This window comes from Acanthopagrus latus, chromosome 4 (assembly GCF_904848185.1).
Source record: "Acanthopagrus latus isolate v.2019 chromosome 4, fAcaLat1.1, whole genome shotgun sequence".
Classification (NCBI taxonomy): Eukaryota; Metazoa; Chordata; class Actinopteri; order Spariformes; family Sparidae; genus Acanthopagrus; species Acanthopagrus latus.
Window position 1 is genome coordinate 7651480 of NC_051042.1, and position 71686 is coordinate 7723165.

Below are 71686 nucleotides of genomic sequence, written 5' to 3' on the forward strand. Positions count from 1 at the left end.
TACGGCTTGTGCAAGAGGTTCAATGAAGAGGTTAAAGAGCAGTGGGCTGGCTGGGCAGCCCTGACGACAACCGCGTTGCAGGTGGATAGTTTCTGACAGGCCTCCATTTACTTTGATTCTGGCTACGGGGGATGTATATAGTGTTTTGATGCCTTTAATGAACTTCTCATGGAAGCCTAATTTTGCCATGACTGCATAAAGAAATTCCCACCACACGGAATCAAATGCCTTTTCCGCATCCATACTAAGCAGAATAGCACCAATTTTTTCCCTTTCTATCTGTTCAATGGTGTGGAGGGTTCTCCTTATGTTGTCCTGTGTTTGTCTACATTTAATAAATCCAGTTTGATCTTCGTCTATCAAAAAAGGGATCACCTCCTCCATTGATTTAAAACACTGATAGGTCTATGAGAGCCACATTCTTTCGGGTCCTTGCCCTCTTTTGGAATCACAGAGATGGTAGCTTCCCTCCAGGATGGGGGGGGGGTCAAAAAAGGTTTTGAATGTTAAGTATAAAGAGTGTTGTGCTTTCACCTGCAATGTCATAAATTGCACTTCCCATTGTGTGGCAAAAATGAACTATAGAGACTCGGTGTCAGTCTAGCCCATAACCCACACCTACAGAGCCACCCATATGCCATCTGTGCAGGGCAAAGGTACTGTAGGTTGAGTATGGCTGTAACTCTTATCAGTGTTTTACTGTAACAGCTGTTTTTGCTTTTGCAGAGAAGGGAAGCACTACTACCAAAAGAAAAGCAGAGAACATGACAGATGAGTCAACAGAGGAGCACTTTGTGAAGTCCAAGCCTGGACATTTTGCCTGTACAGCTGTTTTAAGTGCCCAGAAAAACCTCAAGCGTCACATTAGAGATGTTCACGACATTGACTGCACACCCTTGGTGTGTGTTGATGTCAAAAACGGAATTTATGTCACCCCAAAATACGACCATAGTCCCCTGTTCCCCATTCCTGTTATAAAATCCACAACTTTACAGAAAAAACTGTGAAGTACCAAAGAAAATTTATGCAAATAGCATTTTATTCTGGAAACCCAGGAAAGGAGTGCTCACATCTTGAAAGGGAATCTAAGGGAAAACCATATACATCAAGCCTGTGGTCCTCACAATATTTCACTACAGGACATGCTGAGCAAAGGGCTGATGTCCTCTGAGTGGGGTGAAAAATGTGCAGAACTGAACACTGCTGCAATAAAGTGTGGAGGTGACAGTGTTTTCCCAGTCTTTGTGGAAAATGGTGAACACTCCCAACGTTGGCACTTTTTCTCAGTATTCAACAATGAAACCGACAACTGGTGTCAATTTGGGCGGACCAGGGTTCCATGCGATTCAGTGGCCAAGCAGTAGAACTGTCCATGTCGAGGAACCGCAAGATCTCATCATTGCATCCATCGTATGATGGGAATGTGGTGTCCCCAGGCACCCTAGAGGCCACCTCTGACATCCAAGTGGATGACTTTGATGACTTGGAAAGTCACATACTGGAAAACAGCATCACCTGTGACACACACAACATAAATACACAAAAAATCTGTATAATGACAGATTTCCTACCATGTGATCCAAAAATATGTTTTTTACAGCTTTACAGTGAGCTTGTTTTCTCGATATGGATTTCAGTGTCTGTCGCAGCACATCAACAAGCTGACATTTAAAGGGTTAAAATCATGAAAATGATGATGATTATGGTTTGTATGATCAAGGCTGGAGTTGGAGTTTTAAAAAAAAAAAAATTGAACGACACATTTATATTTTATTTTTATTCATACAAAGTACAGTGGACCAAAAATGGTCCCTAGGAACCGATATCATAGTAAAATGTGTTGTCAGTGCATATTAACCTTTGTGGAGGACTGGACAATGAAATCCAAAAAATTTTCAAAAATAATTTTCTCTCACCAAATCTTATTTCTTCAGCACAAACACAGTCTGAATAATGACATGGAAAATCAAAAAAACAAAACAAAACACCAAATGGACCAAAAATGGTCCACAGAACCAGTAGCGGTTAATGATGCTGATTGTGATAACTTATGCACATATACAAACCTGATATTCAATATTAAATAACTTCCTTCTGAATGTTATTGCTGTGGAATACTTTGCAACTTTGACATATTGATAGCAGTGAATATGATTGTTTTTGAAAGGTTGTGTGGTTGTCATGCTTTTGTAATTCCCTTTTAGTTGGGACATTTAAATGGTCTGATCCAGACACCATATCAGAGAAAGACCTCGAAGTGGACATTGTGAAGGCATGGTCGGATCTGGGCAGGTCACTCATAGCAGAAGGCCTCATACCAAGTTTGGACCTCTTAGTGCTCTAGATAATCAAAAATGTAGAATAGAGCAAAAAGTTAAATGATGTCACCCATAAACCTTTGGGTAAATGTTTACTACATTAACAAAGTCTTCTAAAAATGTATTTACAATATTATGCGTTTCACTAATAGGAACATCTGTGACAAATCCCTATTCCGCATCTGTTGGCCACTCCACTTTGGCACCTTGGATGGGAGAGCACACCAGAGTGGGAAATATTCTCCCTAAAAATTAGGTAAAAAAGGCCCTGAAAAAAGGACAGATGACCAAAACAATCAACAAGGACGTAATACTTGATATCATCGACTCTAAGAGGGTATAGATTGTGCTAATCTATGTATGTTAGTATACTTTGACCATATAAACATAGTCCTTCATGCAGTGTTTCCAGTCCTCATAACCTTTGTGTGTCTGTGTGTGTGTGTGTGTGTGTGTGTGTGTTTAGTACAAGATATTACATGACGTAATGGGTGCTTCATATGATGTAAATGGGTCTTTCGCAGCTTCAGAAAAAAGAACTTCTGGAGGCTTGTTACACCCTAGGTGTGTCCTCTGAGGGGTCCATTTCAGACATGCTGAACAGGCTTCAGGAACTATTAAACTTTAAGGATGTTTACCCAAAGCTTTTTGTGAAGCTACAGAAAGCCGGTGGTAAGTCATATCTTGGGTAATGAATTTCCTGTTTCATTGTTACCTTCAAATAACATTAATATGCTTTCTTTTTTCCTTCAGATGGTGTCCTTCATTTTTCCTGTGTACATGGTGTTGTATACTACCTCAACTTTCTCTTTTGGACGGAGTCAGCAAGAGATCACACAGACAGGCTGCTAAGTTTGTAGCTGGACAGGTTGCTCACCACACCAACAATCACACAAAACAGTTGTATTTCCAACCACATGACAGAAGACTGTGTGCCCCAACCACTGACAATACTAGCAGCCAAGAAGGAACTCAAGGTTGATATGCAGTGGGTTAAGAACCTGAGGTCCCCATTCCCACTACTGCCAGAGTGACAGAATGTAGGAGAGACATCCAATAACAGAGACAAGTGAGATTTACTCCCTGTACGACAGGTTTCATCAAAAGAATCAAAAATGTCTAGAGGAGAAGCTGAGAAACCTCAACATCTGTCCCACCCGAAGAACAGAAGTAATATCTGTCATGTCTCCTGTTTGTTTTGTTCTTGTTTCTGGTTTTTGGTTTCTTGTATTTGATTTTCATCCTTGTATCATGTCTTGTGTTATGTTTTGCTTTCTCCATGTCTTGTGTCTCGTTTTGCCTTCTCCATGTCTTGTGTCTCTTGTTTTGATCTTCCATGCCCTCATGTGTCCTTTAAGTTCTCCCCTCTGGCTCCCTCTGTCTGTTGTCTTGTTCCCTCCTGGTCTGTTCCTCTGTGCTCCTCCCCCTCATTATCACACCTGGTTTCCTTCCTCCTCTCTCCTCACCTGTGCCTCGTCATGTCGTTAGTGTGTGTGTATTTAGTCTCTGTGTTTCCTTCACTCCTCGCCCAGTCATTGGATTCTGTCTTGTGGATGTTGTCTTGTGCTTTCTGTATTCTGTCTTGTGTGTTTTGCTCCATGCTCCATGCTCCATGCTCCATGCTCCATGCTCCATGCTCCATGCTCCATGCTCCATGCTCCAGTCTTCAGTCCCGTTTTGGTATGTTTTGATTTTGAATTTCCCATGTTTAAGTTGAACTTTGAATCTTTGGTTTGTACTTTGTCTCGCTGTTTTCTTTTGCTACTTTGTCTGATTCTTGTTTGTTACTTGGTCTGATTTTGTTTGCTACTTTGCCTTTGCTCTTTTTTGTCTGCCATTTGTTTTTGTATTCAGCTTTTTAATAAAGCTCGCCCTTTGTTTGTTCCCTTATCTTTGCCTCCTGAGTTCACTGCGTTGGGTCCACCATTCCCTTCCATAGTTTTCCCTTTTTACCCCAACCTGACAGAATGACTGGACCGGAAATGGACCAACCAGACAGTGTTGTAATTTGTAGGCTGGGGATCGAACTGATGGAGATTCTGAGTGGCCCGGCTGACACCGGGGAGAAGCTAAAGGCCATAGCGGACTATGACCAAGAACTATTTATTAGGCCTTGGATGAAGGAACTCCCTTGGATCGCTCAGATGATAGCGGTGCTAGATAACCTCAGAAAGGCCTTGGAAGCGGCAGCCACAGCCGAGCTCCTAGCCCAGGCCGCAGCCACAGCCGAGCTTCCAGCCCAGGCCGCAGCCACAGCCGAGCTTCCAGCCCAGGCCTCAGCCACAGCCGAGCTTCCAGCCCAGGCCTCAGCCACAGCTAAGCTTCCAGCCCAGGCCTCAGCCACGGCTGAGCTTCCAGCCCAGGCCTCAGCCTCAGCCACAGCCGAGCTCTCAGCCCGACACCTGCCAGTGGCCCCCAGTCAGCGGTCCGGTCGACTCCTGCCAGTGGTCTTCAGTCAGCGGTCCAGACGAGGCCTGTACCTGCACCTCGGTCGGAGGACCGGCCGAGGCCAGTACCTGCACCTCGGTCGGAGGACCGGCCGAGGCCAGTACCTGCACCTCGGTCGGAGGACCGGCCGAGGCCAGTTCCTGCTCCTCGGTCGGGGGACCGGCCGAGGTCCACGCCAGGTCCAGCGCCTGTTCCTGCTCCTCGGTCGGGGGACCGGCCGAGGCCCACGCCAGGTCTAGCGCCTGCTCCTGCACCTCGGTCGGAGTCCCGGCCGAGGCCCACGCCAGGTCCAGCGCCTGCTCCTGCACCTCGGTCGGAGGCCCGGCCGAGTCCCACGCCAGGTCCTGCGCCTGCTCCTGCACCTCGGTCGGAGGCCCGGCCAGGTCCTGCGCCTGCTCCTGCACCTCGGTCGGAGGCCCGGCCGAGTCCCACGCCAAGCCCAGTGCCTGCTCCTCGGTCGGGGGCCCGGCCGAGTCTCACGCCAAGTCCACTGCCCGCTCCTCGGTCAGGGATCCGGCTGAGGTCATTTATTGCCAGAGACCCTTCATCGGCTCCCAGGCCACCAGCTCCCGGCAAAACTCTGTTGGTGGTCCGGCCACGAACCTTGAGGGTTTCCCAGCCAGTGGTCTGGTCGCCAGTGGGTCTCCGTCCACGCCTTCGCCTTCGTCTAGGTCGCCAGCCTCCAGCGGGTTCCAGCCCGCATCTTCGCCTTCATTACCAGCCTCCAGGGGGTTCCAGCCCGCACCTACGCCTTCGCCTTCGTCTACGTCGCCAGCCTCCAGTGAGTTCCAGGCCGCTCCTATGTCTTCGTCGCCGCCCTCCGGCGAGTTCCAGGCTGCGCCTACGCCTTCGTCGCCACCCTCCGGCGAGTTCCAGGCCGCGCCTACGCCTTCGTCGCCGCCCTCCAGCAGGTTCAAGCCTGCGCCTTTGCCTTTGTCCCTGGACTCCAGTGGGCTCCAGTCCTCGCCTCCACCCTCATGTTTGTTTGGACCTTGGTCCTCCCCTTGACCCCCTCCACCCTCCCGGCTTTGACTCTGGCCCTCCTCCTGACCCCCTCCACCCTCCCGGCTTTGACTCTGGCCCTCCTCCTGACCCCCTCCACCCTCCCGGCTTCATTTGGACTTTGAACCCTAGTATTGAGGGACATCTGGGAGCTGTCCCTTAAGGGGGGGTTCTGTCATATCTCCTGTTTGTTTTGTTCTTGTTTCTGGTTTTTGGTTTCTTGTATTTGATTTTCATCCTTGTATCATGTCTTGTGTTATGTTTTGCTTTCTCCATGTCTTGTGTCTCGTTTTGCCTTCTCCATGTCTTGTGTCTCTTGTTTTGATCTTCCATGCCCTCATGTGTCTTAAGTTCTCCCCTCTGGCTCCCTCTGTCTGTTGTCTTGTTCCCTCCTGGTCTGTTCCTCTGTGCTCCTCCCCCTCATTATCACACCTGGTTTCCTTCCTCCTCTCTCCTCACCTGTGCCTCGTCATGTCGTTAGAGTGTGTGTGTGCGTGTATTTAGTCTCTGTTTCCTTCACTCCCTGCCCAGTCATTGGATTCTGTCTTGTGGATGTTGTCTTGTGCTTTCTGTATTCTGTCTTGTGTGTTTTGCTCCATGCTCCATGCTCCAGTCTTCAGTCCCGTTTTGGTATGTTTTGATTTTGAATTTCCCATGTTTAAGTTGAACTTTGAATCTTTGGTTTGTACTTTGTCTCGCTGTTTTCTTTTGCTACTTTGTCTGATTCTTGTTTGTTACTTGGTCTGATTTTGTTTGCTACTTTGCCTTTGCTCTTTTTTTTGTCTGCCATTTGTTTTTGTATTCAGCTTTTTAATAAAGCTCGCCCTTTGTTTGTTCCCTTATCTTTGCCTCCTGAGTTCACTGCGTTGGGTCCACCATTCCCTTCCATAGTTTTCCCTTTATACCCCAACTTGACAATATCTTCAGTTGCAGAGCAGTTAAATCGTGAACTTGCTTCTGTAATATATTCATTGTGCCAGATGAAAGAGGCACACTCCAAACAAACTGTGAGGGTGATGATTGATCTGCATAATGACAAGATCAACAGGGGTTTTAAGTCAGAAATGGAGGTGTTGTGCAGTACACAGTTGTGTATTGGCCTGCATGAGATGCTGGGACTCCAGTCTGCTGGTAAGTTTGGTCAGTATATGATATTACAGACTAATTGATATTAATATAAAAGTAGACAGAGTGATTGTTAAAAATGTACAATCATCTGTACTTCCTGTTGGTGTGACCCAAACAGGTGTCAACAACATATGTTGTAAACCAGGTTTTCATTTCATTTTTATTTTTTTTTTTTTAAGGAGAAGGTCTTCAGTCTTCCCCTGTAGGTTCCCAACCTGGAAAGCTTTGTGCAATCCTCATTTGTAGCACAATCATATGCTATTGGGGATAAAGACAAGGTAATCAAACTTATTTTCCTTTGGTCTTAAATGACGCCAAAAGTTATAGGTGTTAACATTTCCGGTTCTATGTGTTTTATTAAGGCAAAATTGAAGGAACTCTTCACTGGGTCTGGATGAAAATCAACCCCTGGCTAATTGCCTAAGAAGATTCCCTTTGTCGATAAAGGACCTTCAAAGTGTTTGCCCACCAGAGTTCTTGGGACAATCTTCACTGAGTATGCCATGGCTGACTGACAATGTAAGAGAAGATAAATAATACTGGTGAAATTAAATGAAATGTTATGACATTTACAGCGGCGTTTGTATTTCTTATTTCTTTATTACAAATTCAGATGTGTATTATAACAAGTATAGTGAATTCCAGGCTGTAAACTATCGAGCAGCACAGCTGGCTCAAGAACACATGGTAATAGAGTTTAATTTCCTCCTTCCCTGTATGATTTTTAATGTCTGAGCAAGGTTCACTAAAATACATACAATGTATTCTGTTTTAGTGTGGTTCTTTGGGTCAGTATGACTACATTTTGTGGCACCACAAATGGCAAAACAGTGAAGCTGTCAGTGATGTCCTTGTGAAGCGCATTCCTGTAGGCCCTTTTTTGTTTTTTATTTGCATAATACAAGAAATATTGTACAAATTAACAAAACACATCTGACATTAACATGGAATGTGTTGTCCCACCTGATGTTATTGTCATGCTATAGGTTGCAGACAAGGAGAACAGTGGGTCATTCAAATCCAGAGACAGGGAATCGCTTCATTCTTTGGGTGAGCCACCATAACTTTCAAGGTTTTATTTCATTGTTTGACTTTAATGGAATTGGATAGGTGAATATTTCAGTGTGACATTTTTGGCCAAAATGCCTTTGTTCATCAACCTACATTAAATGATGCTGAAACACCAAAAGCCATAACCTATACCATTACATATACACATATGTACATATAAACTTATGTCAGTTGAGCTAAAACTTTGTGTTTTGATATGTAGCAATGACACATATTTTGTTGTAGGTGTTTGATATCAAAGTCAAAGAAATTAGTATATACGACTCACTGACGGCATACACACATCGAAAACAATGACATGGAGAGAGAGAGTAGGGAGAGTAGAATTTCATACAACATCTATCATTTATTAGAAATGTATTTGACAGTATGGTAATACTAAACAATGGCCACCTTCTTCCTTAGAAATGTCTTCAGCCTGGTGGCCTCCAAGGTTGGAGTGTCAAATATCCTTCACAGTGGAAGCAGCAGGACTCAGTAAACTGTGGGGTTTTCGTGTGTTCTGTGAGTAGCCAATTCTGTGAGCTTCTTTTCTCTCTGTACAGTGCATGTGTGGTCTGTGGGTTCATGAATGTCATTTGTTTTGTTACCAAATAGGCAGCTGAAAATAAAGTTACTAATCTGGAGGTTACTGTGGAGGCCCTAATCCTGAACCAGTGTAGGACTCTGCATCTGCACCATGCCACCCAGATGATCAAAAACCTGAATGCTGAGGTTAGACTAAGTGATGTCTCAATATAACAAAATCTATACTGGTAATAACAGAAATGGTTACAGCAAATGTCTTTGTTATACAAGACTTCCCACCGACAAAGGAAGACCTGTTAAAGGTGGAAGAAAAGGAAGCAAAGCTGCAGGAAGCAGATGCAAAAGAGAAAAGCTCCAGCAGCCATTGCCTGGCCTGGAAAATAAAATAATGCCTGTTCCAGCGGGCAACTGGTACAACCAGGTGTGTGAAAAAAACATGACAACTCATCTGTAGTTTATTTGTAGGAATTTACACATAGCACAGTTGACAAGGTTATTTATTGTTGAAGTCCCTGTAAAGCAATTTCAGCCATTTTCTTCTAAACACATTAAAAAGGTCGTAAATGTATTTCTTTAAAACATGTAAAAAGCGTTCAGCCATTTAGAATTTAATTTTGGAGCTAGGCTCACAAACTGTGTTTCAGGATTTCTGTGTTCAGGATTTAATGGGCGGGTCAGAAAATCATGCAAATCATGGCCACGTTACATAACACATCCATGATTTGCATAAATCCGACGCTGCTGCGCAAGCCCTATAAATACACTCAGCGCATTAGATTAGGCGGCTTTTCTGCTGGCTGTCGAGTCTTGGATAGCATCTCTTAGAATAGTTTGCAACTAGCTAACCAGTCAACTATCTCCTCCACATCGCTCCGGCATCTTTCCTGGATGTCACAGTGTGCAGAGTAACAACACCGTAAGCTTATTTAAGTTTCCCTAAGGATGACAACGTAAGGAAACAGTGGATCTATTTTGTCAAAAGGAGCTACTGTGGAGAGTTAAAAACCACCACCAACACCGGTCTCTGCAGTGTCCACTTAGTTATATATAGTTAACTACAGCGACTGTCACCAGGTAAAGTCTGGATATCTGAAGAGTCTGTTGACGCTGGTCAGTGGGGCCGAACCGACCCTCTCCGTCTCGGCTTGCATCCTCCCGTCCCGCCAGTAGCGCATGCTCTCATCTACACCGCCGGCATTATGTGCCCGCCTGCGACCGTCCCGCCGACAACAGGTGCTCTCATCCCCGCCACCGGCCAGACTTTAGATTCTCTGCGCTGACCCGAACCGTACCGCGGGCCGGCACTTGATCAAGCATGTGTGTGTGTGTGTGTGTGTGTGTGTGTGTGTGTGTGTTTTCTAACAACTTAAAATAATGACGGTACTTCCTGCTACAAAAGGCGCATCTCGCTCCTCCCTCCAAGTAATTTGTGCGGCTGCGTGGTTTTACACGTGAGTGTCCTCGTGCAGAAAACGTGACTTCTCGCGCACGTGACGTCACTCCCCGAGATGCAAGAAGAAAAGCTAAAATAAATATTTTTACTGAGGAAAATGACAAAAATAAGAGTAACGCACAGTGATTTGAATAAGTAATTTTAATCTGATTAGTGGTTTGGAAATATTACCGCCTTAGATCACTCCTCACTGACAAAAGTGGTCAGATTAGAGTAACGCGTTACCGGCATCACTGATTGTGTAGTGTAAGTGCAACGTGGAGCTTGAGAACTACCGTTATAACAGCCTATGTATTTAAAAATGTCGGGTTTAAATCGGGCTCAGGCTCATAATTACAGTTAATGTGTCGGGCTGGCCGGCTGGGACACAACGTGCAGGGGCTGGGCTCGGCTGGGGTCGGGCTTGATTTTTTTGGGCCAGATCTAAGCTCTAATTGCAAGTGTGTGTGTATGTATGTTATAAATGTTGTACATTTTGGCAATTAAATGCATTTTGCTGAAGGTGCAAATTCTAAAAGTGATTTTACACCATGCATTCTGTCATGCCCATGTAATGTTAGCAAATGTCTTTGCATTTAATCATGACATGATTTGGCCTCATGAATAGCAGAAGTATAAGGCTGAGAACAGTGACATAGAATTTGTCTTCAAAATAAGAGCTTTACATTGCACCCCATTTAGAACTGGGTTCTTAGCGGGGGCTTTTAATTTGAAAGTAGCGACCGTCCTTAGCTTGCCGACACAACAACAAGCTAACAAAACCAAACAGCTACAGAGACCGAGGAGACGCTGCATCTCCTGGATCTCTGCGGCTGTCCAGTTGTTCATCTTAATGTCCGCGGATGAAGTGATGGACTGACTGCTGTGATCAGCTGTTTCTTGATTTTAAAACTCCCCGGTTGTGGGTCGCACAACAGTGCAGGTCATTGACACCTCCGCCCACCTCACTCAGAGGCCGGCACATTTCCTCCTCGTTTTTAGATAGCAGGCGAGACGGAAATAAGTGTACCCTCTGAGGCGGAAAATCGGCGGACCAAAACAGACCCCAATTTGCCGGCCTCTGTCTAAAAACCGCGGACTGAGCCGCCAAAAGGACAGGCAAATTGGCGGCTTGGTGCTCTGTCTAAAAACGGCTCATGTCTGTTGTCACCCTGCTTTGACTAGCGACGCAGGTCGGAAGTGACGAACACATCCGGACAAGTTCCACGGTGCTAGTGCTACCGTGACGTGCCACTGCCAAGTAGCCTATGGGTCATTCAATGGGCCAAATTTAATATGCCCACGCATTGAATTGCCACTCAGAATCTCAGAATTAATTGCGTTAATTTTTATAACGCGTTAATTTGCAGTGTAATTAATTAATCTAATTAACGCGTTAAACTGACAGCCCTAATTATTTCATATACATGTAAGGAGATAATAGTGGAGCTGAATATAAACCTGTTAGGTGAAGTCCATCCATTTATCTTCTGCTGCTTATCCGGAACGAGATCACAATGATTGGAAAACGAGACATCCTTCACCTCAGCAACACTGTCTAGGTCCTCCTGAGGGATCGAAAAAATACAAAAATTTAACATTAACCTCATGAATCTCATATAACCTTTCCATAAGGTCTATGTTGTGTCACCATAAGACAATCACTTCACTACTGTGGCATGAGGCAGCTTTTGTCTACTCCCAATATAACCGAGGTAAGCAACTACATGATGCATAGTGATCAAGCTCCGACTATAGATGTGTTGCAAACTTTATTTTCAAGTATTAATTTACATGAACTACTGACATAAATTTCATTACGTATATGTCAGGTGTGTGTTCATTCAATCAATTACCCATTGCTTATTTCTGTGAATGAACATTCAACTTTAGGTCGCTGAATGACACAGTTATTGATAAAGACAGCATTTTTACTTACAAAATATGATCTATTTGTTAATGGTGTACAGTAACTACTTTATAAATTTTAAGCATTAGTTGGGAATGACATCAATATCATACCTGGACCATGTTTTCATCTTTGCTGCAGGAAAACGTGTTTTTGAGAGATGTCGTGGTAGCAGCTGACTGGTGCTGCCAGACACAGTTTGAGGGGGCATTTAAACTGCCTGTTGTCCTTTCCATGGATGAAGAGGAGAAACAGGAACTGCACACCTGAACATCACCAGTCTTCTCAAGCAGAACAGCTAACATTTGCTTTCCAAAAAAAGACCGACTTTGACAAAAGACACCTAAAAGTGTTATCGAGACTTGAGGAGTGATCCTCCTACATGCAGACACACGCATGCACGCATGCACACACACACACACACACAACCTTGTTCAAATCTTTTATTTGATATATTTGTTTACTTTTATTCTGTCCATATTAAATGATTGCATTTATCAATACATGTTGACTAAAAACTATTTCAATGGAAAGGTGGAAATAGATTTACTTCTCTGTTTTCATATACCTTCTCAACAAGAAATGACAATTCATTATACCCTTTCAAAATTCAAGGGTTAAGTTCCTCAAAATTATAGAAAGGTTATGAACAGGGCAGAAGTGATTTAAGAGAATTATGCAGATATAGCAAAAAAAAAAAAAAAATTGTTAGGCTACATTTTATAGCAGTTTTTTCAAGGACATTTTTGCTCCAAAGCAATTTGAATGTTAGTAAAATTAAGATGGTCTCCGGTCAGTGGTTAAAAAAGAACCTTGTAAAATAATGTCAAATCATGGCAGTGGAACCTCCCAAACAGCGGCATTTGCCGTGACGACATCATCCCCCCTGGCACTCCTAGATGCCGCAGCAGATGTCACGAGTAGCGGCACAAGCAGTGGCACCTCCCGGAAAACGTTTCGGCCAAACAGCGGCATCTGCCGCGACATCTCGCCCAGACAGCGGGATTTGCCGCGACAACCCTGCTGGCACTCTTAGATGCCACGGCAGATATCACCGGTAGCGGAACAAGCACTAGCACCTCTCGGCACACAGCGGCACAAGCACTGGCACGTCCCAATATGCAGTGGCACCTCCGGCAAACAGCGGCATCTGCTGCGACTGCTAGCGGCACCTAGCTGCGGCATCTGGGGGTGCCACCACAGATGCCTCAGCCCCTGCAGTATCTGTATGCCCTTTTTTTTTTTTTTTTTTTTTTTCCTTTTTTTCTTCTCGTTGGGTCAAGATCCGCCCCTACTCTGTCTCTGGTTGGATAGGTTTAGGCATGAGTGCCTCTGATTGGTTAGGTTTACACATGATTCTGACATAGAGGGGATTAACTTCACCAATACGTGCACAGCTTCAAAAATAGATTTGCAAACCCCATATTTAGACATGAGTCTGGAAAGTGAAATATTATTTTTAACTGAAGAGCCAACTACAAGGAGGACGTCCAAGCTTTTGAAAAAGAAAATTAGATGCCAAAACGAGATGAAGCTGAAGAAGAAACACAACTCATCAGATGTCTATAGATGGTATGTATCACCCCTGCCTTCCATTTGAACACCAATATATGCATGTCCAATATACTTTGCACCCTGTTCATCTCAGTTTTCCTTTTACCACTGACTGTTAAATGTGGCAGAGAGATAAGTTGAGCTTATTAACAATAACACATTTTAAAGGGAAAACTATGACGCAATACAGCATGCAAAAGCTGAACTGCTTATAGGCCATTGGATAGACATTGCAATTTACTGTTTATTTTTTTGGTCCAGCGTATGCCAACATAAAAGACGCAGGGGAAGAAAAATAGGGAAAACAATCAGAACCGGATATATCTTTGAGAACTCAAATCAGTTCAATTTCATGGTAATTTCATGACCATCGGTAAATTTAATTGGCTGGCTCTTCTAGTCTCTCCAAATTTTATTGGAGCAAATTTCCCAAATTCTGACATTAAAACTAGTCAATGTGTGAGAACAGGACTCGCAACTCCTAAAATACCAATCTACAAATACATGTGTGGCAGCCTATGTTGATATTGTGAGGTGTCAACATAATGTGTTAAATAAATAAAGTATAATGGCTGAGTTGTGATTTCAGGAAACATTTACAGGTACATTTTTTAGGCTCAAAGTTAAGGCTTCCCTGTGCTGCAGACTGCTTATGACAAATGTGACAGTCTCATCCCCATCTTCTTATATGCAAACTTGTTTAGAGCTCTTAGTATGCATTTTGACATGTCATGGCACAACACCGACAAGATGGGAACTATTTATGAGAGAGATTATAATTTCATAGGAGAGTTTGCAATAAATGAAAACCGTGTAATACAAAGTGGTCAGTCTACAGAGTACAACAGTTGGTCACATCACCTGGCAGCACAGACCAGCAAACTCGGTGCCTGCTTGGAACAGCATTTACGCAAACCCCAACAGAAACCTATTGTTCTAGATTTTGGTTCAAAGAAGCATATGTTGTAGTAGTGCTTGTGAAGACTTAAAGTTATACTTTTTAACCAGAGGTGTGTAAAATTGCTCAGCATTTCAGTAAAGACTAATAAAGTGCAGTGCACAGAGGTTTATATTGCTTATTTTGACTGATTGGAGTGAACACCCTTTACGTATTATGCACCTGGCCAATAATCATTGTCATAGTCCATTTTTCATCTGTAAAGTACATTGAAAGTGGTGAATAAAAATAGTAAGCTCGCAGCATCAAGCTGTATCACTAATACAGAATGATGCTAATGGTGAAGTGTTTAAGAGTTGACTTGTATTTACAGTATGGTCGTGGGAGAATATCCAACACTTGGAGGCACTGGGTTTTGGAATGCTTGGAGTGGAAGGAAAACATCTAAGACCAACACTGATGCTGGTGAAGATGAGGTCCCATAACCATCTACTTCCACTGGTGGTGAAGCATGTGCACCCTGGGACAGTCATCATTAGTTAAGAGTGAAGGAGCGCTCTCGCCAATTCACACTTCACAGTGAATCATTCAAGGTGGTTTGTTGATCCTGTTACTGGAGCTCACAGTCAGCAGCTAGAGAGGAGATAGTTAACATACAAATCAATAATTTGGCGGCTTAGGGGAATGCGAACTGAGAAACTTTTAAAAGAACATCTTGCAGTTATAGAATACTCACTGGCTTGGAAACAGGCACAAGAAAGAACACCTTAGTCATTTACTGCTAAAACCCTGACAAAACCCCTAAGAGCTCACTGGCTTCTGTTATGAGCATGGACATTTCAAGATAGTCCCTTGTTCGTGCCTCTAAAATATTATCATTACATATGAGTGACAGAGCTTTGGAGTAATATTTACTATAGAGGAAATATTGTCTCAGAAGGGAGAAGTCAGGAAAATCTTTCACAAGTGGAAAGACGTACCAAAATTGGCACAAATATTCCTTGGGGATTGTTCTTTTGATAAAACCCATTAGCCAAGCAAAAATCAAGATGGCTGCCACTTTTCCAAGATGGCCACCATTTCCGGCCCATAGATGATACACTATATTACCAAAAGTATTCGCTCACCTGCCTTTACTCATTCTATGAACTGAAGTGCCATCCCATTCCTAACTCATAGAATTCAATATGATGTCGGTCCACCTTTTGCAGCTATTACAGCTTCAACTCTTCTGGGAAGACTGTCCACAAGGTTGAGGAGAGTGTTTATAGGAATTTTTGACCATTCTTCCAAAAGCGCATTGGTGAGGTCACACACTGATGTTGGTCGAGAAGGCCTGGCTCTCAGTCTCCGCTCTAATTCATCCCAAAGGTGTTCTATCGGGTTCAGGTCAGGACTCTGTGCAGGCCAGTCAAGTTCATCCACACCAGACTCTGTCATCCACGTCTTTATGGACCTTGCTTTGTGCACTGGTGCACAGTCATGTTGGAAGAGGAAGGGGCCCGCTCCAAACTGTTCCCACAAGGTTGGGAGCATGGAATTGTCCAAAATGTTTTGGTATCCTGAAGCATTCAATGTTCCTTTCACTGGAACTAAGGGGCCAAGCCCAGCTCCTGAAGAACAACCCCATACCATAATTCCTCCTCCACCAAATTTCACAGTTGGCACAATGCAATCTGAAATGTACCGTTCTCCTGGCAACCTCCAAACCCAGACTCGTCCATCAGATTGCCAGATGGAAAAGCGTGATTCATCACTCCAGAGAACGCGTCTCCACTGCTCTAGAGGCCAGTGACGGCGTGCTTTACACCATTGCATCCGACGCCTTGCATTGCACTTGGTGATGTGTGGCTTGGCTGCAGCTGCTCGGGCATGGAAACCCATTCCATGAAGCTCTCTGCGTACTGTACTTGGGCTAATCTGAAGGTCACATGAAGTTTGTAGCTCTCTAGCAATTGACTGTGCAGAAAGTCGGCGACCTCTTTGCACTATGCGCTTCAGCATCCGCTGACCCCTCTCCGTCACTTTACGTGGCCTACCACTTCGTGGCTGAGTTGCTGTTGTTCCCAAACGCTTCCATTTTGTTATAATAGAGCTGACAGTTGACTGTGGAATATTTAGGAGCGAGGAAATTTCACGACTGGATTTGTTGCACAAGTGGCATCCTATGACAGTTCCACGCTGGAATTCACTGAGCTCCTGAGAGCGGCCCATTCTTTCACAAATGTCTTGTTTCACAGTCTGCATGCCTGAGTGCTTGAATTTATACACCTGGGGCCAGGCCAAGTGATTAGAACACCTGATTCTGATCATTTGAATGGGTGAGCGAATACTTTTGGTAATATAGTGTATTTTTGGGGCAACTTTTTGTTGAATAGTCCAATATTAACGATCTTGCTATCAAACCATACATTTTTGACAACAGAGAAGCCATATTTAAAACTCTGGAGAGGCTAAAAAGCTTCCTTCTACCATATTTCAGCCATTGAGAGAAAAAAAAAATCTGCTTACTGGGCTCTAGGCTGCTAGTTCCACAGAGAGGATTGTTCACCACAGCATTGTCCAATATGAACGATCTTGTTTTCAAACCATACATTTTTGACCACAGAGAAGCCATATTTTTAACTGTGGAGAAGCTAAAGAGCTTCCCTCTACCATATTTCAGCCACTGAAAGAAAAAAAAAAACTGCTTACTGGGCTCTGGGCTGCTAGTTTTGCGGAGAGGACTGTTACCATGGATAACATAGACCATAACCCATAACTGCAACAACAGAAACAACAAGTGAAAAAAAATTCAAGAACTTCCTTTACCATTCACCCTGACATCTTTGCAAAGAAGAAGCCATCTCCCCCACATGATGGTGTGATTGATCCAGAAGCCACTTTGCTGGGGCTACAACTGGAACATGAATACAAATGGCTGCAGAAGGTCATAGGGCATAGGGCAGAAATGAGATGGTGAACGTCACTTGGTAAGCCCACCATGCTTCAATGAAGAGAAGCCCACCATTCGAAGTGAGCATTACATCTCTCTTACCTCTCCTTCAAGATCATGCTCAGTCAGTTGCCACAGTTAGGCATGTGATGGACAAGATCAAGGATATAGTGTCTTTCCTGAATCCCTGAATCCAGGTCAGGTACCAATCATTGCTGCTGATCAGCCAATTTATGCAGTAGCAAAACAGATTTAATGGCATTGGACTGTAAAGTAAGGTGAAGACAAGTTTGTTATCACTTAAAGGGATATTTCGATGTAAATTTAATCCATAGTCTAACACACCTTGACACCTAGTACGACACCACCTCGAGAGATAAAGTTTGCAGACCGCTAACTTACGTAGTTTTATCATCCTCAGAAAGGACCGCACAACAACAATACGCTGCAGTAAAAGGGTCCAAGTATAAATCGCCATCAAAGAGCCACAAATAATGCTCAGAACAGCACCAAATGTCAGCAACATTAGAAACAGGGTCCCAGCACATATTTCAAGGCATCAAACATTTGATATTGTTGCCGGCTTTGTCGGAAAAGATAAACAAAACTCATCTCTCCAGCTGCAGGCTCATCGTGGGGAAGCCCTGTGAGTCGATTAGCGAGTGCAGTAGAGTTTTGCAGCTCAGTGAATATCATTACTGCGGCACTCTACTGCACTCGGTAATTGACTCGTAGGGCTTCCCCACAACAAGGAGGCTTCTCGGGTGGTGAGTTTTGTTTGCGGTCCGCAAATTTTATCTCTCGAGTGGGTGTCATACTAGGTGTCAAGGTGTGTTAGACTATGGTTTAAACTTACACTGGAATATCCCTTTAAGTCCACAGGCAGTCTTCTCTGGGGCAGTGGCTGGACTCCGACACAGTCTATATAAGCTTCTACAGACAGCTTACACTGATTACTGCAATGACACACCTAGAAGCTCCCAAGAAATAGCCAGCTTCAAAACTTGGTGTCATATCTGCAAACAGCAGAGTTCCCAGTTTCAGTTCTGGCATCTGGTATTGTCAATGAACTTTAGACTTTAGACTTTTGTTTTATCCCACATTGGGGAAATTTACTTGTCACAATAGCAAGGTGGACAGACGTACAGACATACAATAAGTACAATACTAAAGAAATACTAAAAAAAGATCTGAATAAAAGAGAAAAGATGTACATTTAATCTAACATAACTGCTGATCCTGGAATGTTCAGGTTATTCAGGTTACAGATGTCCTCAGTGTGAAAAATATACATTGATCCTAAAGTGTTCAGGTTACTGCATTTTACATTTTATAGTTTGTATATTTTATACTACACAGTACAACTGCTATGTACAGTAGTAACCAAAGGATCATATTCAGCTCATGTGCAAATAAAATGATGATGAATTTTCGTACATCATCTTCAAATAAAAACTTTGCTGAAATAATGGTGATTATGCATATTTTTCACATTACTACTCTGAGTAAAAGGCTAAAGGAGATATTAAAGGGATTTCCGATGAATTAATTTGAATTTTCCATTGTTAAAAACCTGCAATTAAACACCAGAATCATCAAATTCGGCTGGACAATGAAATTCTATATTAAAAAAATGGTCGAAATGGTGGCCAGCCATTTTGATATTTACGTGGTTAATGGGATTTTTCACAAGAATGACCCAGGAGGTACAATCAGTCAAATTTTGGTGCTTCTTTCCAGATTTGAAAGATTTTTAGCGTGATGTACTGTGATGTACTAAGCACCACTGAGTAATATCAGTGCTTAGCATTTTTTGTGGTCAAGTTGAACCAACAGATGATTGAGCAATATAAATGTGTTGTGTTTAACTACTGAACAACTGTATGCACTTTCCATGTATGTTTTATCTTTGCTGAACGATGTTATAAATATATATATATATGGAATGTGAACATTTTTTGGCTTTGAACTACGAATTAAAGTTTGTAGCTATTATGAATAAGTTGTCTTAAATGGTTTGTGAGCGTTAAGATAATACGGTATGATACACAGAAAATCTTATCATATCTTTGTTTATTGATGCTAAAGGCAGACCAGGTCATCACTTTATTTGAAGGGCCACAAACATGATGAAGTGACAAAGAAAGTAACGCTTAGTTAATCATAATTATTGGAATTTAACAGATTATACATGTACTGCTGTGACTTGGTCAGTTTTTTGGCCTGTTACTTTAACTTATGAAGAACACATCATTAATAACTTAGAAGAAATGATGACTGAAATACCCTCATTGTTGCACTAATTGATGTATTGTTCCTGCATTAAGTCATGCATGAGACACCATCATCGTGCATTACTTACATGAATGTACTTATGCTTTTTCATGCATGGGAGATAAAAAAAAAATCCTTGAGCTTTTCTGCACGACAGACACCAAAATTTACCTTTTACGATAGTCTAAGCTTGCCAATGAGAAATGCTTTTTCAAAGGAAATTCCATTCGGGATGTATACATTTTAACTAAATACAGTTAGGCACACGTGATACAGTTGTTCTGTCATTCGTTTCAGTCAGAACTCTTTTCTTGCCAAGTTGAGGGTTTCAAAGTGATTGAAGCCTGTTTTAGCCCTTTAAAATACACTAAGCTATATGTCAACGAAACATGTTTTTTTTCTAAGGAGTTTGCATTCAGTATGCATAAACTTTAAATATAGTTATGCCAACATGGTTTCAGTTGTTCTATCCTTCGTTTCAGTCAGAATTCTTTTCTCGCCATTTTGAATGTTTCAGAGACAGAATCCTGTCTGACATTTCACTCAAAAATGCTTTTTCAAAGGAAATTCCATTCAGGATGTATACTTTAACCAAAATATAGTACTGCCAACATGGTTTCAGTTGTTCTATAACTCATTTCAGTCAGCACTCTTCTCTTGCCCTTTTGAGCATTTTGAGAGCGTCAGAAGCCTGTTTGTGCCATTTCTAATAGACTAAGTAACATTTCAGTTATTCAGTTAGCTATTATAGCTATTATAGTATAGCATTGCAAACATAGATTCAGTTGTTCTATCATTCATTTCAGTCAGAACGCTTCCCATTTTGAGGGTTTCAGAGCAACAGAAGCCTGTTTTGGCCCTGTATTACACACTAAGCTGTGTTTCAACGAAACATGCTTTTTCTAAGGAGTTTGCATTAAGAATGCATACATTTTAAATACATATAGTTATGCCCACGTGGTTTCAGTTGCTCTACCATTTGTTTCAGTCAGAACTTGTGTTGAGTTTTTCTGTGTGACAGAAACCACATTTTACCATTTGCAAAAGTCTAAGCTGTACTTGAATAAGAAATGCTTTTTCAAAAGGAAATTCCATTCAGGATGCATACGCTTTAACTAAATATAGTTATGCAAACATGGTTCCAGTTATTCTATCATTTTATTCAGTCAGAACTCTTTTCTTGCCATTTTGAGGGTTTCAGAGTGATTGAAGTCTGTTTTGGCTCATTAAAATAGACTAAGCTATATTTCAACAAAACGAAGGATGGAACAACATTCAGGATGCATAAACTTTAACCAAACATTGTGCCAACATGGTTTCAGTTGTTCAATCATTCATTTCAGTCAGAACTCTTTTCTTGCCATTTTGTGGAAGGAAATTCCATTCAGGATGAATACATTTTGTAGGAGACACTACTGCTTGATAATAAGGGTAATTAATCACTGGCGATTAATCATACACTTGTGAATGGGGCACCACCTTTGTTGTTGAACTTTTTAGAATAATCCGAATGACATTATTCAATGCCCAACTGTGCAAGTTTGGCTTGAACAGTTGGAATAATTTCCAAATCAATTTATTCAATCTCAGTACTCTGAAGCAGTGACCTCTTTGCACAGATCCAGGCAACGACAAACGATTATGTTCATTGACAAAAATTTTCAGGGTAAAATAAATGAAATGAAAATTTTAGATGAACAACAACAGAAAACAGAAAAGGTTAAGACTGTAATAAGCAAAGTAGGGATCGACCAATTATCGGCGCCGATATCCGGCATTCTGACGCATATCGGCATCAGCCGTTTTCTACTCCGACAGCCAATAAGAGATCAATTTAAAACTGAGTTATTTTGGATGTGATGCAGCCGAGCCTCTCTGTCTGCTGCCCCTACTATGTCTCCAGCATTGTCCCACCCACAGCATCATGTGATTGGTTACAGGCAGAGCGGATAGTAGCGAAAGCTGTGCATCCACAGTGCTCACACACACAGCGGAGAGGAGAAAAAGTTTAGCCACAACGTAAAACTGGAACTATAGCCCGGCGCTGTTCCTAGGGACTTGGTTCCGAAGGTAAACTAAGGCAGCAGACTCTCCCGAAATTGTAATAAACATCCCAGTCCTCTACAACTCACAACTACTAGTAGTAACATTACTGTGAGCCCGTTAACGTTATATAAACATGAGCGGCAGCTCTGCTCACTCGCAGTCCCTCCCGACGAGCCTGATATCAATATGGAAATGTCAATATGGAAATAGTCCGTGTTTATGAGTGAGCGAGTAAAAACCTAATAAACTCAATTCAGTCCAGTTTTATTGCAGGGAAGCATGTTGAGGTGAAGGCTGATTAGCTTTTAGCATAACGTTAGCCCACCGGTCCGCTTCCTCCTTTTGTGGCTGTAGGCGCTCAGCAGACTGTAGAGACTGTACAACTCAGGAGCACTAACGTTACTGTGAGGCCCAATACATCAGCGGCAGCTGTCTGTTCCTATGATGAACACTGTTTATTAAAGTGAAGATGCTTTAGTCTATTTTTTGTTTTTAACAGTTTAATCACTTGAAACAAGGTTGCAGATAATATTGATAGGGAAATAGTGATAAATGTAATAAGTGTGTGTGTGTGTGTGTGAGAGAGAGAGAGAGAGAGAGAGAGAGAGAGAGAGAGAGAGAGAGAGAGAGAGAGAGAGAGAGAGAGAGAGAGAGAGAGAGAGAGAGAAGCACGTTGAGGGGATGGCTAGAGAATAGTGTGTGTGTAAGCCACATGAGAAGCTGCAGAAACTGACAGCAAAGCACTGTCTGAGAGAAAACTGTAGGGCAATAATGGCTGTTTAACAACCAAGTTATTTTACTTGATCTTTTTGTGTTGACTGAGAGATTCCATGCAGCAGAAAATGACATATTGTCATGTTGTGTGTCCTGAAGCTGTCTTTGACAGTTTCTTGTAGAGAGGAGCAGAATATTGCTGTTCCAGACTTTAGACATCACGCAACTGCATCATAAAGCTGAGCTGCATGGTGTGCAGGGATGAATAGTTTCTATCATTATTATACCACTTTTTCAGCTATAGTTACATTCATCGTTAGTAATGTAGCAGGCTAGTTTTGAATGACAGTGTCCCTGCTATCACATGTTGGTAAAATAAAACACTTACATTATAAAAATAACTACAGGCTCCCCTAATGCTGTAGTAAATTAAGCATGATGATTTGAGCATATGTCAGCATGTGGCCCCACTTTTAAGTCTCTTTTTTTCAAACCCTTATTGCAGATGGATAGACTTAAATCTATGTGTAAAAACACTCAAAGTTAAGTCTTGTAGTTTGTATTACTCAAAATGTGGGGATGTCCGCATTGAGAGCGCTGTGGGCAGAGTCAGCTTGTACAGCTTCTGAATCAGACGATAACTGCAACATTCTTCATCAAATGAGGGTAGTCTTGAAAAAGACTTTTTCTTTGTTGTTTCAAGTGGTGGTTCTTAAGTTCTGATTCTTAAACTAATTCAACTTCTTTTGGATCAGGCAGTAATACTTTAACAATCTATTAAAAATCAAAAAGAAAATAACTTTGTTCTGTTAAAAAATTTGATAAAAGTAAAGCACTTAAAGTAGTGATTGAATTTGCTTTTCTTGGAGCTTGTTGCAAAAATAAAAGTAAAGATTACTTTAAAAATAAAAAAAAAATGAAAGAAAAGAAGTGAAGAGATAAAGGAGTGGGAGAGTGAGAGGTGAGAAACAGAAGTAGCAGAAGAGAAGTGAGCAAAGAGCAGAGAGACATCAGGAGAGAACATGTCTGTCTGTTTTCATGACCTGCAGCAGGCGGCCCAAAAGGGGTGGGGGCCGGCTGTGATCTGAATTTAGACTCACAAAGATTTAATTTAACTAAACTATTGTTTTAATGTTTCGAAATTGTGCTTTACCTTCCCAAAGCTTCATCATGGCTTAAAAGTAGAATTTTGTCTGCCTGAAAAGATGTGACATGAGTACAATCACTTATCACTCAAAAGGAATTAAAACGTGATTAAGGCATAACACACTTGAATATACAGCAGAACCAAGGACTTTTACATATTTCCTCTAGTTCTATCTTAACAAAACATGTCAGAGACATTTTACTGGTAAATACAGAAGTATGAAACACAAAGAATAATGATCTGAAAGTCTGTCCCCATCGCCGAAGGGAGGGCTGGTTTCTCCCAGACCTCAGACTCATTAAGCAATAACTTCATTTTGGCTTAACAATAACATGGAAATGTTATATGACCTTATTATGCTATTTGGGAATCTGCTAAAATTAGATTGTAGTTTATTAGTTATTCAGAACCTATTGGAATTTGGATGTGGATAGAGACTGCAGTGGGTTTGGAATATCAGACACAAATTCAACGGTCATAAATAACTCTGACACATGAGGTAGAAGAACACACAGATTAGGTTTCCCACCTAGCCTTCCCCCACTGGAGAATGTTTCAGAGGGAGAGAGATGTAGATCGGTAAGGCACTTAAATCACAACATCTGTTAGAAAACAGTTCTCATTTCTTCTAAGGTGGAGAGAGAAGACTATCCTGCTTGACCTCATTTGACCAGAGAAAAAGGAGTACATCTTCTTTTGAGGGGTGAAAAGACCAGATGTGGTTACTGGTAGTAAATTACTAAAAGAAGTCTTCAATGATGCGTTTATAGTAAGAAAAACATTGTCTTCTCTTACTTGGTAAAGAAGTTTTTGAGACAAACAGGCGACTTTAGAGAAAACAGTCAACTTGGTAATTAATGACAGAAACAGGGACTTTGTAAGATGCAGAGCCAGTTTCTCCTCTTCTGCAAGGACTTTTTTTTTATGATCCACAAGGACCTGTGTGAATGACAAGCGTACTACGTCACATCCGCGGCTGCACAGTATACAATTTAGACAAAGAAACAAAGAAAATGGAGGGAAGAGGCACAAAACAGAAATTGTCAAAAGTGTGGTTCAGTTATTCAAAGAAGACAGATGAATTGGCGACTTGCAACATCTGTGAGAGAGACATTTCTTGCAAGGGGGATGCACGTGTAATATGGTGAAGTATTTATTAACTCACGGAGTAAATGTGAGGGACTGGGGCGTCTTTGAACAATGGCTGAAAAAAGATCCGGCAGACAGCAACACCATGATGAGCTCGGAGTCCGACGCCGGCAAAGGTTAGTAACGTTATACAAAAACAGATAAGCAGACAAGTCACATGTATTTGAATGAATGACGTTAATGTTACATATCATACATTTTTGCAAGAAGTGAGAGAGTTGTCACTAATGTAAACTATAATAATAACAATAATAATCAACAAATCTCAAAGTGCTACAGGAAAAGCAACAATAAAAGAGAAAACATACAAAAAACACCTAAAAGTCAAACGCAACTTAGAGGTCATAGGATCTGCTAAAAAGGAAAGTTTTAAGTCTTTTTTAAAAACATTCAACAGTCTGTGGTGCCCTCAGGTAGTCCGGGAGGCTGTTCCATAGACAAGGGGCAGCAGAACAGAATGCCCGGTCCCCAAAGGTGCAAAACTCAGTCCTGGGGGGATGGAGACGGTGAGAGTTGGTCGAGCAGAGGGATTGAGATGAGGTTTGTGGGGTTAGCAGTTCTTTAAGATAGGAGGGGGCGTTGCCATGGACGCACTGGTAAGTGAGGAGGTAGACCTTGTAGTCAATCCTGGCAGAGATGGGAAGCCAATGAACTGAATGGAGGATGGGTGTGATGAGTTCATACTTTTGCACTCTCATCAGGATCCTAGCAGCACTGTTCTGCACATACTGGAGCCTTTGGATGCTTGTGCTAGGGGTTCCAATGAGTAGTGCATTGCAGTAATCTAGCTTGGAGGAGACAAATGCGTGGATGAGCTTCTCGGCATCAGGAAAGGAGAGTGAGGGTCGGAGTTTGGTAATATTTCTGAGGAGTTTTTGCAGAGGCATTTGACGTGAGCCTCAAAGGTGAGGTCAGGGTCAAATATGATGGATGTGGTGAGGGGAATGACCTGCCCGATATCGTGATGCTGGTTATGAAGGATGACTGGATCTGATTAGGGGTGCCAACAAGTATGACTTCTGTTTTGGAGCTGTTTAACTGCAGGAAGTTGTGCTTCCTCCACGCATTTATCACCCCCAGGTGGTGATGGTGGTATAGTTGGAGGCAAAGTTGCAGAGGGGCGTGTGTCCATTTTTATGTACAGTTGTGTGTCATCTGCATAACAGTGAAATGAGACTCCAAAGCCCATGATGGAGCATGTAGAGTGTGAAGGGGTGGGGCCAAGGACTGACCCTTGAGGGACCCCATAGGTCACTATGTGTGCCCCTGATCTTGCACCTCCAATGGAGACGTACTCTGTCCTGTCAGTAAGATATGAGTTGAACCAGTTGAGAGCGGTGTCGGTGAGTCAGATGGTATGATGTAGCTGGTTGAGAAGTTTATAGCGGTCAACAATGTCGGATGCTGCAGACAAGTCCAGGAGGAGGAGGAGAGAGGGTGAGCCAGCATCCGCAGTCATCAGAAGGCTGTTGTTGCTGTGTTCCTCTGTAGTTTCTATGTGCGGGGCTGTTAGTGGAGGAGATGGTTAATGGTAGAGAATAGCTGCTTAGAGTTTCCAGGATTCTCTTTCATGATGTTGGAGTAAAATTGTGATCGTGCCTCTGAGGGATTTTGAGTAGGCCCTTTGAATTCCTGAGTCCGCGATGACCAGATCAAGAGTGTGCCCCCTGGTGTGAGTGGGTAGATCAACATGTTGAGTGAGGTTAAAACAGTCCAAAAATGTAAGAAATTCAGCAGCAAGAAAGCAGGAGGGGGTTTGAGAGGAGAGGAGGTTGTACATCTCCGGAATTAAAGCTTGGTTTAGTTTGGGTGGACGGTAGCTGAGAAGTACAGTCATGAGGAACGGAAGCTTACATTTAAATGCAAGGCACTCAAAAGAGGACAGTTCAGGTAGAAGCAGGGGGACAGATCCAGCTCATCATGGTAGATGACAGACAGACCACCACCACGGTCTGTGCTGCGGGCTTTCTGGAGGTTGTGGTAGCCAGGAGGACAGGTCTCATTTAAAACAGAAAACACATCTAGTTTGTGCCAGGTTTCTGTGAGGCATATTAAATCCAGATGCTTGTCCAGAATGTGGTCGTGTATGAGACAAGATTTGTTTGTGAGAGACTGTGCAGTTCAATTTTGACATTAGGTCGATTAGTAAGTTTCTGGATGACCAGAGGGATGGGACTGAATGGCCGTACCGGGAGTCAAACTTTCAACAGGAGCTCCTGGGAACGTAACGGGGTCGGGGAAGTAGTCCAAGATGTTTGATGATTGAGACGCACGTTGGAGTGGTGCAATTGGTGAATTTCCTCAGTTGGGCGGCGGAGTAATTCAACATCATGTCAATTGATCTATGGCTAAGCCACGCGCCCAAATACGATAAGCCAATCACAGTGCGCATAGCTAACCCAATACACTCGGACATTCTCTGCTTCCACGTCCACTGAAATGCACTGCAGTTAGTTTTCACTCGTTTTTAAATGTTTTTTCTTGACATTTTAAGTTTAAAATGGTCAAACGGTGTGCATGGGGTACATGCAACTCCGACACTAGGTATCTGAGAGGCTGGGTGACGGGGTGTATTTCTTACCCTTTCCCAAACCACATCTCAACCGAGACAAGTGTCTACTCTAGATAAAGTTATGCAGAAGACCACAACACCAACTAAATGTGGATAAAATTAACATGGCTGTTCTAAGGTCAGTAAACAACGTGTTTGAAGCAACATATTGTCACTCTGCTAGAGATGTTGAGATGTTCAAGTTGTCGTAACATCTCTAACTTTAGCCTAACGTTAGCTTGCAACTGCGTTGTACATCATGTCAGTTTGTTTGCCGGGAGTTCATTGGCCTGTTATGTGCTAGTTTTTGTACTTTGGCAATCATACATCATTGTTAGCTGTTGTCCAAAGGGCTCTAGTTGTACTAACGTTAACTTTTGGAGCTCAGCTTCATCTATGTATCTGTAAATACGTGAGATAACAAATGTTAGCAATGTTGTGCTGAATGATTTATGTAAATACTGTAGCACCAAAGTAACGGAGAGGTACTCTTGGTAAAGATGGTAAAAAGGCTTGTCCTGGAAACATATGCAACTTAGACCTGTACGTATTTAATCTGATCATGAACAATTAATTGCATACTGAAGCACAACAATTTAGACAACTTTCTACCAAAACAACTGGGGAACTTTGTGATATTTTCTTTTAGCAAAACATGTAACCTTTTCACTCCTCTTCAACATCTTTGTGAACTCTCTCAATGTACAGATCTGCTCTTGTGTAAAGGACAAAATTACAGAAATCAAGTCCACTTAAAAGCAGCTGCCCTTGGATTTGATAGTAGCAGTTGTGGCTTTTTGATAATTTGATGTCTTGTCCATTGTTGATGACACAGAAGTCTTTAATAGTTGAGGCAGCTTCTTCTATGGTGATGTCTCTTGATCCAAAGGGGCACTTAATTTCGAGCAGTCCAGTTTTCCCATCATCACATATAATAGCATCTGGGGTTGCACCAAGAAATGGCAGCTCTGGCTCTAGCATTAGGCCAGCATTGTGTACATGTCTAGATGGATATTTCCCTCGGTAGAGCTCCTTTGCCTTCGGCTCACTGGCAATGCCATAGCTCGTTGCCTTTAAGGTGAAGGGTTTGGGGTAGTACATCGACTGGATGAATTCCTCTTTAACTTTTTTTCTTTTCAATATTTTTCCAAAGTTAGAGGCTGTCAGCCCTCCCTCACGATCTTTGTGCCATTTCTCACAGAGAGCCTGAGCCTTTGTCGCCACTTGAATTTTCCTTGCTTCTTCAAGATTGAAACTCTGATTGACTCGATCAGTAGGTGTTGGTGGAGAGATGTCTGGGGTGAGGGGCCTGAGGATGTTGTTGGCACAGGCACAGGATAGGGCCAGGGATGATGCTAGCTTGTTTAACACTGGAAGCTACAGGAAAACGAAATTGAAGTTGTGACATATACAGAAACAGCAGAAATTACAACATAACTAAATAACTAATAATAACTTATGAGAGGGAGTGCTCTGCTGTGATTATTGGTACTGGTGTGATGCGATCTTAAAGGAATGCCATTTAGTCAATTCATAGTAAATCATTAATTTCCATCCAGCCATCCATTTTCTTCCGCTTATCTGGGGCCGGGTCACGGGGGCAGCTGCCTAAGCAGGGACACCCAGACTTTTCCCCTAGCTCCTCCGGGAGGATCCCAAGGCGTTCCCAGGCCAGCCAAGTGACATAATCACTCAAGCGTGTCCTGGGTCTTCCTCGGGGCCTCCTCACTGTGGGGCATGCCAGGAACACCTCCCGAGGAAAGCGTCCAGAGGGCATCCGATATAGATACCTGAGCCACCTCAACTGGCTCCTCTCGATGTGGAGGAGCAGCGGCTCTACTCCTAGCTCCTCACCCTATCTCTAAGGGAGCGCCCTGCCACCCTGCAGAAGAAACAAATTTCGGGTGCTTGTATCCGGGATCTTATTCTTTCGGTTATGACCCAAAGTTCATGACCATAGGTCTTTCGGCTCAGCTCTCTCTTCACCATGACAGTCCTATACAACGACTGTATTACTGTGGCTGCTGCACCAATCCGCCTGTAAATCTCGCGCTCCATCCTTCCCTCACTTGTGAACAAGACCCCACGATACTTGAACTCCTCCACTTGAGGCAAGAACTCTTCCCCAACCTGGAGGGAGCAAGCCAGGTCGAGAACCATGGCCTCAGACTTGGAGGTGCTGATCTTCATCCCAGCTGCTTTGCACTTGGCTGCAAACCACCCCAGAACATGCTGGAGGTCCTGGCTCGATGGAGCCAACAAGACAACATCATCCGCAAAAAGCAGAGATGAAATCCAGTGACTCCCGAACCAGACCCCCTCCGGCCCCTGACTGTGCCTAGAAATTCTGTCCATAAAAATGATGAACAGAACTGGTGACAAAGGGCAGCCCTGCCGGAGTCCAATATGCACCAGGAACAGGTCTGACTTACCACCGGCAATGCGAACCAGACTCCTGCTCCGGTTGTACAGGGACTGTACAGCCCTTAGCAGAGGGCCTCCGAACCCGTACTCCCGGAGAATGCCGCGAGGGACACGGTCGAATGCCTTCTCCAAGTCCACAAAACACATGTGGACTGGTTGGGCAAACTCCCATGAACCCTCGAGCACCCTGCGGAGGGTATAGAGCACGGCCAGGATGAAAACAGCATTGTTCCTCCTGAATTTGAGGTTCGACTATCGGCCAAATTCTCCTCTCCAGTACCCTGGAGTAGACTTTCCCAGCTAGGCTGAGGAGTGTGATCCCCCCATAGTTGGAACACACCCTCCGGTCCCCCTTTTTCAACAGAGGGACCACCACCCCGGTCTGCCAGTCCAGAGGCACTGTCCCCGACTGCCATGCGATGCTGCAGAGACGTGTCAGCCAAGATAGCCCCACAACATCCAGAGACTTGAGATACTCAGGGCGGATCTCATCCACCCCTGGTGCTTTGCCACTGAGGAGCTTCCAAACTACCTCAGTGACTTCGGCTTGGGTGATGAATGAATCCACCTCTGAGTCCCCAGCCCCTGCTTCCTCTATGGAAGGCGTGTCGGTGGGATTGAGGAGATCCTCGAAGTATTCCTTCCACCGCCCGACGACATCCCTAGTCAAGGTCAACAGCTCCCCACCTCCACCATAAACAGTGTTGGTGGGGGGCTGCTTCCCCCTCCTGAGGCGCCGGATGGTTTGCCAGAATTTCCTCGAGGCTGACCGGTAGTCCTCCTCCATGGCCTCCCCGAACTTCTCCCAGACCCGAGTTTTTGCTTCCGTGAACGCCGTGCCGCAGCACGCTTGGCCTGCCGGTACCTGTCAGCTGCCTCAGGAGTCCCCCGAGGCAGCCATGCTAGATAGGACTCAGGACTAAGCATCCCTTACTTCCAGTGTCCACCACCGGGTTCGGGGATTGCCACCACAACAGGCACCGGAGACCTTACGGCCACAGCTCCGAACAGCCGCGTCAACAATGGAAGTGGAGAACATGGTCCATTCGGACTCAATGTCCCCAGCCTCCTTCGGGATCCCAGAGGTGGGAGTTGAAAACCTCCCTGACAGAGGGTTCCGCCAGACGTTCCCAGCAGACCCTCACAACACGTTTGGGTCTGCCGAGTCTGTCCAGTTTCCTCCCCTGCCAGCGGATCCAATCCACCACCAGGTGGTGATCAATTGACAGCTCAGCCCATGTCTTCACCCGAGTGTCCAAGACATACGGCCGGAGGTTAGATGACACGACCTCATTGACCTTCGGCCTAGGGTGTCCTGGTGCCACGTGCACTGATGGACACCCTTATGCTTGAACATGGTGTTGATTATGGACAAACTGTGACTAGCACAAAAGTCCAGTAACAAAACACCACTTGGGTTAGGATCGGGGAGGCTGTTCCTCCCAATCACACCCCTCCAGATAACACTGTCACTGCCTACGTGAGCGTTGAAGTCCCCCAGTAGAACGACGGAGTCCCCGGTTGGAGCACTCTCCAGTACCCCTCCCAGGGCCTTCAAGAAGGCCAGGTACTCTGCACTGCTGTTCGGCCCGTAAGCTGATACAACAGTGAGAGACCTATCCCCGATCCGAAGGCGCAGGGAAATGACCATCTCGTTCACCGGGGAAAACTCCAACACATGGCGGCTGAGCTGGGGAGCTATAAGCAAGCCCACACCAGCTCGCCACCTCTCACCGCGGGCAACTCCAGAGTGGAAGAGAGTTCAGCCTCTCTCAAGGAGTTGGGTTCCAGAGCCCAGGCTGTGCGTGAAGGTGAGCCTGACTATCTCTAGGCGGTACCGCTCAACCTCCCGCACTAGCTCAGGCTCTGTCCCCCCCAGCGAGGTGACATTCCATGTCCCCATGGCCAGAGTCACTGTCCAGGGATTGGGTCACCGGGGCCCATGACCGCCACCCAAATCACATGGCACCGGCCCCTTCTGAACCCTCCTGCGGGTGGTGAACATACTGGAGGGTGGGCCCACGTCGCTCTTTCGGGCCGAGCCCGGCCGGGTCCCGCGGGCTAAGACCCGGCCACCAGGCGCTTGCCTGGGAGCCCCAACCACAGGCCTGGCTCCAGGGTGGGGCCCCTGTAACGCCATTCCGGGCGATGTGAATGGCCTTCTTTTCATACTCATCAGGGGCATTAGAACCGCTCTTGGTCTGACCCGTCACCTATGACCTTTTCCCCTTTGGGAGACCCTACCAGGGGCATTAAGCCCCAGACAACATAGCTCCTAGGATCATTCGGGTACTCAAACCCCTCCACCATGATAAGGCGGCAGTTCAGTGGAGGAGAAATCATTAATTTTTCCTTTTTTTTTTCTAACACTATTTCCTCTTCCAAATTTTAAAAGCATTTACGTTTTCATTGTTTTACTTTTTTCAAATAATGTGTGCTCTGTCAAGCGTGCACTTTAGTTTGAATAATTTTACTGATATACCAACAGCAGCCAGATGAAGTGCCAGATCATCTGGACCAGCATCCGCCACTGGAGCTGCCCTCAGTGGAAGTGGAGCAAGAGCTGCTGACATTAAGGACTATGCTGGCTCAGAAGGATGTTGAAATTGAAGATTTAAAAAAAACCCCAAAAAATCAGACTCTAACTGACACCAGAACCCCTGCACCGCAGCAATATTTAAAACTATTTCTGGTACTACACTGGCTTCAGTTATGATCAGTTCAACTACTTGTGCTCTGTGTTGTGCCAAATACTTATACAGCTCCACAAACCTTTGTCCCATTAACATATAAGTGGATTGATCTAGTGAAGTTGCGCCAAAATTTAGATTTAAAGGATCTGGCTTACAGATTTCAGATACCATAACAAAGCGCAGCCACTCTTTTTAACTCATGGGTCGAATACATGTTTGATGTACTTGGTGACTTACCTGTATGGCCACATAGAGACACCATCATCTCCCAAATTTCAGATAAATATAAGATCAACTTTGGAACAACTCCAGCAATACTTCACTACACAGAAGTAAAGTTTGGGAGGCCAAGTTCATTACTACTGCAAAGTCAAAGTTTCTCGAACTACAAATCAACCAACACTTTGAAATCACTGACAGCATGTGATCCACATGGCACAATCATGCTTACATTGACTCTTTTTACTGGAACATTGTCTGACAAAGAAATTGTTAAGAAAATCAAATTGATAGAGTTGCTGAAAACACTCATGTCTCATAGCTACCTCAACAAAGGTGATGGTTAACAAAGGATTTTTTCACTGAGAAAGACTGGGAAGAAACTGGACAGAGTAAATATCCCCCTTTTGCTCAGTCAAACAAACAGATGTCTGCCGCTGAAAAAAGATAGCTGCTCAGAGTTCATGTGGAGATAACTATTGCCTAAATAAAGAAATTCAAAATTGTATGGGGGAAAATATCCAACATCAGGTTGGGCAACATAAATCAAATTTGTTATGTTGTAAGCATGATCTCAAATTTTCAGTCTCATTATAGGCTAGTTATCCTGTATTTCTCTGTGTTGAGCAAGGTATTCAATGTCAAAAAGATGGCTCATCTGAAATAATTTTATTGTATGTGTGTATATATGTGTAAAGATTTTTTTGTGACTGGAATAGTTGTATTTGTAGATAATCTACTGTGATTAGCTGTAAGTGTTGCACATTTTGACCTCTGAGGGTCCCCCATACATTGAGAATTGATGTAGGAATGCACATTGCTTGAATGTTTTCAAATGGAAATAAAAATACATTTCTCAACTGTTAGCTGTCATAGTCTACTTATGTTGATATGAATATGAATATTTTAACCATCTTTCCTCCAGATACTGTGCAGTGTGCAGATTGTTAGTATATTATTTACCTGGTAACTCAACCCACATCCGATTGGAAGTCCTTGGAAGTCCCTAGCAGGTGTCTGACTGACCAGGTAACTTATTGGGGCCCCGGTCAAGTAGTATATACTATGTCCCTTTGCGCATGTGTGTGTAAAAAGGTGTGAAAATATGTGTATGCATGCGCGTGCAGGATTTATGACATGATTTATGACCTGATTTATGACCCTCTGATATATTTTATGGCCCTTTGTTTGTGTGTGTTCCGGGGCTCCTCTCACCACCCCCTCTCATGTGAACTGTATGTCGTGTGGGTGTGGTTGGGGGTATTGTGGCTAATTAGTGTTTCTGAGGTGTTTGACACCTTGATGTCAGACAGGAAAACCTTTCAAGTTTGATTGTGTGTGTGTTCCGGGGGCTCCTCTCAAGCCCCATCTATTGTGAGTCGCTTATCTTGCGTGTGTGATGTGTAGTATGTGATGTGGCTAATCTGTGTTTCTGAGGTGATTGTCACCTTCATTTCAGAAAGGGGGAAAAACTTCAGACAATGTTTGTGGGGGTTGATGACAGTCAAGTGGTGAATAAGGCCAAATGGCTGATCGCTCATACGCATCAGACTGTTCTGTGATCACGCATTGTTATGTGGCGGGTGTCGGTGAGTCTCAGTGTATTTTAAACATATACATCAGACCCGGCTCAAAACGATCCCATTTACATGATGGTGAAAAAAAGAAACTTTCCTGAGCTACATGACCCCTAAGTATGCTTGATTACATTTGCTTCTGTAGACACTCTGTCTGTGATATGTGTGTGTGTGCGTGTGTGTGTGAGGTGATTGTTGCCCTTGTGTCAGGCAGGAAAACAGACAATGTCTGTGAGGTTCAAAGACAACCAACTACTGGATAAGACCAAATAAATGATAGTGTTGATAGTGAAAACAATCCCTGCTGATTTAAGTTAAAGTAAGGTATGTAGAATCATCATTCCCATTTTCAGTCTTGTCTCGATTCCTTAACCGTGTGGATGTCTATCATTAAAGACCTTCATTAGATTAACCAGCCATAGATGAATCAGGGGGCGGATTTATTTGGACATGTAGCCACGTAGTCCAACCTTTGGGCTAATTCAAGAGTTCTGTGTTTGTATGTATGATAAGTGGTTTTAATAATTGTTTTTAAAAAGTAAATGATATATTTACAAGGTAGTTAACAAATGATTGTGTCATGATGTTTTTACCCAGTGTTTCACAGGCTTAATATGGTCACCATTTCTGCCATGCTAGATGCAGCCCTACGTGAGCATTTAAGGCTTATTAAACGTGTATTAATAGATCCTAGCAGTGTTTGGTATCTATGTAAAGCCCTTTTTACATATATACAGTTGTTTTAATTGATTAATTCTGTTTTCATACGTATCACCAGGGCAGAATTGTTAAGTTAAAGAATGTAGTTTAAGTTTTATATAAAATTAACTTGTCTGATGACCCAACCCTTTTGTTAACACCTGGGAGGGGGGTCCTGCTTTAGGAGGGGGGTGGTTATTCGAGTCTGTATATAAGTCTTGGTCACTCGTGGTCATTTCACCCCGGATTTCCTCAGAGCAACAAGGGACCCACTCTGCAGTCATGCCAAACAGCGGACATATCGATCTGGAGGAGGTCAGCAGTGTTGATGGTATGTCGCGCTGTCAAAACCCTAGCGCCGCCGTTGCGGGTGCCCTGCGTAACAAAAGGATGCGTAAAGTGACCGGTTTGACTACCAATGCTACAGCTATCCCAGGGACGGTGTTGGATCTAGAGTATGCAGGTCTAAATGGGTACGTCTACAACGTGAAATATCACGAGGGAATAGTCAAGATGAGTGTTGACTGTCTCTCGGACTCTGGTTCTGGAGTTGATGTAGCGCAGGGATGGAGTATGTCTGTGAAAGACTGGAAACTATTTCGCTCTGTCGTCTGTTCAGACCTTGACCAGCCCGGGTATCCGGAGACGGTTTATGTATCGCAGTTGGTCAGTGCTACAGGTCCAGAGCTTTACCGGTTTGTGGGAGATCGTTTTTTTCATCAGTCAGACGATTTTGTTTTTATCAGTGTTTGTGAAGATAGGGAGAGGTTGATTGCAGCCAGAGGCCGCGAAGAGTGGAAAAATCAGCCTTACCCACTAAATCTGGAGGAACACGATTTGTGGTTCAAAAACATTTTCTTTATCCAGTGGTGTGACTGGCGGGCTCTGCAAAGGATGTTTAGAGAAGTTGATGAGGCGATCAAACGAGACAGAATCATCAATGGCTATGACAGTATTAGAAAACGCCTTGTTTTTGACAATATATTGCCTGGTATCCAAAGTGGTCTCCTGCCTGCCTTGTGTAGACCAAAAATCATCAGACACATCGACTGCTAATAACTAATGGTAGGCATATTATGAATGACTTATTCTTGTCGCACTATTCGCTGCTACATTTGGTTGTTAATTTCTGATCTATACCTAAACGTGATGTTATTTATTTATTCATGTAATTATTTTATTTTTCAGAGTACATCAGAGTATCTCCATCCCTTTTACCACTACTCACGCCACCTCCTTACAATCCGACACTGGTTTGGCCGTCTTCTTGCTCACCACCATCACCCCCTCAACAAACGCCTCCTGAGCCAACAACTCCTACAGCTGATACTTATACGATGTGTCCCTGGACGGTTTCACCATCTCCACAGCCTCTGGAGCAACCACCTTCTTCTCCTGATGCCCCTACGCTGATGGATCGGACTCCACCATCATCTCCGGGTCTCTACGGCTCACAAGATTTGACAGACAGCCAGAGGGGCAAAACGATGTCTTTTGCCTTCATAGACGGCGTGAAAACCATCATCCTCCACCTCCTAAACGACGTTGTCTACAAGTATTGGGAGGAGATCTGTTACGGATGCCAGATCAATCACCCAAGTCAGAAGCAACACGACTGTGTGTGGGGTATCCCGGACTATTTCTACGAGACCAAGTTTGACCAACTTACAGAGAGACTGTGGACTAATCGATTTATTCCTGCCATTCAAAAATTCTTAACAATTAAGAGAATCTATGTCGACGAGGCAAGAATCCATGGAGCTGCTGAGGCCATACTATATGAACTGAAATCCGTAGTGGATATGAGTGAATATTCTGCTGAAAACGACGGCGTAAAATTTCTGCTAATGTGTATTGATGTGTTCTCTAAATACGCATGGGTCAGATGCCTTAAGAACAAATCAGGTGTTTGTGTTACAAAAGCTTTTAATGACATTCTGAGTGAAGGACGTATACCTGCAAAACTGAGTTTTATAATAAACACTTCACACAGCTATTGGCTCAGTACGAAATACAACATTTTTCAACATCAAACGAGACAAAGGCTAGCGTGGTGGAGCGTTTTAACAGAACCTTCAAGACATGAATGTGGAGGTATCTATCGTCTGTTAATTCACGTCGATATGTGGACGTGATTCAGGACCTGACTGCTGCCTACAACAAATCTCACCACAGATCGATAAAGATGGCCCCGATGCTGTTAACAAACACAATGAGAAGACAGTCTTTTACAATTTATATAAGTTAAAACCACAGAGATCGGTGACCTTTAAATACAGTTTGGGAGATAAAGTGAGAATTTCAAAACTTCGCGGACTGTTCAGAAAAGGTTACGAACAAACATTTACAGATGAATATTTCACAAAAGCCGAATGTCTAGCAAGAGATCCGCCTGTGTACAGACTATTAGACTGCAGGGGTGAGACCGTGAAAGGTACATTCTATGAGCCAGAGCTACAGCTAGTAATTATCGATAAACACAAGACTTTCAAAATAGAAAAAACGTTGTTGAGAAAAAAATTTGGCCGAAAAAACATGGTGCTTGTGAAATGGCTGGGATGGCCTGAGAAATTTAACTCCTGGATTCCTGAAAAAGACATAGTTAATGTGTGATAAAAAGCATGTTCAAACTGTGACAACCACACATTTGAACGGGTGACCGGGTGTATCAGAGCTATGGAGAAGAATGGCTTTTACATTACCCTCCCCAGTAATGCTTCATCACATATATATCCAAATAATAAGATATGGCATTACCGGACTAAATTAGCTAGACCAATAGTTTTAAACGAGCCGTATGAAGTTGGAGTCATAGAAGTCCAATACCCCTGTGTATGGAAGAGTTTCCCGGAAGAGGATGCCGATGTGGACATCTATGATTATAAAACAAAGAAAACTTATACCATATCTCTGGCAATTGGTTTTTATGATACTATACCTAGAATACTTAAGGAGTTTAACGCAAAATGTATAGTGTCCTCGGCAATCTCACGCATGAGTCTGGTGTACAACAACATCACAAATAGAGTTATTTTTTCAGGCGCTGAAGGCATGAGTTTGACATTTAAAGGTCGTCTAGCAGTGATGCTGGGTTTCAATCCTGGGGAGGTGGTTGAAATACCTGTTACCTTAAATCTCAAGAAACATTACACTGCCCCCCACCCTGCTGATATACATGCAGGAATGTATAACATATTTATAGCGATATTGTGAATTATCAACTAGTGGGGGATAGTTATGTGCCACTTCTCCGATGTATAAATGTGTCGGACGAGCCTAGGCGAATGCCCACTCTGACTTATGACAAGCCACACTACACATCGCTCTCCAAATCGGTGGTGGATGATATAGAAATTTCATTAAAAAAACAACCAAAACCAGTATATTCCCTTTGCGTTTGGTAAAGTAATCATCAAATTACACTTCAGGCTGGTGAAGCAGTTATTCTGACCACTATCTGGAAAAATGACACACACTCCATACACTCGTGATGATGCAAGATATATGTCCTATTATATGAAACAGGCAGGAGGAGAGTTACCAGGCTTTATAGGGGCTAGTACTCAATACGGCAATGGATTAGGAGGGATATTTCGTAGTCTATTTAGGATGGCTTTGCCTTTGCTAAAAAGTGGATTCAGTCTTGCTAAACCCCATTTAAAGACTGCTGCTACAAACATCGCAGTAGACGTATCAAATATCACCAGAAATACACTTTTAAAACACCAGGATGGGAGCGGGCTGATGGTGTACAGCGCGAGACCTTTGAAAAGACCTCCTTCCAGACATGGGCGTAGCCGTAGTGTGGTTAAAAAACGTAAAACACCTGTTAAAAAACGCAAAGCAGTTAAAAAGAAGTCAGTCACCACAAGTTATAGAGTACCGAACAGACGTTCCAGGACAACGGCGAGAGACATATTCTAGGCTAGAATTCTAAGAAGAATACCATGGTGCTCATTCATAATCAATCTGAAGAATGTGTGAAGAGCGAGCTGGATCTATTCACTGTTCCCTTTACCCAGACATCTATAGAAAAATCGACTTATGTTGAAATCCCTCCTGTTTCGGCAATAACGGACACTGGTCCTCTGGAGTTTTACATATCGGCCAGTGGGGAGGATTATCTAGACCTGAATGAATCATATCTTTATACACGTGTGAGGATTACAAATGCCGACGGGACAAATCTAGCAAATGCAGCAGATGTTGGATTTATAAACTATCCAGGATGTACCTTATTCTCCCAGGTTGATATAATGTTGGGAGACAGGCTTATAACACAGTCTTCCAACACATATCCCTACAGAGGTATAATCGAATGTTTAATTAACTATGGGAAGGACACTCTGGACACACAGTTTAGTGCAGGTTTGTTTTGTAAAGACACCAGCGGCCATATGAATGATGCATCTATAGTAGGAGACAATGCAGGTTTGGTGGCTAGAGGCGCATATACAGGAGACAGCCGAATTGTAGAGTTAATAGCACCGATACATGCTGATTTGTTTTTTCAAGAAAAACTAATGCTAAATGGTGTTGATATTTCTCTTAAATTTATGCAGTCAAAAGATGAATTCTCCCTTATGACTGCTGCAAATACACAATTTCATGTTAAGATTATGTCTGCCAGCGTATTTGTAAAAAAGGTGTCTGTTGCCCCCACTGTACGATTGGCTCATAGCAGAGCACTACTGCATACTAATGCTAAATACGCTATAGACAGAGTTGCATTAAAAACGTTCTCCATACCTGCTGGAACTAGAGTGTGCAACCAGGAAAATCTGTATATAGGCCAGATCCCTAAATTCGTCATTATTGCATTTGTCGACAATGAAGGATATACAGGAAGTTACACTCGTAACCCCTTTAATTTTGAGAACTATGATACAGAGTTTATAAGTCTGTACGCCGATGGACAGTCTTTTCCAGCAAAACCCTTTCAGCCGCTTTTTCAAAGAGGACAGTACACAAGAGAGTATTATCAGCTGATACAAGCCACAGGTCGACATCTAAAAGACAGATCAGTGGCCAGATCGCGTCGAGATTTCGGTGCCGGTTATACATTATTTTGTTTCAACCTGGAGCCTGATGAGGGGAGTGCTGGGAATGTATCACTAATTAAAACAGGCAATGTGAGACTGGACGCCCAATTCAGAGTTCCGTTGCCTCGTACAGTTAATTTGATTTGTTATTCGGTCTTCGATTCAGTTATCGAGATATCAAACAGGAGACAAGTACTGATGGATTACTATTAAGATTATGATGAATACGATTGAATTAACTAGTCTTGTTAGGAAAAGAATTATTAACGGCACAGATTTCTTGGGGGTTTTAGCCTGTGATCAACTTCCTAAGCATGGTGTTTATAAATACCCTGCTATGTTGATTGTAAACACCCATCCCTCTAACATGCCTGGTGAACACTGGCTGGCAATTTATATCACAAAACATAGACAGGGGTATTTCTTTGACAGTTTTGGTAATCCACCTGACAAATTTCCCAAGGAGATAAACAGCTTTCTGCTGAAAAATTGTGCAATTGTGTCTTATTCTAGAAAACAGGTTCAGAATAACCTGGCTGTAACATGTGGTCCACATTGTGTCTTTTTTCTGTGTCATGTGCAAAAAGGGATGCCGTATTCACAATTGTTAAACATGTATGGAGCCAATCTTGTATGTAACGATGCAATGGTGTGTCGATTTGTCAACAAGATACGTCCCGACACGTGTCATGGTTATACTTTTACATGTGTGCAGTATGGAAAACAAATGTGTATTTCAATGATAAATGGTGTGTAAAACTTGTCACATCAAATAAATATAGAACTCAATTTCATTTTAAATGGTTGTCATTCTTTATTCATACTGCATAATCATCATCTTATGAAACTGAAACTGAAAAAAGTTAAAGTTAAATTTAAAAATCTAGAAATTACAAGTGTCTAGTCATTGAAACACTTGTGTGCCAAACAAGGATTTCATAATACAAATTACATTGTCCATAAAAATAACCAATAAATAAATAAATAAATAAATATATAGGAAAAACAAAATAGAATTCACAATACAAATTACAGCATATGTAATATGACAAAAATGCAGATCAGAATAATAATAGGAAAATTAGAAATTTAACCAGGAGTTATTCCACCTGTCTGACTCAAACCCAGGTGTCCTAAGAGGTGTGCTGGCTCTGTGTTGGCTTCCAAGTCTTTTTCTCTTTTGAGTAGAGCTGCGGCTCATAAGGCTCTCATCATCAAACGTGTCATCGACTGCTTTATACTCAGTAATAGCCCTACGCACCATAGTGTTAGGGATAGCAGATAAAGGAATATTTAGACGTGCCATAGTTTTTAAAAAGGCGCTCCAACCTATAGGTCTTGAAACGTCTGAAACATTATGCGTTGCAGTAACACTTTTAATCAGATCATATAAATGAGAACCTCGGACAGGACGGCTGTTGACGACAATCTCACCCTGATCTGTCCACGAAATCACGTTTTTTGCTCGGGCTACAGCTTCCAAAATATGTTTAGCGTTTTTCCTACTTCTTTTAGGCATATGTTTTAACACCTCTTCTGCGATTAAATCTTTTTTATCATCCTCATCGATACGTGGCACAAGGTCTGAAGTGTTTGGTATTGATAGAGTCAAAACGTTTTTTTTCAAGCTCATTCTGCTTTGTCAACACCAGGTATCTCTGTAGAATAACCACATATTTTTGGCCTTTTCATAAACATCAGTGTCTGGCAGGTTTAGGACATCAATCATTGCTCTATCCAATTCATTTTGCGCCGTTTGTCTTATGGACCTGTTCTGCTCGTACTGTTGCGGCTGTTTTAAGGCATCCAGCTGATGCTGTGGTACCAGGAACATTTTCTGTGTATGTTCCATATCAACTTCTGTTAAAAAGAGCGGTTATAAATGGTATAGCTGCTCCTAGTAGAGGCAATAAAAAACCTCCAGACTGGTTGATACTCTTTTTCTTTTTCAAAAGTTTGACTTTTTTGTCAGCTACTAATCTACTAATGGCTTTCTTTCTTTTTAGCTGTTTGTATTGTTTATCAGTCAAAGGGATGTTGCCACTTAGCACATTGAGAGCTATTTCACACAGAGCATTGATAAAGTCTGGGGTGGCTTTCCCCACAATGACCCTTCGTACACTCTGTGTTGATTTAAATAACAGCTCCAACAGACCCAGATTCCTCTGCATACGTAATGACATGGTTACCCCTTCTGATTTTTAGGGATATATACAACCGGACAGTCAGACAGTAAAGCTGTTCTGAGTCTTAAATAATCAGGTGTCTTGGCTTTATAATCAATAAGAAGATAGCCGTAAGTGGTGTTGGTGGCGTCATTAAAAGCCTCTAAAAAGAATTTGGAGTTACCGGGAAACATTTGTCTGCCTATTAACGTGATCTGGTATTTATCTCTAGGATTTTTAAACAAGACAAGGTAATTGGTGTTCAAACTAATAGTCCGACTAGCTTTACCTTGAATAAACAAGTTTTGGATTAGATATATTCAACTCAGATTCCTATGATGAACATATTTGGTAAAAACATTTTGGACTTCTAAATTATTACTAGCATCATTCATTAAATCGTCTATTATAAGCAGGTTGTTTTTCTCAGGGGGTAACAACACATCATCACACAGAGATTCAGGTAGACCATTCACAAAATTAATGTCTCTTATCTGCAGCAGCTGATTATATAAAGGTTGCCAACAGGAGTATATGTACACAATGTTGTCAATATTGTGCGATATGACTGTCGATGCTTTTTCAACAATGTTTTTGACAAAAAAGGTCTTCCCACAATTTGAAGGCCCACTCACCACCAGACTAAATGGATGTTGCAGCCTTGCATCAAATTCTTGATCTGGTTTAATAGCCATAAGGCAGGGTGGTATAATCACTCAACACCCCACGCTTGTTGTAAACGACCTGAACCTTTTTCGTAACTGTGTCATTCTTGAGGTGGAAGTGCTTTTTGTCTCTTTTGATGGTCTCAGAAACAGTCACCATGTGTTTGCCTGTATCCTGATTGAGCCACTCCCCTGGCTGCGCTGTAAAAACAACACTGTCCGTATCACAATACAACACTCGCTCACGCCTCATTAGCGCCTTTACCTGCAGTGCCTCAGCCGCTTCTTGATGCAGGGTCACAAGATCCACCCCTGTTTCGGTCTCTTCTCTTGAGGGCTTGAGGTTGTGGCTTCCAAGGTGCACCTAGTGGTTGTAATGCCCTGTTCACTAACCTATGATCGTAAGTTAAAGAGGAGAAAGAGAGAGAAAAAAAAAAGAAGATTAAAACAAAAATAAATAAATTATAACAATGATTATATTATAATAATGATGATAACATAACACACGGTGTCTACTGATTTAGGCTAGGTAAAATAGTCATTACACACCCTGTATGCTTGTCAGTCTGGATGATCTTATTCCCGCAGCGTTTTCAATGCAATAATGACTTTGTTCCAAAGACTTTAACACAAGCCGGTCTTCTGCGTCTAAATTATAACATAATGAATTTTTTAAAAAAAGAAAGAAACCATTTGAGTAACCATAGAACAGCTACCGATCACAACAGTCTTATTAGGAATAGAATAATGATATGTTAAGAACTCACCATTCGGAGATTCCATTGGTGCCTTGGTTGAAAATGTTCTTTTCCAGAAGAATTTAAATATAGAAACAGGTAGAAACAGCGAGTGAAAAAACCAAAAACAAAACAAAAAACTTTAAGCCTTAACGTAGCGCCGCGAGACACCAGTAGAGCAGGAGAAAAAGATAGCTATTCTCTACAGTCCATATACAGACTCAAATAACCACCCCCCCTCCTAAAGCAGGACCCCCACCGACCCCCCCCCCCCCCCCCCCCCCCCAGGTGTTAACAAAAGGGTTGGGTCATTAGACAAGTTAATTTTATATAAAACTTAAACTACATTCTTTAACTAAACAATTCTGCCCTGGTAATACGTATGAAAACAGAATTAATCAATTAAAACAACTGTATATATGTAAAAAGGGCTTTACATAGATACCAAACACTGCTAGGATCTATTAATACACGTTTAATAAGCCTTAAATGCTCACGTAGGGCTGCATCTAGCATGGCAGAAATGGTGACCATATTAAGCCTGTGAAACACTGGGTAAAAACATCATGACACAATCATTTGTTAACTACCTTGTAAATATATCATTTACTTTTTAAAAACAATTATTAAAACCACTTATCATACATACAAACACAGAACTCTTGAATTAGCCCAAAGGTTGGACTACGTGGCTACATGTCCAAATAAATCCGCCCCCTGATTCATCTATGGCTGGTTAATCTAATGAAGGTCTTTAATGATAGACATCCACACGGTTAAGGAATCGAGACAAGACTGAAAATGGTTCTCCGAGATGTTTGGAACAACCTACCAGCCGAGTTCCTTCAAAAACCATGTGCAAGTGTACCCAAAAGAATTGATGCTGTTTTGAAGGCAAAGAGTGGTCGCATCAAATACTGCTTCGATTCATGAAAATAAACTATTATCACTTCCATTTTTGAAGGCATTCTTAGTTTACAGAATTTTTTCACACCTGCCTAAAACTTTTGCACAATACTATATATCGTAACGTAACACAGCTCTATGCAACATGGAGAAGCGTCTGTCTTCCCTCCTCTCCCTCCTCTTTGCATGTGTTCTCAGTATTAGTCATACTTGTGTGATGGCAGGATCATTCTTATTAGTTCTTACCTGATCTTCAGCTGAGTTTGTAGCACCTGTACCAGTACCTCACCGCGGTAATAGTCAACAAAATAGTGGTATTTTAAAAATGTCTTGAAAAAACACTGATACACTAATAAAATGAAATGATTTCACCAAGATGTATATTTAAATATATACTAAAATAGTCCATATCCAAAACCTTAACAAGACTGCAAAATCAACATCAACAAGTATAAAAGAATATCAAAACTGTGCAAAATTGGTCATTGGCTTTCTGTGATGAGGCAGCCTGTTTTTGAAACGTGTCCATTAATGTCTGCGTTACAGAGGTAGATGAGTTGTACTGGCAGTAGCACTCGATTGGCCAGCAGCCCTCCGAAAAAAATGAATAGAACATGTCATTATTCACTATTACTGTCATTGTTACTTAATATTAAGGGTGCAACCAACAGATCACAAAACTCACAATTTAGATCATACCACTTTTGTTAGAAACAAGTTGGTTAATTGTTTAGATCAAACAAAAAGGATTATTATCAAATTAATAATGAATACTCTATTTTGGCTCTTATCTCTATCTAGACACTTGATAAATTCACCATTTTACATTATTTTTTATATATAGTCTATTCTATAAATAATCCAGTGTTACATATTTTCTGCTATTACATATATATTGGCTGGCTGTCTGTCTGCCTGCTCGTCTGTTGTCAATGGACTTGGTCAGTCTGATTGGTCAAATGCCACAGGTAGACGCTGCTCTGGTGAACAGAGCTGAGATGAAAAACAGTCATCTCAGTTCAGTCAGTTTGCATTCACTAACTCAGTCCACCCTATATTGTCATGACTCCTGTTTGTGTTGTTCTTTGTTTCTGGTTTTTGGGTTATGATTCATGTCCTTTTTTCTATGTCTTGTGTCTCATGTTCTGATTTTTCCATGCCCTCATGTGTCCTTTAAGTTCTCCTATGTTCTTCCCTCTGGCTCCCTCTGTCTGTTGTCTTGTTCCCTCCTGGTCTGTTCCTCTGTGCTCCTCCCCCTCATTATCACACCTGGCTTCCTTCCTCCTGTCTCCTCACCTGTTCCTCGTCATGTCATTAGTGTCTGTGTATTTAGTCTCTGTGTTCCCCTCACTGCTCGCCCAGTCAATGTTTTCTGTTTGCTGTTTTTTGCTCCTGTCCATGCTCGGTATGTTTGGTTTTGAGTTTTCCATGTTTGATTTGTACTTTGCCTTTTTCTTTTGTACTTCGTTGAACTGTTTTATTTTGCTACTTTGCCTTTTGACCTTTTGTCTGCTTTTTTTAATAAAGCTCTCCTTTTGTTTGTTCCCTTATCCTCGCCTCCCGTGTGTATTGCGTTTGGGTCCTCCTTCCCTTCTATAGTGTTCCCCTTTTTTACCCTGACCTGACATGTGTTTGTCTCAAATCCTCCTCACTGCAGCTCTGCATAAATATTACTACCCACCATTGAAATCTGTTTTTAACTACATGCTGTCCCATATGGTTGTCTGTCATTTATCTTTTATGTACCTTCGTTTTATTTGTGTTTTGTCATGTCATGCTTGCAGTTTCTTATCATTTTCAAGAACTTTTGTTTTCCACTTTATTAGTATTCTATCATATTGCTTCTTATCTGTTAACATTCTTATGTACCCATTCTGTTTATTCGCTCTTTGATTATGTTTGTTGTTTTTCTTTTTTTTGTTGTCATGTTTTTGCACCTATTCTGTTTTTGAATTTGTGCTCTTAACATCACTGAAAATGTGGGCTCACCTTCACTGAATTTTATATAAATAAAGCTTGAATGAATTAATTAATAAATCAATAACATATTTGAAATCCAAATTCCTAATTTCTTAATTCAATTAATTCATTAATTTGAAGTTGTAGGTCAAAATTTCTAAAGAGTTAGGACCCTGGTTAAAATTCATCTCTGTTGTTGTTGGGTGATGTGAAATGCACACTGGGATGGATGCAGGACGTAAGACTGCTGACATGTTAGTCAAGCTAGAACGGGCTCACCGCTCCCTAATGCCCAGGCCCGGGTCTGACCAGCGACCGCGCCCTGTCATCATTCAGTTTCACACGTTCCCGGACAAGCAGAGAGTGATGGCAGTAGTTCGGCGAAAAGCAGCAGACGCTGATATTACCCTGGAGGGAAGGAAGATATCTTTCTACCATGACCTGTCTGCTGCAGTACTTCGTAAACAGAAAAGAGTGTCATAAGTGACACACGGATTGATTATTTTTTCGTACCCCAGTCTTTGTTACAATCTGTGTCCTCCAGCTCAATAGGCAATATTGTGGTTAGCGATCATGCAATTCTGCTCCTTGAAGTGTCTCTTGACATGGAAGTTGTGAAAAGTAAGCGCTGGAGGTTCGACTCACGTCTCCTGAAAGATGACAAATTCATCTCTTATCTGAAAAGTGAATTTAGAATATTTTTGTCTATTAATTCACAGTCTACTAACAGCCCATCCTTACTGTGGGAAACGGCTAAAGCATACATCAGGGGTATAATCATAGCTTACTCAGCCTTGAAAAAGAAAAATCAATTAGAACAGCAACTAAAACTCGAAAAAGAGCTGACAGATATCAAAAGTGCGCTTAGCTTAACCTTTGACTCATTACTGTTGCAGAGGAAATGCGCAACATAGGCTGCTCTGGACACTCTACTAACCCAGCAGGCTAAGAGCGCTCTACTTTTCTCAAAGCAAAGGCTATATGAGTATGGGGATAAGCCCAGTAAGTATTTATCTCATCTGACCAAAATTAAAAGGGACCCTCAAGTGATTCCTTCAATTTTAGATGGGAACGGCACCCGCCACTTAACAAAAACATTTTCAGGCAATTTTATGCTAGGTTGTACGAATCAGATCAACCACAGGGAGTTTCAGATAGGATGGAATCCTTTTTTGAGAAACTAATCCTTCCGACCATCTCTGACTCCAAAAAACAAGAATTAGATGCTCCGATCTCCAGGGAGGAGGCCTTATTGGCACTTAAAAGCCTGCAATCAGGTAAAGCACCTGGGCCTGATGGCCTGAGTAGTGAATTTTATCAGGAATTTTAAGATGTGCTTGTGGACCCCTTCTTGGAGATATTGGAACATTCTTTTATCACTGGTAGCCTCCCCCATTCATTAAGAGAAGCCGACATCACCTTAATTTTAAAAAAAGGAAAATCCCCTGAGGATTGCTCAGGTCCATTTTCAGATTTTCTTGTTATGTGGATTTGCATCTTATCAGGACTTTTTTTGATCACATTAAGACTCAACTGAGGGTGTAAAGAGAATGTTTTTCATCTGTCCCACTGAATGCTGCCCAGCATTTATCGCGATGTCATTGTATCAGCACCTAACTCTAATTGACTTCTAGGATCTATGGTGACTGGCCTACCACACATGTCCTTCACAAGGAAAGAGCAGAATAACTTTTAGACATTTGGACTGTCCTTGGCTAACACACATACAGACAGACACGCACACATAAAAGCAGGTTGAGAGTGGCCTACGGTCTGTTTCGTATTGTACTGTCCTATTGACTATTGACTCTGCAAGTTAAACAGCTACCAAATACTGGTATGAATCATAACAGGGGACAGCCTCACCTCATCACACACCATGCTGACAGACAACACCCAGTCGATGATAGAGAACGAAATGATGACTGTGTAGCCAACCAGCCATTTGCTCTTTCTGAATTCCTCCCAGCCAATCAAGTAGCTCTGAGGACAAAACAAAGTGTCAGTGGTTCAAACAGATGGATTGGAAATAGTAGGAAAATACTTTTAAAAAGCAGCAAGATTAACTAGAATTCACATGGCTAAACCATGTTAATCAGGCAGCTGCCAGTGTCCTGGGAAAAAATATTTTCTACCCTGGCTATGTTTACCTTGACAGCAAGATCAAAAGAGAAGATGATGAGGCAGACCATTTCGATGCTCTCGGTTAAACCACAGGGCGGCTCCCAGGGTGGAGAGCGAAACCGGGGGTCCGAGGAGATGGACAGGGAGGACGGGCGCTCAACAAATGCCAGCAACAACACCATTGCAATGGTTAGGCCCAAGCCCCTAGGGCAGGGAGAGGTGGGTGAGTGGATGGACAAGTGGGTGTAATCATGATAGAAATGTGGCTTGGACAAGAAAATATAGTAATCTTTTAACTAAAGTGTGTTGATGAGACTTTCCATACAGTGCTGTCTAAAGTTACATCTTGCGCAAAAAAGTGATGACAAATTAAATTTACTCTTCATCCTTTATCACCACTTACAATTCTCAAGTCCACATTGATAAAGGAAAAGTTTGACATTTTGTTATGTACCTTTGGTTTCTTATAAATGAGAGTCAGATAAAAAGACTTGATACCACCATCATGTCTTTATGCAAAACATATCAAGCTAGAGAAAGCAGGAGACATTTAGTTTAGCTGAAGATAGGGGAAGCAGCTTAATTACTATTTAATTGATCAACAACCCCAATTCCCATTTTAAGATACCATGAACATAATTTGAAAAGGATTTACAAAGTTTTTTTTACATTTTACATAGACTCCCAACCTTTTTGGAATCAGGGTCATACTATTGTTGTCAGTACAGGGCTCCCAGGCAACCTGCAGAGACACCAGCCAAGCTTTTCCTGCTAAAATATGTAGAACTGTCTGTCGTGAAAAATGTCTTCAGTCAGTGGTGGTATGTAGTTAGTAAGGGACAACACTGTTTTCACTGCACTTGCAGTCTTTCAATCTGTCTCTTCTGACACTCTGACACTTTGAGATTAAATAAAACAATAAATTAATAAGTCAATCAAAAAAATATTTGTAGCAAGCGAACACCATTTTCTTGATTTCTGAGGCATTAATATATGCTCCACTTCTAATTAACATAACATAACATTAACATTTATCTATTTATTTATATTCAGTCAAGTCTGTCATAGGTATATTCCCTTGAACAAGTTGTTTTCTTCCAATAGCTTTTTCAGTGCCTACTTCCAGTACTGCAATAGGAGGATAGAAATTAAGTCACCACATGGCATGCCACATGGTATGCACATTTTCATGATCTTGAAATGCAGAAATTTCTATAATTACTAAGTTTCTCTCACTCATGATTTACTGAAATCAATATCAAGTCTGGAAGTTTTCAGTGAAAGCAATGACGGATTAAAAACAGTCTAGCCTCAGAGTAGTTTCTCAGCTTTCTACACTGACTTTCAGCAGGAGATGCTGCTTTTAAGAAACTTTCAGCCATGTAGTGGAAATTCCAATAATTAACTGTAATTATTCTGACAGTTGCTTTTAGATAAATTGACAATGGGAAATCTGAAAAGCAGTAAATATACAGCAATCATTTTAAGAGTATTCTTTAATTAAGCAGGTAAATAATAATATATTTAGGTCATATAAGCAAATGATGCACACATTAATTAATGGCTTCATTCTCATACCATAATATTGATACAATTAAAAATGGCAGGTAACTTGACTTAGTTGCATGACATATGCATGTATGCATTCACAAGGTTTTAAGATGGGATGCATGTTCACATAAAGTCAAAGTGGATGGACAGTGTTCACCTGATGCCAAATGTTTAAAATGAAGATGCCAGTCATCACTGTTGCTGTTTAAAAATGCACTACAGAATTTTTTTCTGGCTGCATACCTGTTTTATGTATACAGTTTATACATATAAATAACGGTAAACATGTTCTATGATCGTGTAGTATGAAGGAACTACAAACTTTAATTTCATAATACAACCCTGAGCTGGATAATGACAGATAAATAACCTTGCTGTTACATTGTTAGAAGGTGTGAACTTACCACTGGCATATCCTGGAGTAGTACCATCGATACATGCGGAGAGAGCTGGCATCGACCCGGTGGTTGATGGACCGGTACTAAGAGCAACCAAACAAACTTTAGTAATTTAAGTATTAGAAGGTAAAAAAGACAAGAAGAAAGAAGGACAGTGCTCATATTAAATAATTAGGGCCCGAGCAGGGCTCAACCTGCGAGATCCCTGTTGTTCTTGCAGTGACAACTTTTCTGTCCCAATGATCGCATTTTTTACTGCCTGAACATACCCCAAAACTCACCAAACTTAGAATGTAGGTCACAGCTGTCCAAAGATTTTACAATCTATTGTCATTGTCAATTTCTTCCACTAAGTGGTGTTAGCTTCGAGGAAAGAGCATTTTGCCTTATAACTCCCATATACTTTATCACACATTCAAAAACCTTATTTCCACACATTCCCTCAATTTTGTTGAATCTCGTGATATAGGCCACGCCCATTTGTGTGAACTCACGAAATGTCGCAAACCTACTTTTTCGAACTTCTCCTAGGCGATTTCACCGATTTGCACGAAACCTTGCACACAGCATCTGTGGACCCTCCTGACAAAAAAGTTATTGAAATAATTTTGATATTTCAAACAATACTCAAGTTATTAAATAACAACTTCTGGCAGATTTTGTTCCAAAAAGGAAGTGTTGCATATCTCCACATTGGTGTGTCCAAATGACATGAAACTCAGATTACTACTTCCTCATGAGCCCCTAAGGCTCTGTGCAAAATTGTGCCCGAAGTATTTTATATCTCCACATCGGTAGGTCGGAATAATATGAAACTTGCTAGAATTGTTGCCAATGCCCTCGTGAGGATAGCTGATGAAAGGTGTTACCAGGGGACTCTACAGTGGCCACTGGAATATTAAAAATCCAAGCCCCGCCTCCTACATGCATATACAAGAATGGCATTCGGTATGCATATGTATCATGACCAGATGCACAAAAAACATACGTGGTAACAAACTGTCACTCCAACAGGAGGTTGGCCATTCTGATTAAAAGTTACCATTTCTCCCCCATTTTGATCCATTTCCATGCCTCGTACTTAAATGAACTCCTCCTACAGAGCCAACACAACAGACTTCTAATTTACTCAATATCATCCTCAAACCTTGAACATGAAAATGTATCAAAAGCTTTCACCCACGTCAATCATGGTGCATGTCATTGTGTGTTCCATTTTCATGCTTCACCATACAGCATCAAGCCCTTATAACTTCAACATACAATTTCCCATGTACACATTATTCATCATACATGTGCATGATTTCACCCTGAATACCTCCACGCATCCATACTATGCCATATCCATAGCTCCACCTACTGGACACAGGAATTCAGACAAACATCCTATTTACATGATATTTATAGTTTTTTCCTCCATTTCATACATTGCAAGATGACATGCTACTAAAAGGTGAGCACACCTTCCAACAGCGTCACTGCCAATCAATAATCAAAACACAACTGGCCACAAATTCGTTTGAGGGTTTTTTTCACCTGTAATCCCTTTGTTTATATGTAGACTTAAGAGAGTTTTTCTGACTTTAGTGTACATTATTGAATACCGGCAGTAGCAGGCCACCAAATCATAAAGAAACATCTTCCTCATTCCTATCTGGACCAAACTTCAGTTATTTGATAAGAGTCCAGCCCTGAACACAAACCAATACACAGTCACAGTCACATGTGACAGTTAAGAGATGGGCATGCAATAATCAGGCAATGGGGCCAGGTACGCATGCGTTTCCTAGGACCGGTGGTGCTAGGAATCCTACTGTAATTGTAAGGATTTTTACATCTACTTTTCTCCTGCTAAAAGTGGTGCTGCAGGCTAAACCATGCAACGGAGGGCGGTGCAATTTGGAGGGTTGGTCCAGACTCCTGCAAATATCTCAGACACAAAAAATGACATATAGTTCAGCTGGACCTAATCTTAAGTTATCAAAAGAATTTTGCTCAGTCAAAAAAATGTGCAAATTGTTAACAAACTAATTTCTGTAGCTAGCTATAAAAATGTAAACTGTTTGATATCTTGGTCAAACTAAACGTTATTAATACCAAATTTGAGATCCTTGGTTGCCATGACACTGGGAAGGGAAGAGCCGAACTTGGCGAATTTTGGCCACTATGGGGCGCTAAAAATATGGGAAGTTTATATCTCTTGAATGGCTACACCTATTTTAACTAAATTTGGTCAATATGATGTAGGGCCAATCCTGACGCCATATCTTGAAAGTGGTCATGACAGGTAAATGTGGGTGTGGCTTATTAGAAGATAAACAACAAACATTTATTTCAGCCAAACTATTATGCTGACTGCTTTGACATTTATATGGTACAGATACAATAGGACACAGTGCTTCCATACCAAAAATTGCACATGTACTCCACTAAGTGGCACTATAATGGATGCAATCGTGTTTTTGCCTATAACTCCCACATTTTAAATAACCATTTGTGTGAACTCAAATTCACAACCATTTGTGTGGGCCACTTCAACTGCAGCATGCCCCTACTCACATGGACTGTGAGGGCCCGTTCATCGCTGCTTGTAGCTTTAGTTTCATTTAATTTAATTTTAAAGTTGCAAGATGCCTCTCTTCTGTCAACTTCACAGTCAGTCCTTACAGGTGTGTTATTCATAGGTTACCACAATCAGCACAACAGGTACATCCTAACAGAGCTCTGTCCTTATCAAGCAGAGCAGCACAGGGTCTCATACATCAAACATCATAACAACAGAACAGTTCATTGTTTTAGTGTAAGAAATGCAAATGAAATCTCCTCCTTCATTCCCCTTTGGGTTCCAGTGCACTTCCCATTACAGCGAATACCATGTCCTGTGTCCTTACTTTTGCCCCGAGCCCATCATCCTTTGAGGCCAACTGCCCTGGGCTCTGCAGTGTGTGGGGAGTTGCGTAGGGGGGTTTGGTCCCCATTCATAACTGCTTGTGGTTCTAGTTGGAAGGCTTGAAAATGCATTTTGGGGAAGGTCACGCCCCTCCCACTGTAAGTCTGATTGACTTGAAATTTGACACACAAGTCCAGCTCCATGTGCTCTACAAAAAAGCCCCTGGACCATGAAGCACCGCCTACCTAGATTTTTTGCTAATTTGCATAATGTGAAAAACAGTTAAATTAATAGAACTTTTGAAAGATTGACTCTATCAACACCAAGTTTGGTATACAGCTTCGGGGGATGAAAAAACCAATTTCTACAATAAATGAGCCAGATTGATAAAAAAAAAAACATGGCCGCCACAGACCAATGTATTTTTGCAATGGGCAGGGCTTAGAAACGATTGGCCATAATTCCCACACCCTTTTCCCTATCATCACAAAACTTGGTGGGTAGGTTCACAACTGTACTGGGAATCTGCATACCAAAGCATGTTGAGCTCAACCAATAGGGGGCGCTATAAATACTATTAGCATGTAGCTGAAAAACCAATTTGGAGAAATCTGGGGCTTATCACGGGTATGTGTTTCACAGATCTTTGAGGAACACGGCAGCTGATATCATCGGCTGCGGGGGATGAGGGTCAGGGTGGCCGGTTTGGGGTGAATGGGGTGAGAACCCTCAGATTACTGCTTGCGGCTATATTTTATTTATTTATTTTTTTTCACTCTGCTCTAGGTTAGCTAGGTAATATGTCTTAGCCTATTTATTTCAACTCTCTCTAGCGCAACTGAAGTATCTGAAATAAATCTTGTTAATCTGATTCTGCGCTGCGTCTAGCCCGGCCTGACAGTACACTCTGGTCAGAATGGACCCAGCAGAAGCGGGACAAATGGTAGAGATCCTGCAAACCCGAGACGCCCACCTAAACCGTCAGGAGGAGTTCCAGACAGCAATGGCATCTCAATTAGGACACCTCACAGCCCAGATTCAGGGCCTGCGGGATTTGCTTGCTCCGCCGACTCCAACAGATCTGTCGCCATTGCCAGCTCCAGCTCCAATGACACCATTCTTAGGGGTTGGGAGTAAGTTGGCTCCTCCAGCGCAATTTTCTGGGGAACTGGGATTATGCTGGGCTTTCCTCACAGACTGTTCGATTCACTTTGAACTAACTCCTCATGCCTTTCCCGCGGTATTTTTTAAATTGTCTTCAAAATGTTGAAAAAACAGCAACACCAAGATTTATAATTAAATAGATTTATTATATATTAGAATAGTCAACAATAAAAACTTTAACACTACAAAATCAACCTTAAATAAGTATAAGAGAATGTACCAAAACAGTGCAAATAAACCTTAAATACAGTAGATAAAAGATGTACCAAAACAATAATCACGTAAAAATGTATAAAAACTGCAACATAATAATTACCACAGTAAAAAAAACAAGATAAAAAAAGTGCAGGTTTAATTTCACATTAAGTAAACTTGAATAATTAAAATGAAAGCAACAGCCATGATAAACATATTGCACCAATAACAACTAAAGTGTTACTTATGTTAAAATAATGCAAAATATGTAAACAAATCAAATGAACAACACGATGGTTGCGCTTGTTCTCTCCCTCCCATATCTCCTCAGACAGGATGCATGCATCTCTGTTCACTTCAGATTAAAGTGTAAAATGTCACCATATTAACTGGTTTTCTGGTTTAAGGAATGATCTGTTGGGGGAGACAATGTGTCCGCTGGCACTGAACAGTCTCTCTGATGGCACACTGGTCGCAGGGATGCACAAAAGCTTTCTGGCAAACCTGGCAAGATAAGGCAGCTCAGATGCATGGCACTTCCACCACACCAGTGGATCCTCTTCGGCTGGAAGAGACTGCAGACAGAGGTAGATCTTGATCTCTTCTCTCACTCCATTTTCTGGGGTGGTTGGCTTTTGTCCTCTTCACCTCTCTTCTGTCTAGTTGAGGAGATCTTTTCAACAACCCAGCCAAGCCTTTCCCCTCTGATGCCACTGGGGGATCGCTGCTGCTTTGTGGTTCCTCCACAGTTTGTGCAGGTGTAAGTTTCAGAGTTTCCTGGACACACCTGTCAACAATTGCTGGCTCAGGCTCATCCAAAAAGCTCATTTTGAAGCGGGGATCAATGAAGCAAGCCATTTTCATGACATTCTTTGCCCTCTCTGTGTACCTGCTGTTAAGGTCTTCTCTCATGACCCTTTTCATCTCCTTAGTCAAGGATGGGTCATTGTTATTTTCCACAAGTACCTCACAAGTGATGTGGTCCAGGACAGGCTTGATGGCTGACAGGGTCACTCGTGTCTCTGAGGCAAGTGCATCTGTGAACTTGCTCAGTGGCTCAAAGAGCTGGCACATTTACTCCATGACACTTATGTCAGCATCCTTGGGCATCAGATGCCATACTCCCCTTTCTCCTGCCAGTGTAGCACAGATTGGTTGCTGTTGGCTGGGGAATCGCTCAATCATTTTGTAGGTAGATCCCCACCTGTGACCGGATCATGTATCAGAGCTTCTGTGGCATGTTGAGGGCAGCTTGCTTTTCTTTCAGAGCCCTCCTTCTCTTCCAGCTCCGTGAGAAGCCTTGGACCAGATGACAGCAGGCCTGAAGTGCTGTGTCCACTCTCTGAATTTTCAGAGCCTTTGAGATGGCCAGGTTCAAATTATGGCCAAAGGCCAAGCCACATTTCTGGGAAGTCCTCAAAAAGCCTTTATCATGTTGGTTGCATTGTCTGTGGTTATGGAGACCAACTCCTCCAGCATGTTCTCAAAAAGCTCTTTGATGTTTTGAGCTGAGTGATTGTCCGGGAGGAACTGGGTTTCCAAGCACTGAGCCTCAAGCTGCCAGTCTTGGGTAAGGTAGTGAATGGTGAAGCTGATGTATGGTAGACCAGCCCCACTTTCGTTTGTCCATAGGTCAGTTGTTGCAGCAAAAAAATTCCAGAGTTAAAGATTTGCATACATCAGCTTTAACCTACAGTTTGGGGATTTCAGTCTTGAAAAAGAAAGTCCGTAACAGAACTTTATAGTGAGGCACAGCAGTTTTCATCAGCCTAAAAAAGCCAGGCCTCTCCACAATTTGAAATGGCATCATATCCTTTTCAATAAAGAAGGAAATGGCTGCAGTTAGATCATTGGCTTTTTGGAAGAGGGTGCATGAGCAACCTGTTTTTGAAATGCATCCTTTACAGTCTGCATTACAAAGGTAGAGTGCAATGTAGAGGCAGGAGTGCTTGACTGGCCAGTAGATCCTCTCTGAAAAAAATGAATAGAAAATGTCATTATCAATTATTACTGTCATTGTTACTTAATACTAAGGGAACAACCAACAGACCGCAAAACTCACAATTAAGATCATATCACTTCTGTTAGAAACAGGTTCGATAATTCTTTTAGATCAAAACAAAAAAGATTATTGTTAAATGAATTATGAATACTCTGTTTTGGCTCTTATCTCTATCTCGACACATGTTATATTCACTATATTATTCTTTATATATAGGCTATTCTACAAATAATCCACAAGTATTATATATTTCTGATATTACTAATAAATATTGGCTGTCTGTCTGCTCGTCTGTTGTCAGTGGACTCGGTCAGTCTGATCGGTCAGATGGCTGCTGAGCCACAGGTAGACGCTGCTCAGGTGAACGGAGTTGAGATGAAAGTCAGTCATCTCAGTCAGTTTGCGTTCAACATCTCAGTCCACTCAGTACGCGTTTGTCTCAAATCCTCCTCACTGCAGCTCTGCATCAATATTTGGGGAACTATTAGGTAGACTTTAAAAAGTTAAATCTACAATTACTTAGTGGTTCAGATAACGTGCCAAATCACGGATCAACTTTGTTTGTCAGCTATACCACCATCTGGTCAGTTTACATTAGTGACAACAGCAAATTAGACAGAGAAAACTCGACATACACATACATCATGCATCCGAGCTTAAGGTCAGCTTACCTTGCATTTGCTTAACAGTTTCGGGTGATGGTCGCGTAAATGAGTGAACAAACTGGAGGTGTTGCCACCCCTCGCAACAACTGTCTTTTTGCAGCTCCTGCAGATACGGCTGCCATCTTTGACCAGCTGCCCCTTAGTGTTCTTGTAGTTACCAAAATACTTCCAGATTTCCGATTTAGTGGTGGTTACCGACCGCGGTAGTTACCATGGTAATTAAAACTTATGGTAACCTTCACCGTCGGGTATTTTACCATGGTTTACCATGACACCGGTAATCATTACATCTCTAACTGTATGTTTGTGGTCGCTGAGGTTAATCTTTTTGTCTGCACCTCTGTACGAAGACCACTTCAAGCCAGACCACTCTGGACAGTAGACAGATGTACCTGGGTCCCACTGGTTTCTGCCAGTACTGCTGGACATACTTAATGTGTTTTTCATCAGCTGCACTAAGTTTCCTTGGCCTACCACTGCATCTTCGATCCTCAACGCTGCCCGTTTCTGTGCGCTGTATAGTACAACTGGTTGATCATACACCTGACTATAATCCTACAGAATCCCTGATTTTGTGCACCTATAAGAACTGATCCTGGTTTAAAGGGTGGTAACACCAAATATTGATTTGATTTAAATTTTTATTTTGTTCGCTCGCTTGTAAATTGATATAAAAAATATATATATTTATATTTGTGAAAGCATTCTTACTTTACAGTATTTTTGGACACTCGCCTAAAACTTTTGCACAGTACTATATATCGTAGTGCGATATAAAAATGTCTACCCTAGGATATAACCCTCTGTTGTTTATGTCCTAATGTTAACGTGCAGGCTACTTGTTTAACACTGCTGCTACACTAACATCAGAGTACTACGGTTGTGATTTAATACGCCATGTAAATCACAACTCAACATCGGAATGACCATTAGATATTGAGTTCAAAAGTTTATTGCATGAAGGCGAATGTAACTCAAGCAATGCTACTGCTTTGTGGTGGCATTTTTACGTCACCTCTTTACTCTTACGACACCAGTCGCTCAGGAGTAAAGAGAGCATGGCGGAGACCAAGGAGAGCACAATGGAAGATGAAAATAACGTTACTAGTAACGTGACATCAGACGCGGATACAGACGCAGAACCCCAAGAAGATTTGGGCTGAAAAGGGGGAACTGGAATTCCATCATTTGGTTTTGGTTTACAAAGTCAGACGCCAACCAGACAACGGCAATCTGCAAAACATGCCACCAACAAGTTGTTACTAGAGACTCAAACACGTGTAGCACCCTTAGCCTGACTAGAAGAACACACTATTGACACTTACACTCTTTCTAGGTTTGGAGAGTTGGACCTCTGAGTTATTCAAATGAGGGAACGTGAAGTTGCAAGTTGACAATTTTTTACCTTTCACCAGCTTATTTCTGGCACATATGAAAAGTAAATAGAGCGCTTACATCAAAAAAGAATATAAAAATATAAAATGGAAAAGTTCAAATAAAAGCTTCCCTTCTTCTGTATTAGAAGTTAAGAATTCAGTTCCATTCTGTGAGGGTGTGTGTGTAATGTTCTGTTCATGTGACTACTACCCGGGTAGCTTTTGTGTTATTTTCTTATCTATGTCAACAGGTGAAATGAGATGATGTCTGTAGTTCTCTTGAGTGGGTCCCACAGCTGGCCTAACCACTCTCCACTCCGTCCAAGTCTCTCGTCCTTCCTAACTTGCCACCGAACCTCCACGGGCTTGGAATCTGAATCAATTCCTATTCTGGTAAATAAAAAAAAACAATCTACTCACAGAGTATAGAAACATGAACATTACCCTCTATTCAATTACATGACATCATTCTACTTTAACGTTTCACCCCAAGTAGCTTCCATATCTATACCCAGATGCAGGATATACAGTATTGAAATCAATTTAAAATGAGTCGGCATACATTTACAGTACAGTATAAGTTTTGTTTCCTTTTGTTTTTTTACCATGAACTTATATCTTAACATAAATGTGCTTATTCATTTTCATTAAGCATCATTTATATTTTTGAACAGCTCTTTTAATCACTATTTATCTTTTAAACTGCAACTTACTTCTCTTTTTAACCATTTTAGCCACAAATGAACAGTATTGAATCATTCTTTTTTGAATGCTTAAACTACTTCAGTACAATTAACACATTATACACATCGCAGTTATCAGAAAACAATAATTATCACAACCTGGCATCTTATCAACACAACAAATATTATCATCCATTGCCTCTGTCTCTCATAAATCGCAGTAGCAAGCACATTAGCTTACCCACCTACCCGTTAGCATCACTCGCAATTAGCGTTAGCATCGCGCTAACTTAGCTAGCGATCTTTTTCCAGGTCAATTTACATGATTCACAACGATGCAGAGAGTACAGCGGTGGGTTCAAACATTAGGAAACACTCCTGTAGCTCCGGTTGGTGTAAGGAAAGTATCTCAATAGAAGGAATTTTCACACAACAAGCTAACAACGAGGCCTAGCCTCTTCGCATGTAACAGCCACGCTTACCGGAGTTCTCTCAGGGGGCTCACACAGTGACACGGCTCCTCTTATCAGCATACTACACAAGACTCGTTCCTAACAAGCAAGCGACTGTTTAGTTATACGATTCAAATGGATTTATAATCATTTTGCGACTTCTACACTGTATTTTCTCACCAGGGCTCGTCAGCTTGCATATCAGTGTGTGCTCCAGTCTGCGGCTCGGCTCAGAGCACGCGTTGAGTGATCATGGCAATGAGTCAAGGGATGATGCGCCGCCTTGTGGTGGGGCATGTAAGCACTTCTAAATTACATTAATGGGTTAAGTAATGTGGGTTACACACGTCTAATCTTTCCTACCACTTAAAGACGCGCCATATCGCTATTAGGGATATATAATTAGCTTTATCAGGATATAACATTTTGTCTATGTCGCACAGCACTACAGCTGCGGTATTTTTTTTCCTCATATAAGTTGCCAAAGACAGTTATAATTACTACATTACTTTTGTTTGGTTCTGAAACATTGCTTTGTGGGACATTTCTCTTTATTTAGTTGAGTGAGGGACCTGTGCAGTTAACAGACCATCGGATGTGCGCAGCCGGCTCATCCATTCACTCGGTTTGCCAACACTGCACCTCTGATGCTATCAGACAAGCATCATACAGAAGTTATTGAAATGTTACATAAATAAAATGTTTTTTTTTTAATTTTTTTTTTTTTTTTAAATCTAGGTTTATATTGAGCCATGGGTCAAAAAGTGTGTTAAACTAACATTAAATACATCACGACAATAACTAAGGAATAACATTAAATAACTGCCAATTTATGGCAGTTAACACTAATCTACTAAGGCCTTTTATAATATATACGTGCTAATTATTTAGGGAATTCATTATAAATGAATCTTGTGACTGTTTTGTCTATAAACAATCCTGAGGGAAAAAAAAGGTCCTGAGAAAATGTGTAGTATATGTAAAATGTCTTTGAGTTGACCGACAGTCCAAAACCCAAAGCAAAAAGATCTTTATATTTGCTAAAAATATTTTTTTAATACAATTCACCAATTATAAAACTATTGTAGATTAATATGCTATTGACAAACTGATTCATCAACTACTAGTCTTAGCTCTAGAATGTGACCATATTTTTTGCAGGAAATCTTGGGATGAATTGTACAGCAACACTGGAAAATGTTTTGAGAGATAACTTGAGGGTTTTCACACCACATATACTTTAGGCTAAAGATAGCACTGACTTAACTGTATTCAAACACAGACTGTTAACCCAAGGTTAATCTAAACCCAGGGCTAAACGCTTCACCTCTAAAAGTTTTGGATTGAGCCAAAGGTTTTAGAATGTTGTGTTACTACTGTGTTTACACTAGCCCTGTTTCACACTGGCACCTCTTAGCCTGAGCCTCAAGCTAAAGTCTGCTTAGCCCACTTTGGTGTGCCAATCTGATCGCTTTCTTAGCCTGTGGCTAACAGTTCCTTTAGCCTGGGATTAAGCAGTTTGAAAAGCACTTGGGATTAACATTTAATAGTGACAGTATAGAGATCAACAAATGTATCTGTTTACCTCAACACAAAGAAAATCCACCAGATCACGAGGAATTGGCACCCGAACAAGTGCTTCTATTGAAGGGAAAAACAAAACTGGAATTACTCAAAACCAGATCAATGTATACAGGAGTGGTCAGAGGACCAGTGCAGTACCACACTGATCCACAGAACCACATAGCAAACAAGAACAACATTACACTGAAGTTTCATCAATGACTTTTATCTTAGAAATACTTTTGCATCCAAGCAAGAAGCACATTCTGGCTGCAACTAATAACATATTGCTATTTAGTATCGATTAATACAACTGCCATTAACCCTACTAAAGAGGTTTTCCCCAGTGTCTGCTGGCATGCTGGTTGGTTTGTCGGCAAGATACACAAATACTACCAAATGGATTTCCAAGAAACTTCCACAAAATGGAACTCAATCCATTAAAGGGCGAGTACGAGAATTTTACCTCGCTTTTGTTTACATTGTGAGATGTTTTATGACATTTACATAAATTTCTCCGGGAATAATGCATGAAGCTTGATGAAACATTCAGGTGCAATTGGGTGACTGATATGCAATAAATGACTGATTATAGTTTGATAAGCACCCAAATAAAAATCTGGATAATGCAGATTTAAATATGTTTTTACGCTATATTTGAAGAGGCTTGATTTAATTAAAGGGTACTGTTGGGCCTTGGCAGAGGTATAAAAGAGAGATCTGCACATTGGAGATGCAGGAGGCTGACAATTTCTGGCACCTTTTATTACTTAATCATTTATATGATCCACTGATTCATCCAACTGCTGAACTAAAATTTGGCTGCCAGCTGTCTGCAAAAGTCACGGTTTATGTTACCATCTGATGCTACAAATTAGAAACCGCTTAAGAAAGAGGTTTCTGACACTTCTCATCCATTTTCTTATCTTTTTCAGAACTGAATGCTAGATTACAAGCTTCAGAGTGTTTTGAATACCCAGTTAATGCTCTGACCAGCTAGTCAAAACTCCAACACATTCCTTTTTCCCTCTCTATTCCAACGCTCCTCTCCATCTCCCCACCAGGGCTGCCTGTTCTCAAGATCTCTTCTTCTGCTGAGAGCAGCAATTGCAACTTGCAAGCCCAAAGTACTTATCCTCACTGCAGTGACATGCGGTCCTGCTGGTATTCCAGGTCAGTCAGACGCAAAGCTTTACAGCTAACTCCACAATCTGAGCAACACAAAGCTGCTATCCTAAATGGCAAACTGTTTCCTCCTCTGCTTAATTTCATTGTTTAATATTGGAATCCCGACCTTCTCCTGCAACCACCAGCACCTTTTTTTGTTGATGTATGCACATGTGTTGGGTGTTATTATAATCTGATAGGTTATTGTTAGTTTGCTTTATGCTTCACTCAGACTCGGGGTAACCATCTTCTTTAACCCTGGCATCGCGTCTCTCACTCTCACACACACACACACACACACACACACACACACACACACACACACACACACACACACACACACACACCATTCCTTGAGCCTGGAGCATCACATCCACATGTGTAGGGCCCTATGATTTCTCCCTATGATGGAATCGCAGAATTGGCTGCTTAAAACATACTCTATTTTTTTTTAGATAATTTCGCTGAAATGCTGTTTTTGTGTGGAAAAGGAATGTATGTCTGAGGAAAACTGCACGGAGGGAAGCAAATCTGTTTGGCACAACAAGCCTCCTCCACAGACTGAGCCCCTTCCCCTTCAAAACAATGTAAGAATGGCAAAGTGGCTGCCCAAGACTCCGTCTTTGTCGACAAAAAAACAGAGAAACTTGACATTAACCCATCAGTACAGAGTTGAGCAGTTCCCAAACGACTTGTATGTGTCAGGTGAACTTTTGTTTTGTAAATTCTGCCAACACTCAGTTGACTGGAAGCGTAAAAATACGTGCAATGACCATGTACTGTCCAAAAGCCATGTGAGAAACAAGGAAAGAGCACTGATGCAAGAGATTGCTCAGTCATTGATAACATATAATTTTCACCTTTTATTGCTACATGTAACAATGTAATAGGATAACTGAATATAGGTAATTAAAAATAAATGAATAGCTGACGCATCAGTCAGAAAACATCTGAACCCACAGGGAATCTGGCTGATATGCTCATTCAATAAAATTGAAGAAGGATTACTTTCTGTACATGTAAATCAAGATAACAATTTTTAATAGAAGTGGAAATACTGTCCATTTCCTCCTCCATATTTTTTTCCTTTACTGTTTTAACTGATCTATTTTTTAATTTACATGTTCAAAATAAAATAATCAAATCAAAATCATGTCAGTACAGGCATACAATATATTATTCTTATTATTTTTCTTATTCTTATATTATTTTAATTACATCAATGAATGACATTTAAATTTTCAATTTGTATACGTTTTTACAGAGCCCCAGATATGACATGGTCAAAAAAAAAATTGAATTGTGGCCACAATATACCTGCTCACGAAATACCACGAAGTAAGTATAATGCGCGCATGAAATATTAATTAATAATATTAACATCATTCTTGGACAGCTCGGTAAGCAAATCAAGCGCACCTTCTCTTGAAACTGCAATAGCCTATGTGATGTCCTTAAAGTGAGTGTCTTATCTTATTCTGTTCTAGTCAATACCTTATTATCCCGCATTTAGGCAGTGCCTTTCACTCCATCTTATCATCATCATCTCCTTTGAAAGTAGCATCATGTGTGTCAGACTCTCAACTGAGCGTTTAATGATACTACTGAATGCAGCCATGCAGTTACAGTAGTGTTCACTGTATGTACCGCGTTGCCAAGGTAACCTATATAGCATTGTGCACACGTTGTGGCCACAATTTAATTATTTTTTGACCATGTCATTTCTGGGGCTCCGTACATTTTAGTTATTCACATTTAAAACACACTGTTTTTGGTAGTAAAATAAGAGTAAAAGGTAAAAAAATGGGATTTCCAAAAATTAAAATGGAAAAAATGGAACTCCCGAAAATTAAAATGGAATCTGGGAAAAAATTGGATTTTATAGGGCCATACATGTGATATCAGTGAGCACATGATGCAAGCACCACCATTTTCCATGTTCTGCCACACACATGCACATATTTTACAAAACGCACACACACGCACACACACACACAGTGTATATAATACACGTTAGTTAGATTGTGTGTTTTCATCTTTGCGTTAAATCAAATACTTTTGAACCCATATGCTCTCTATTTCATATTGTATCAGTGAATGTTGCCAACCTCTGTCAAGAACAAAATCCTTTGAACAGTACTAGCTGTCATGGTAATCTTGGTTAGACTTATTGAGTTAATTATTATTCAGAGTCAACAACTAATAGTTTTGTAACTTTTTTATAAAACTGATTTGGTGAATTTGCTGTCTTTTCCCTTTTTCAAGTGTGGTACCCCAAGGTGATCTAATGTAAATTGGATCTTATTATTTATCATAATCAATAACTATCCCTGATAATCATTAATTATTATTGATAGCCAAAATTTAACTGAAAACTGCCTATTAATATTGCATGAGCACTACATAATGGTACTTCCTGAGATATAGTGTACAACATGACTTGACTTTTTCATGCTGGTGTTATTGCAGAATTGAAACACTGCAGCAGGAAAAACTCATTGCATGAAAAGTACAGAAAACACCAAGAATGGCATGAATACCTTATTGTCACCACAAGTCAGAAATACAACTTTTAGTGCTGGCAGACAATGATATCCATCCACGACTTTCCTGATTTACAATGACAGATGAATGAGAATCCCTTGCGCTATGATAACCTTTCCATATTTTTAAACTTACTTTACAGAGTTTTAAGGGCTCCCATTGTATTATTAAATGGTTTTGAAGTATAACCTTGAGGGAATGTATTTAAAACACCAAAGGTTGTTACTATTTAAAGCTACAACAATTAATTGGATTTTCTTTTTTGGATTCCGGTAGCCTAAGTATACTTTGATGTCATGCTGTTCCATCAGATTACAGCGTAGCTTCTTTCTTCAGGCTGTGACATTCCTTAATCCATCATTCCTGTTCAAATAGTTCAAGTAGTTTGAATGACTTGAATTTGACCTGGTGACAGGCATCAAGGGTAACTATAACTTTACAGACAAAGCCAATCTGCTGCTTTTGTTTGCCTATGTGGGTCGTCAGAGGCCTCTGTATTTAAACAGAGACTTTTTCATTACCAGGTAAAAGTCCCTTGTAGTACATTTAACAGAAAGTACCTGTGTGAGCCTAAAAGTCAAGGAGGAGACTGAAGAGAAGATGACAGGGTTCCTTCGACTCATGGAGTACACATACAATTCAGATTTTGATCATGTTTAGCCAGTTTTAGCTCCATTTAAGATCAAATGTTTTAGAAATGGTTAGCAGATCGTAGTACGGAGCCCTGGAGGTGACGTGGATGTTTTGTTTTGTTTTTATATTGTGAGTGCGACTTACTATCTGGCATGTGCCAGTTACTATCTCGCATATGCAAGATTTTAATTAATGCGCATTTTGACATAATTAAACAGTGCCGTAGGTTAAATGCAGGCTTACTATCATGGATCGAGACCATCTCACAATTTTAATGGATTAATTCATTACTATAAGTTAATAGGGTGTCTTATTGTTATTGTGTAATGGTAAGAGGTACCTCCTCCTTGAACCGGCACCTTATCGTGGTGGAGGAGTTTGAGCACCTGAATGATCCTAAGAGCTATGTTGTCCGGGGCTTAATGCCCCTGGTAGGGTCTCCCAAGGCAAACAGGTCCTAGGTGACAGGTCAGACTAAGATCGGCTCAAAAGCCCCCAATGATAGTGACAAAAACGAGGACGCGTACGTCGCCCGGATCGGCATCACTGGGGCCCCACCCTGGAGCCAGGCCTGGGGTTGGGGCTCGCAGGCGAGCGCCTGGTGGCCGGGTCTTAGCCCACGGGGCCCCTCACTGGAGGGGAAAGAGCCTGAGCTAGTGCGAGAGGTTGAGCGGTACCGACTAGAGATAATCGGGCTCTCCTCTATGCACAGTCTGGGCTCTGGAACTGAACTCCTTGAGAGAGGCTGGACTCTCTTCTATTCTGGAGTTGCCCGCGGTGAAAGGCGGCGAGCTGGTGTGGGCTTGCTTATAGCTCCTCGGCTCAGCCGCCATGTGTTGGAGTTTACCCCAGTGAACGAGAGGGTCGTTTCCCTGCGCCTTCGGGTCAGGGATAGGTCTCTCACTGTCGTTTCGGCTTATGGGCCGAACAGCAGTGTAGAGTACCCGGCCTTCTTGGAGTCCCTGGGAGGGGTACTGGAGAGTGCACCAACCGGGGACTCCGTCGTTCTTCTGGGGGACTTCAACGCTCACGTGGGCAGCGACAGTGTTACCTGGAGGGGTGTGATTGGGAGGAATGGCCTCCCCAATCTGAACCAGAGTGGTGTTTTGTTATTGGACTTCTGTGCTAGTCACGGTTTGTCCATAACGAACACCATGTTCAAGCATAAGGGTGTCCATATGTGCACATGGCACCAGGACACCCTAGGCTGGAGGTCAATGATCGACTTTGTGGTCATGTCATCTGGCCTCCGGCCGTATGTCTTGGACACTCGGGTGAAGAGAGGGGCTGAGCTGTCAACTGATCACCACCTGGTGGTGAGTTGGATCCATTGGCAGGGGAGGAAGCTGGACAGACCTGGCAGACCCAAACGTATTGTGAGGGTCTGCTGGGAACGTTTGGCAGAACCCTCTGTCAAAGAGGTCTTTAACTCCCACCTCCGGGAGAGCTTGGACCTGATCCCAAGGGAGGCTGGGGACATTGAGTCCGAATGGACCATGTTCTCCACTTGTTGTTGATGCGGCTGTCCGGAGCTGTGGCCGTAGCGTCTCCGGTGCCTGTCATGGCGGCAATCCCCGAACCCGGTGGTGGACTCCGGAAGTAAGGGATGCTGTCAAGCTGAAGAAGGAGTCCTACCGGGGGACTCCTGAAGCAGCTGACGGGTACCGCCAGGCCAAGCGAGCGGCAGCACGGGCAGTTGCGGAAGCAAAAACTCGGGTCTGGGAAAAGTTAGGAGAGGCCATGGAGGAGGACTATCGGTCAGCCTCGAGGAAATTCTGGCAAACCATCCGGCGCCTCAGGAGGGGGAAGCAGTTCTCCACCAACATTCTTTACGGTGGGGGAAGCAGGGGCTGAGGACTCGGGGGTTGACTCGTTCATCACCCGGGCCGAAGTCACTGAGGTAGTTGGGAAGCTCCTCAGTGGCAAAGCACCGGGGGTGGATGAGATCCGCCCTGAGTACCTCAAGTCTCTGGATGTTGTAGGGCTGTCTTGGTTGACACATCTCTGGAACATTGCATGGCAGTCGGGGACAGTGCCTCTGGACTGGCAGACCGGGGTGGTGGTGGGAGGGTGTGTTCCAACTATCGGGGGATCACACTCCTCAGCCTCCCTGGGAAAGTCTATTCCAGGGTACTGGAGAGGAGAATTCGGCCGATAGTCGAACCTCGGATCCAGGAGGAACAATGCGGTTTTCGTCCGGGCCGCGGAACACTGGACCAGCTCCATACCCTCCGCAGGGTGCTCGAGGGTTCATGGGAGTTTGCCCAACCAGTCCACATGTGTTTTGTGGACTTGGAGAAGGCATTCGACCGTGTCCCTCGTGGCATTCTGTGGGAGGTGCTCCGAGAGTACGGGGTCGGGGGCCCTCTGTTAAGGGCCGTACGGTCCCTGTACGAGCGGAGCAGGAGCTTGGTTCGCATTGCCTGCAGTAAGTCAGACCTGTTCCCGGTGCATGTTGGACTCCGGCAGGGCTGCCCTTTGTCACTGGTTCTGTTCATTATTTTTATGGACAGAATTTCTAGGCGCAGCCACGGGCCGGAGGGGATCTGGTTCGGGAGCCACAAGATTTCATCTCTGCTTTTCGCGGATGATGTGGTCTTGTTGGCTCCTTCGGGCCGGGACCTCCAGCATGTCCTGGGGCGGTTTGCAGCCAAGTGTGAAGTGGCTGGGATGAAAATCAGCACCTCCAAATCCGAGGCCATGGTTCTCGACCGGAAAAAGGTGGCTTGTCCCCTCCGGGTTGGGGGAGAGCTACTGCCTCAGGTGGAGGAGTTTAAGTATCTTGGGGTCTTGTTCACGAGTGAGGGAGGGATGGAGCGTGAGATTGACAGGTGGATCGGTGCGGCGGCCGCAGTAATGCGGTCAGTATACCGGTCTGTCGTGGTGAAGAGAGAGCTGAGTCGAAAGGCGAAGCTCTCGATTTACCGGTCAATCTACGTTCCTACCCTCACCTATGGTCATGAACTTTGGGTCATGACCGAAAGAATAAGATCCCGGATACAAGCGGCTGAAATGAGTTTCCTCCGCAGGGTGGCAGGGTGCTCCCTTAGAGATAGGGTGAGGAGCTCTGTCACCCGGGAGGAGCTCGGAGTAGAGCCGTTGCTCCTCCACATCGAGAGGAGCCAGTTGACGTGGCTCGGGCATCTGGTTCGGATGCCCCCGGGACGCCTTCCTCGGGAGGTGTTCCTGGCACGTCCCGCTGGGAGGAGACCCCGGGGAAGACCCAGGACACGCTGGAGCGACTATGTCGCCCAGCTGGCCTGGGAACGCCTTGGGATCCTCCCAGAGGAGCTGGAGGAAGTGTCCGGGGTGAGGGAAGTCTGGGTGTCCCTTCTCAGACAGCTGCCCCCACGACCCGGTACCGGATAAAGCGGAAGAAGATGGATGGATGGATGGATGGATGGTAAGAGGTACACGTAATAGGTATTTTGATGATCCACGATGAGTGTCCAGGTGTAGGTTTATGCTAGGCATGACGATAGAGGAGTTATCAAGGAGATAGTAGTTTGGTTATAATTAGGCTAATTTGTGATAACGCTGCAGCAGTGACAACTGGCAATCACGACAACTGATTGATGATGCAGGTGCATTAAGAATCATATTAATATTAAAGGGGACATATTATGCAAAACTCACTTTTTCTTGCTTTACTTGATTTACCACCACCAAGTCAAGTTTTTTAAACTGGCTGAGTCAGGAAATGTGTCTCTAAAGGAGCCATTTGGATTTCACCCGTACTGTTACATAACAGTATACTGAATACTCCCACCCTCAGGCTGGATATCTCCTCCCATATTACGCTGGCTACCTGAAGAAGGATTCGCCATTTTATTGCTTCACAACTGTGTACAAGCCGAAAGCCAAAACTTTATGTGCAGTCAAGCAATCATTACTTTGCTTTGGAGCCGGAGACAGGGGTTACCTGTCTGCTGTGCTACGATTAACGTTAGTTATATGAAGGCATGGACACAGAAAATGGACACAATATGTATTGCTCGCTTACTAAATCTAATGTGAAATGAGGGATTTGCATGGGTTTGCTCGGATTATGATTTGCCACAATTTGCCTTATCAGATTGATTGTTTTAATCATCATTTCTGTCTACATAGCTTTGTTTCATAAAACATGAGAAACAGACACATAACATATTCCTTCCTTTTGTGTTTAGCCAAGCACATCTGTACAGCAGTCTGTAGTGCATCACGTTGCCTGCCAGACTGACCAACCAGTGAAATGCACTGTTGGCACCCAGCTTTCCATGAGAACTCTCCGGCCTCACTTCAGAAGCACAGGTTTGTTGAACAAAAGCACATGATGTAATGTTACATGTTACATAAAACATCACTATCTGTTTAGTTGATTATAGTTTAGTGTGTATACTATGATTTTTAAAGTACTGTTTTTCCACCCAAGACTCTACCTGGCTGCCCGGCATTACAATGAAAATACTGACTGACCACAGGCAACATCTACAGGTGGTGAGCTTCTGTACAGTCAACTTCCCCAAATCTAAGCATGGAGAATGAATTGCAAAGCCTGTGAAAGCAGAGCCAACATTCCGTAAGTTTTACAGTCTTTTATTTGAAACCCACAAAAAAAATAAAGATGGACACACAGGCAATTACACAAAAGGTTGAAAATAAACACAAATAAAATGTGAATTATTTTTTTGATGATTTTCAAAATAATAAATAAGGAGAATGTATAAATTAGGAGAAATACGAAGAGACACTTGACAACACTGCAGCACAAAAGTTTTTGGTTCTAGTGCATTTTCTTGTAAACATTATTTTTTGTTTATTGCACTGCAGACTACGTTGATGCACTGTTGGACCTGATCTTCGAGAAGGTTTTCCAGGACCCTGGCCCATATGTGAACGAGGTGCTGAAACTTACAATCCCTGAAGACCTCTCGGCTCAGTGTGAAAGACCTAACAAGCTGGACGTTATAGCCAGCTACGTGCCAAGGTTCAATCAAGGACAGGTCTGAACCTAACATACTGTCCTTCAGCATCAGGGAACTCTGCACGAATCCTCAGCACCACACAGGCAGGCAGCACAGCTCTCACGCTCCACCCCAGAAAGCCCCAGCACCAGCTTACAAAGCTTCTGTAGGCTAGGTATCTATATTGGCTGGACACAATTCAGTAGAAAGTCAGCACTGAATGTTCACATCCATGGCAACTGGCAAGTTTAACTGTTCCACTTTAGATATTTATTTTGTATGTCTACAATTGTTTCTTGCAATAAAACATCTCTCCCAACTGTTCTGTGTGTTTTCATTGTTTTATATGTAGTTTCCATGTTACGAAGTAAAAGATAGTAAAGATAAACTATAAGCAATGAAGACAGAGGAAGCAATTATGTACTTCATAACACTTTTGCAATAAATTAATAATATTTATGGGCCTAAAAAGCTTACTGCACTATTCCCTTCAGACGTAAAGGTCCGTAGTCTGCCCGATAAATTTTCAGTGCATTCTGCAGTGAAAACACATTCAGGCAGACAGGATGGTCCAGCATGCATGATGGTTGCTCAGGAAGCTGCTGTAACTTAGTCTTCGTGTAAGCTAGAAGTTATTAAAGGTAAGTGAGTGACAATGGATTAAAAAAAAGAGACTGCAAAATAACAACCTTGTTTGGCCCGTGTTCACACTTACCTGTGCTATTTCCATACAGCAGATATTCTTGGGCTCTGTAGGCACTTGTTCACAATTGCCACAGGAACACCTGTTTTTAAGCAGAATTTATATTATTCATTGGAAACTACATAGCCAATAAAACACGTTGCGTTGTTTCTTTTGTAATATTTAAAGTTTATAAACTGTTGGAACCGGTTCAAAAACAATACTGCTGGTAGAGAGGTGACGGGAGGCAACTGTGGCTTATTGAAAACTACAGATGTTGGAAATTGCTAGCTAATTTCAGGTCGTCACTGCAAATAAGAGCAGGTTCTCAATTGAATTACCTGGCTACATAAAGGTAAATAATAATATGGGGTTACGCTTTTTCTCTTGTAACGGCAATTGCTAAATTGCATCCGCGTTACTGCAACTGAGGAGCAGTAAACGCCAGTCGAGGTTCGGCT

The 71686-nt window shown here is 42.3% G+C and overlaps 1 protein-coding gene and 2 long non-coding RNA genes across 14 annotated transcripts; 2 read left to right on the forward strand and 1 right to left on the reverse strand.

Moving 5' to 3' along the window:
• Nucleotides 1-1061: 1061 nt before the first annotated feature.
• On the reverse strand, nucleotides 1062-60013 carry LOC119018765 (two pore calcium channel protein 2-like). Of its 12 annotated transcripts, none has more exons than XM_037096713.1 (7): nucleotides 59871-60013; nucleotides 59721-59789; nucleotides 50270-50346; nucleotides 48341-48518; nucleotides 48057-48173; nucleotides 11389-11495; nucleotides 1062-1515 (listed from the first exon to the last, which is right to left on the reverse strand). In XM_037096713.1, the coding sequence occupies exons 2-7, from the start codon at nucleotides 59769-59771 to the stop codon at nucleotides 1512-1514; spliced, it is 534 nt and encodes a 177-aa protein (XP_036952608.1). In that variant the 5' UTR covers nucleotides 59772-59789; nucleotides 59871-60013; the 3' UTR covers nucleotides 1062-1511. The 12 variants fall into 12 exon arrangements, 10 of the variants coding, with proteins under 10 accessions (XP_036952608.1, XP_036952612.1, XP_036952607.1 ...); XM_037096714.1 differs by lacking the exons at nucleotides 1062-1515; nucleotides 11389-11495 and adding exons at nucleotides 12266-14921; nucleotides 16983-17049; XR_005074848.1 differs by lacking the exons at nucleotides 1062-1515; nucleotides 11389-11495 and adding exons at nucleotides 24294-26059; nucleotides 26153-26220.
• LOC119018773 lies at nucleotides 6493-10681 on the forward strand. The gene is made up of 4 exons (XR_005074859.1): nucleotides 6493-6899; nucleotides 7076-7174; nucleotides 7259-7946; nucleotides 8373-10681. It is a non-coding gene; the product is annotated as an uncharacterized LOC119018773 (long non-coding RNA).
• Nucleotides 60014-69227: 9214 nt separating the features above from the next.
• Nucleotides 69228-70539, forward strand: LOC119018774. Its single transcript, XR_005074860.1, has 3 exons — nucleotides 69228-69890; nucleotides 70012-70158; nucleotides 70410-70539. It is a non-coding gene; the product is annotated as an uncharacterized LOC119018774 (long non-coding RNA).
• The last annotated feature ends 1147 nt before the right edge of the window (nucleotides 70540-71686 follow it).

What these genes read in the sequence shown, in the direction of transcription:
- LOC119018765 (XM_037096709.1), bottom strand. Translation starts at nt 59,771, where the DNA reads ATGCTGATAAGAGGAGCCGTGTCACTGTGTGAGCCCCCTGAGAGAACT. An exon ending in AGCCCCCTGAGAGAACTCCG is followed by an intron (nt 50,347 to 59,720) that starts GTAAGCGTGGCT and finishes GGTTGCTCTTAG; the next exon opens with TACCGGTCCATCAACCACCG. An exon ending in CTTTTGATCTTGCTGTCAAG is followed by an intron (nt 48,174 to 48,340) that starts GTAAACATAGCC and finishes TTTTGTCCTCAG; the next exon opens with AGCTACTTGATTGGCTGGGA.